Here is a 72,089-nt window from a genome sequence, read left to right as displayed (position 1 = left end):
GACCTGACACTGATGTATGTCTCGGACCGGGGGGAAGCGCATAAGCTCGTCTCAAAGGACGAGAAAGAATTGTTCCGGGTGTAATTCCAGAGCAGTTACTTGTTACCACCCGTGCTTGTAGAATGACGTCTTTGATTGAATCCTCCTTTCGGTCTCCTGAAACAATGAACAAACTGAGGGCTCGGCTTTGTACCGAGCGAACTCACTCCGACGCTCAAGTCAGTAAACTTAAAAGGATTAAGTTATGTGTTACTTGGCGAAGTATGTATTGTAGAGAGATAAGGAAGATATTACCAGATTATGAGGTGTTTGGGTTATTTTTCGGATCCTTTCCTCAATGAGGGTTGAGGAGTATTTATAGACTTTCACCTTTTGTCACGTAGTGGCCAAGTGGCCAAGTGGCTAGCAGGTGGAAAGACTGATCTACCCTCGGCCGAGGGACCCATGGCAGGCCGACGGGCCCTGTTGGCTCGCCGCCGAGGGGTCTTGGATATGAGTTCGCGGATATGTGCCCCGGCTGGCTAGTTGTCCTAGCCGAGGTACAAGAGACAGGCCGACAGGCTGCGTCGGTTAGGCTGTCTAAGTCGTTGACTTGCTGTGGATATCTTTGACCTTGCTCAGTATGTTGACTCGGTCAGCGGGTGCAGAATATGCCCCATCACAATTAATTAACTTGACAATTTAATTAATGATGTTATTGTAGGAGGTATGTATATGTTAATGCGATCCTAAATGGATGTGTTTTGAACTTCGCGTAATTATTTTGCATACTCAATAAAAAAGATTGTCCATAAGACCAGAAGTACTCGAAAATTCAATTTGACGGATTATGTCCTCGCTTCAAAATAACCAAGCTATTCACATTTTGGTTTGCGTATCATCAGAATCAAAAATTTGGAGTGTATTAAACTCTTGTTTTAAAATACCGCTCCCTTAGCCATGTTCATTTTATTCACCTTTTTTTTTATTATTTGTGAGTGGTTTTTTAATTAAAATTAAACAAATGATTGAGAGGGGGAGACTACTCCGTATAAGTTATTCACTGTAGACACCTCATTTCTGCACCTCCCGCGAACCACCCGGTGATGATTGGGCCGCATGTTTGATACGCTAAACGATTTGTGACAGTTCGTAAGATTATCGTCAAGTGATTGCTCAAATATTAATGTCCACCTCTTAGTTGTCATCTACGTCCCGATACGGTCGTTTTGACAGTAATTAGAGTACATTCGGAGTCTGGGCCTAAAACCGTCTCCATTTTCTGATAACCGTTAAATCCCGAGTCAGAATGTTCTGGAATGTTCCGGATATTTCTATTCCATATTTCATAAATTTTATCTTTTAGTAAGCAATTTCCCGTAATATTCACATTAGATATTAAGGAAAACCGGATTATTTCCGTCCTACCATAACTCAAACACGGAAATCTTTCTTCAGCAGGAGGAAACCACTTGGGAACAGACGCAGCAGGTGCTGCGCCTCTTCCAAGAGACGCAGTGGGCTCAGCTGCGCCTTCCCCAGCCCTTTTCTGCATGTTTCTCGTATCTTTTTCATATCTTTCAGAGATTCACTTCCAAAGAGTCTCCGAAACCCTAATTCCGTCGTGTGATTAGTATAAATAGGAGCCTTCGCTCCTCATATTTCTCACGCGAGTGTCCGCCCTTCTCTTCTCCCTCTGCATTCTAGACTTTGTTCTTACTTTTTGGCGCCTACGTGCTTGAACTTTCGACCACATAAGCTCGGATCTTTCTGAGTACCAGCCTCCCCGTTTGCATGACCGACCAATTTGACCAACTACACTCAATCAACTTAATTAATTAATCATTTTCCTCTTACGAGGGCACTTTCTTTGCATTCGCGTCGAGCATCACTAATCGATATCTTAGTCCTTCTCGTTTCGTCAACATGTAAGTCTGAGGGTGTATAATCCTTATTTATTTATTGTATTTATCTTTTTGTATCATCAATTGTAAGGTTTACGTCGAAAATACCATTAAAACGGATTTCTAAAACCACGCTTTAAAACCTCTTTTTACGGATTTCCAGTAGATAACCGTCGAGAAAGGACGCAAGAATCGCCGCCTCTTGAAGGAGCGCGAGCTTCTGCCGCGCCTCTTCGTGAGGCTGCCGCAGTTCCTGCTTCCTTTCTTCTTCGTTCGTCCTCTGTTATTCGTCTCAAAATCTTTATTTGTTTCGTTTGTTTGTTAATTCTTCATCATAGTATATAATTCACATGTATATTTATAATCATCATCGTTAACATGTTTTAATCATCACAAATCCGACTTAAATCCCTTATAATCCAATATTTGCGGGTTTTCGTCATTAAATTCAATTCTGGGTTGTAGAGATTCAATTCATCAATATTGGGTTTCTGGAATTCGTCTTTGATATTGTTTTCATCTGCTTATTCACATATTCGTCGCATATTCGTCATTAATCCATTGTATTTAACTTAGTTAATTGATTTAATTCGTTTGACTCATTAATATTTTTCACTTCTGTCATTATTCCATCATGTAAATAATTCGTTTACATCCGTCTCATCCATGTTTTACTGTTTTCATGACCCATTCATATGTCAAATAACATGCTAATCACTTTCATCCGAGTAAATAATTTAATTGATCATTAAATCACCAATTACCATTAACGGCTTGCAATTACGGCTTCACAGCCAGAACTGAGCCAAGGAACAGACGCAGTGTCTGCTGCGCCTATTCCAAAGGACGCAGCTCTGCTGCGCCTGTTCCTGGCTGAGTCCTGTCCCTGAACTCCGTTTCTGCCTTGACGTAGTGTAATTAGCTTACGTATTAACTAACTATTAACCGTAATATCGCGCTAATTCCTGTTCGTTAGTTTATTTTATTCTTTTTTTCTTTTTTTCCTCAAATTATCCGTTTTAAAAGGTATTTTCGACATAAATCGCCTAATCCTTTGTAATTAATGTAATTTTCATTATTGTAATTTATAATTATTGTATTTCTTTTATTGCTTGTATGTTTTCACATGTAATTGAACATTAAATCCTACTTCGACCCAATTGTATGCTAATTACGTGTCAACCGACTTAGTATTAATTCTTCACATGCTAGGATTAAAACTTGGATGTTGCATTGCATGCATATAGCCGACGATATATCAAGTACGAATAACTTCCCTAATCATTAGTAGAGGCCGCTATCGAGGCGGGCGGGATTAGGTGTTCGATCAAAAGAGCTTCCTAATACGTACCCTCACCCCTTACTCCAGATATCTGTGAACACCCGTGTTCATTGGCATCCACGAGAGTCATTCTAGACATAGAATGCTAAGGGTGACGATTGCTTAGTGTTCATGTCTCTACTTTGTGTCTTGACATGACACGAGGTATTCGAACGGTTCCAATTTCCCATAAAAATTGGTGGCGACTCCATACAAAAATGCAAACGCTTGTTTCCCAAGCGCCCCCGTGGCCCCCGCTGTCCACAGTTTGGCGACTCCGCTGGGGATAATACACTTACGTGTAGCCAAAAGGGTGAAACTTGAACAAGGTTAGGGAATAGTTTGTACAAGACAATTGTCGGTTTTCATAACTCGGTCTTCCTAGACCGTTTTATTCGGCCTTCCTAGGCCCAACCCAACCCATTCGACCAATCGTCCCGTCTAAACGGTCCTAATTCTTATTTAGGCCTAAGGATGGATAGCGATTGACGTCATCCATACCATGATGCTTACTCTTGTTTGTATCAAGGGCCTTCACTACTTGAGGAAATGGACTAGGAATCGGCCTTACTCTTGTTTGGCACGAGCCTCTCCACAGACTTCGGGTTTGATGGTTCGGTATGGCAACCCACCCTTTAAACCAAAACCCTTTTAAATGCACTCAGCATCCCGTTATAATGCTTGTATAAATATGTATATCTTACGTGATCACCATTTCTAAACAAAACCATGACGATTTTTTCAAAAATCAAAACCCATTTTTAAGCGAAATTTCGAAATAGGGCTCTTAATTAGCACAAAATCCGGTCAAAACTCTGTCCGTTTGTCGTGTCAAAATTCGGGCCACAAGCCCATTTCAAAACCTCACTTCGAGTCCACTCCTACAACTACACTCTAGTTGACTAGGACACACATTTTCAAAGACCTTGTCTTTCTTCAAAACTCACTCAACACAAGTGGCACACACCCACTTCACGAGTCAAAACTTTTCTTCTTTTAGCAAGTGTGATAGAATGGTCGATCGTGTTTTGATTCGTCGCCGATCTCTTATCCAGTTTCCAAGATGCCCGGATCAAGTGATGAAGCAAACTTCAACCAACTTCAGAATAGTAATGATCGAATCCTAGCCGCGCTAGCCCAAATGCAATCTACTCAAGAACAAACCTATGACCGCCTTGAGCTCATCGAAGGCCGTATCTTTGCCGTGGAGGGAAGGTTGCCTCCTCATGAAAGTGAAGTACTACGTGACTCTGACAACGAATCCAGGGATGAAAATCCTTTCATAGGGATGACCGTAGCTGAGAAAAGGCTCCAATACCTAGAGGAGCAATTGATGTACCTTAAGGGTGATGACATTTATAGGGAGAACAATCGCAAGTATGAGGCCGTCAATTCCAAATTACCAACCAACTTTAGTATGACGGATATCCCTAAATTCAAGGGACACGAGAACCCTTTGAACCACATCCGTGCCTTCAAGGATTACATGTCTATCAAAGGCATCAAAGCCAAGATGTTCTTAAGGATCTTTCCTTCATCTCTTGACACCATCCCGAAGCAATGGTTCTACACTTTAGATCACAAGAAGGTCGCTACTTGGGAAGATGCCGCAATCGAGTTCTCCAAGCAATATGCGGATAATGCTGAGATCCAAGTCAACATGCGTACTCTAGAGGTTCTTACCCAAAATGACAAAGAAGGATTCACCGACTTCCTAAGTAGGTGGAGGAAGACTAGCACTCAACTGGTGGAACGCCCGGACGAGGCTACTCTTGTGGAGAAGTTTGTGGATAATTTCAAGCCCATCTATGCCAATCATTTGAGATATCAAAACATCAAGACTTTCAAAGACTTGACCGTGCTAGGAACAAGGATTGAAGATGACATCCGTAAAGGACTCTTGTCCAAAACGGTAGATCGAGGATACCAAGGGTCCACAAGTCGTTCATACGGCTCTACTAGTAAGATCGATGAAGTTAACCTTCTCGAGCCATCCAAGAAAACTACCCCACCAAGGAAATTCACAAACCTTGGGGACACTTACTCCAACGCTCTAAAGAGGTTAATGAAGCAAGGTAAACTCCAATCCATTGGACCTACTCCCGAACCCGAAAGGAAGTCCAAGTTTTGGGACGAGAACTCATACTGTGAATACCATAGGGGCAAGGGGCACGACACAGAAAAATGCTACAAGTTGAAAAACGTGCTTCAAGACATGATTGAAGATGGTCGACTCCCAATACCACCGGGAGGTAAACCCAACAACACTCAGAATCCTCTTGGAGTTCTGGTGATCACAAGTGATGAATCTACCTTAGATTGCTCACACCTCATTTCTCCCACCGAAAATGAAATTCATGCAATCGAGAATGAAGGGCTCTACTCTACTATCTCCCCTACCATTTCCGACTTCATCACATGGGCAAGGAGTGTAGATAGACAAGTTTGGGAGCTAGAAAACATGGTAACAACCTTACGCAATCCCAACGCAATACCCGAAGAACGTGTACCATTGATCTTCTCTCAAAATGCCACTATGCAAGAAATAATCATCGTGGTTGATAAACTAGTCGATCAAATCATACGACTAGAAGGTGATATCATGAGAATGAGGGAACTAGCTGCAGTCAATGGGGTTTGGGCCGATGATGATGAGGACGAATATCTCATTGAAAACTCTTTAGTCAAGGAAATAGTCCAAAATGGTGAAAACCAAGATGTGGACCACCTAACTCGTTCGGGTCGCCCATACCAAAGCACTACTCAAAACGGTCCAACTAACGTCATCACACCAAATGACAACGAAGAGGACCCCACTGATCATTTGCTCAAGCAATTACAGAAAACAAAGGCTGATCTTTCAGTCTGGCAACTAGTAGCAAGCTCATTCCCATATCGCCAAGCTTTACTGCAAGCTTTGGCCAAGCTAAATATAGCACATAACTCCACTCCTGAAGATGTAGTCAACTTGGTCTTCCAAGAATCACCTAAGCTAAGTAATCCTATTATTTTCTCAGACGAAGACTTGCCACCTTTTGGCGCTAGTCACAACCTTGCTCTATACATCACTGTCATTTGTCTAAAGAAGAATGTGCCAATGACCTTGGTGGATGATGGCTCCGCGGTCAACGTCATACCCCTCAAAACGGCATACAAACTGGGCATGAAAGAGTCGGATTGGACCCCTACCAATCAAGGTGTGCATGCATATGACGGTACACGACGAAAGATAGTAGGACTTGCTAACTTAACCATAGCCACGAGACCAATCGAACGAAAGGTTAGCTTCCAAATAGTGGACATTGAAGCTTCATTCAACATACTTCTGGGAAGACCTTGGATTCACGCTTCCAAAGCGGTAACATCCACCCTTCATCAAAAGATCAAGATCCCACTAAATGGCAAAGTGGTGACGATCACTTCGTCACCCATCAAGGCAATAATCGAAAAACAGTCGAACAATCAAGTCCTTGCGGATCCCGTATACGAACTTGGGGGCTTCCAAAGTGTAAGCGTCATAGAAAGTGAGTTGACACCCTTATACTATAATCCCTACTCTAACTTGGTGGTCAACCACATACTCAAATCTCAGGGATACTTCCCTGGAATGCCTTTGAACCCTATTCGGAAGAATACCTTCGCACCATACAAGGAAGGCAACTCAACGAGGATACCACTGGGACTAGGGTACAAACCCACAAAAGAGGAGGTTCTCGAAATGCTTGCCCAAGTCCAAAACCGCAAGCACGTAGGAGTCCAAATGAGGCCATATCTCCCTACTTTAAATGGATATTTTGTTCAAGAAGGAAGTCTAGAACTCTTTCACGGATTTCCCGAACCTTGGCATTATCTCGAGAGGAAGTTAGCCGGAATCGAGATCTTTCACGATTGCTACTTCATCCCTCCAGAAACGGTTCCTACCGTCAAAACCCGTCAAGCACCTTGCTTAGACGAACAAGTTGTTAGCCTACTGTTTGGAGAAGATCGATTCGTTAAGGCCGCGCAGGATGAGATCATTACTATGATACTTCAAGACGATCGCTTCAACCCCACCGCGTTGATCACAAAAACCGATGCAAGACAGCAGAAAGGGTGGAGAAAATCTATCAAATGGACCAACAATCAAGGAAGACTCTTCAAGCTCACCACTGGAGAAGGAGAGATGTTCAAAGGAGAACCAGAAGACGATGAGTTCGAGTCGGAGTCGGAGTCAGAGTCGGAGTCTAGAGAAGTCATTAGAGAGTCTACTCCTGTCGTCATCCCCACTCCTTTCGTTTCTCCTAGCTTAGTCTCGAGTAGTCACAGTAGTTCGGGAAATGCCCCAACCACTGTCCCTTTGCCGCCACTGACTATGGATCAGTTGGCTTCTTTGTTTCAACTTTACTCAAATTTTAATATGAATAAATCAGGTTCTGCTTACTCTTTGTGTTATCTTGAGTGCAATTCTGTTTATGATGATACTGCGGATGACCAAGACCCAGACTCAATCGAAATACCTCCCTACATAGCCAAAGAAATACTACAGGAAGGGGAAGGGGGACCAGTAATAGAGGACACCGAACCCATCAACGTAGGAACCGAACTAGAACCCCAACAACTTAGGATAGGGACTACCTTGAGCTCTGCCGAAAGGGCCGATTTCATAGATCTCCTAAATGAATTCAAAGACGTTTTCGCTTGGTCCTACAAAGACATGCCAGAGATCGACAGGGATATCGCTGAACATAGGATTCCGATTAAGCCAGGTTTCAAATCTGTGAAACAGAAGCTTCGACGAATGAGAATAGAATGGGCTCTAAAGATTAAGGAAGAAGTTGACAAGCAATTCAAAGCCGGGTTCATCAAAGTTTCCGAGTATTCTGACTGGGTAGCTAACATAGTACCCGTACCCAAAAAGGATGGGAGAATCCGTGTTTGTGTTGATTTTAGGGACTTAAACAAAGCAAGTCCAAAAGATGACTTCCCTCTACCTCACATCGACATATTGGTAGACAATACTGCTGACCACGCATTACTATCCTTCATGGATGGGTATGCGGGTTATAACCAAATCAAGATGGCCATGGAGGATATGCACAAGACCGCATTTGTCACTCAATGGGGAACCTACTGCTATACGGTGATGCCGTTCGGATTGATCAATGCCGGAGCTACATATCAACGCACCGCAACTACACTCCTACATGACATGATGCACAAATAAGTTGAGGTATATGTAGACGACATGATTGTCAAATCTAAGGAAAGAGAGGGACATATCGCGAACCTTCGCAAGTTCTTCGCAAGACTACGAAAGTACAACATGAGGCTCAATCCTCATAAATGCACATTCGGGGTAACATCTGGTAAACTCCTGGGATACGTTGTTAGCCAACGTGGTATAGAAATAGATCCTTCCAAAATCAAAGCTCTGATCGAAATGCCACAACCTCAAACAGAAAAAGAAGTCAGAGGATTCCTAGGAAAGGTGCAGTACATAAGTCGATTCATATCGAAACTTACGATGATTTGTGAGCCTATCTTCAAGAAACTCAAGAAAACGGACCACACCATGTGGGACGACGACATCAAAAAGGCTTTCGACCGAATCAAGGAGATATTGGCTAAACCACCAGTGCTCATGCCACCACAACGAGATCAACCTCTTGGTTTATATCTCACAGTAACCGAAACGGCCATGGGTGCCATGCTGGCACAAACTGTAGGAAGTGAAGAAAGAGCTATCTACTACCTTAGTAAGAAGTTCTTGGAGTACGAGTGCAAATACTCACAACTCGAAAAGACATGCCTCGCTCTTATGTGGGCAACGAAGAAGCTACTCCGTCAAAATATACTCCAAAAAGGATCCAGTCAAATACCTCTTCGAGAAACCCGTCCTCAACGGACGTCTAGCAAGGTGGACCTTGATGCTTTCAGAGTTCGACCTCAAATACGTGCCACTGAAAGTTATAAAAGGTCGCGCCGTCGCCGAATTCTTCGCAGAAAATCCTATCAATGACGCACAAACGATAGATACTTGGTCATTTCCAGACGAGGATATACTCCAAACTGATGTAGACTCCTGGGACCTGTACTTTGATGGAGCATCAAACTTAAGAGGATTCGGAATATGAGTGTTGCTCATTTCTCCTGAAGGCGAGCATACACCCATTGCTGTCAAACTCGACTTCGAGGTGACAAACAATGCTGCAGAATATGAAGCCTGTCTCATTGGGCTACAAGCGGCAGTAAGCTTAGGCATCAAAAACCTCCGAGTACATGGGGATTCATCACTGATCATCAACCAAGTTACAGGATCTTGGAAAATCCGAAGCGAAAGCCTCGCACCTTATCAGGCTAGAATAGACCAAGTCGCTCAATTCTTCGATCACGTAACCTACCTACACCTACCTCGGGAGGAAAATCAATTTGCAGACGCTCTTGCGAAACTCGCATCATTAATTAATATGCCAGATCACATGGTGGAAATGCCTTTGCGTATCGAACGACGGTCAGAGCCGGCTTATGTCCACCAAATCACCGATGAAGAGGAAATCGCACAGGAACCATGGTTCCAAGCAATCCTGAATTTTAAGCTTAATGGTACATACCCACCAGATATGGACAAAAGGGGACAACGTGCTATACGCCTACTAGCTTCCCAATACATTCTCATGCAAGGAGAATTATACAAAAGAACACCTCTTGGTGTAGTCCTACGTTGCCTTGATCATGAAGGAAATGTAGATTCATATACATATTGACATACTCATATATGTCTAAACTAATTTGTCATAAAATTAAAACGGATCTTATGCATGCAAACAATAGTATAAATAGAGGAGAAATCATGTCCTTATAAAGTAGATTTCGGCTATTAGGGCACAAGAGAGATCACCTTTCTCTTCTTGTTCTTGAGCTATTCCAATGGAAGAATGAAGATCTAAGTGTAAGATCTCTCCTTATGTATTATACCCAAGGCTCCTCTTAATTAAAATTAATATTACAAGTACTAGTTATAATATTAATCTTAGTAGAAAATTGAACCAAAAATATTGTTTAACACTTGAATATTTTCGGTTATTAAGAGAGAGGAAGAGAGGATTTTATTTCTCTAGAAATCTCTATATTTGATGATGGAATTAGAATGAATAATAATCTACAACATTTTGTATATTATTGGGTAAAATTATAAGAAAAACAATGATGTATTTTTCTTCCCAAAACCGTGTAAGAGGAGAAGGAAAGGGAAGCCAATGCATGGACTTGTTGCTCTTAACAATGTTCATAGGCTTGCATGGCTAGACTACTTTTTAATCATTATGTTTTCTTATTAAAATACAAACACAATATTAAGTCTATTCCTCCTCTTATTTTCGGCACTTTACATAATATGGTGTCCATATTATTTTTGTCAATTGTCTATATGTTACATGTCACATGTCACATATATTTGTTATGTATTTTTAACTTATTAAAAATCAACGTATTAATAAAAACACGTCATATACAAAATCGACTTAGTAATATCATAATTACTTGTACCAAAATATTTTACCAATTATAAATTACAACTGATTGTATTTATAACAATTCATTCAATTTAATTGTTACATTAAACAATTATTTCATCCGAGTAATGATACAATTCAATTACTCAGACCGTATCTTATTTAATCACATTTTAATATGACACGTAAATTTTGCTTCCAAAATCGTCCGTCAATTTTCAAGTAATTTAATTAACTCGTAACATTATACGATTAATCAAATAATCAATTAAGAGTGTTGCCCTATAGGTATGACCTAGGGGGTCAACTTGATCACCACCGTCACATGACAGTAATGTCAAACTCTAGTCAGCCAATCATTACCGATATATGTTGACCAGTTGACAGTAACAATATTACTTCCCAATTGTATTCATTTTAATGAGACTTAAACATGTGATCATCATGATCAACAGTCGTGATCGCATTATTGTCGGAGGACACATATTCCAACAATCTCCCACTTGTCCTCGACAAGTGTGCGTCACCAATTCTCTTGTCCTATTACTATCTCCCACTCAATGCAAGGTGTCTTTCAGGTCGTACTTGCAAGTGATCATATCGAGAGTGGTTTCCTCGATCTGGAGAATAACTGATTGACCGGATTTATCCACTCTGGATATCTTCCGAGCGTGGCCACGCATTTCCAGTTCATTACTCCTCGAGTGGCCCTGAGATATTGTTATAACCCTGACTAGGGGTGGACAATTCCTATTGCACTCATTCCCTTCGACTAGCCACAGCCATCATAACCCAAAATATGCCCATTTGACCCCATTTACGAAGGTCGTAGTAACACAAATCAAAGTTAATCAAATCGTGCCATCTTAGGAGAATAGTCTTTAGTCAAAAGAATCGACTCATTTTGAATACTATAGTAGCTCTCGCCACGACCAGGCTATATAAATTTGCCAGAACTCTATAAGCGGTCATAAGGCCCGACAAAATGTTCCTAACAGTCTGCCTATGTGATCGACTAGTCATCTCACATGACTGTATGGCACTTGAACTTGCCATCAATCGCCTCACACTCTAGTCACTTCGAGACGTCACCTCATATAAGTAACTATGGGCATAAACAATGTTAATCCATGTTCACTTTAACGGGGTTCAACTGTCTCTACAACCCGTTTGGATATAACAATGTTCAAGGTGAGTTAATTATAACTCAAACGACAAGTGTCGACATCACACTCGGGTAGTCAATATCATATTACAACCTTGTGATGTTTATCATAAGTGTAAACACTTATTGATTGCAATAGAAGTTTAACATCTCATGTGTCCATGTGTTCAAACTTCTTACACTTGCAATTTCCTTCACATTCATGTTCTCATACCATGAATTTTACCAAGTACACATCAAGGTTCTCGACCTTGGTTTTGGTTCTTTAACTTGAAAGAACTTTCTTATCGATCATCTCATAATGAACGAATTTGCGATGAATAATACAACTTGTACCGATCAAGTATTCCATCCACACACAATGCACTAGGTATATGTTTTGTAGAATCTTGTAACAATTGACAAGATTATTAGCTTAGCACTTCTCACAAGTCCTACCTTAACTAGGAAAGATTGTTTTTGAATAACTTCTTATTCAACCAAGCATCTTTCCAAAACTTCTCATTTCTCTTTCTAGGCTTGAAATATTTGGGATTCTCATAAATCCTCATATGTGCTCGGATTTTCTACAATATGTGCAACCTCTTAACACACAATGGAACATTCCGTCAATCACTGAAATCGCTCATCGGATTCTACTCGAGAATTCATGACGTTTCTATTATAGCTCACCAACCAATTATCATGCTCTTATGCATATGATTCAAAATTGGACATGTACATGATTATTCTAATGGCGGAAACATTAGTTACTAATAACCATGAGATCAACCGTTCTCAGGTTCAATGAACTACCATGACTGCTAATGGTAATCCCATTTTCAATCATATGAATAACCTATGTGTATGTTGATGTGATGTGTATCTCTTAATACTAATCCAACATCCCTGATGTAATTGGATTTATCATTGTCCATTTTCATCCAGAATTGAAAACTCAAAAGCTTCTTTATGAAAGAAGGTATTAGCTCGTCATTCTTTAATGAGTAATGGGTTTTATACATTCAAGGATGATAACTCCCACTAAATTCCATGTCTTCACATGAGAATATCCTAACTCCCACTCAATTCAACATATTTCGAAATTGACTTCTCAATCAAAATTTTTCAAGAATATAAATATAAATTGCCTTGCCAAGTTACTAGGATAAAACCATATATGTTCCCATCATATCCTTTCAAAATGCCTATTTTGAAGTGGTCTCATCTTAACCTTACGGAAAGAGATTTTAAATCTTTAACACACTTATGTCATAATGAAGTGTAGTAATGTCATTATTCAAATATAAACAATATTTAGAATACGTCCTTCGGAATACTCTTTCGGAAGGAGGATTAACCATTTTATAGGGAGGTTAAGCAATGACATTTGTATGGTTTAACTTTTAGCAATTGAGGATATCGGTATATCAAATCTTTGCAACTTAATCTTGATTATAACTAGTATGTTACTTTGATTCATTTAGGCTCTTAAGTAAAACTCATGATTGAAACTATTTGTCAAATGCTTCATAAACTTAGTCAAAAACTCGTTAAGACTTTTCATTAGTCATTATCCTTCCAAAACCTTCTTTTGGTCTCCTCGTATAGTTATCTTAAGAAAATTCTCTTATGATTACTACACTTGGTCTCTTTAGTCATATAGAACTAACTTGAGACCATAGATCTCATCTATTCGGTATACTATGTAATTAGATATACCTTCATTCAAATCATTCTCTTTTGTGTAGATCTTCATATACACAAGTACACAATCTTAATCTTGTCTTGTGTGTCGTGTTACTCATTTTTCTCCCACTCTATCTTTAGAATAAATACACTAATCATTCAAAGATAGCATATGAGTCACAAATTAATGATGTTGAATTATAAGGAGAACTACCTCATAGGTAGACTAATTGTTATTCATATGTGTACTTGGTGATTGACATACCTTAAGAGAGTTCATAGACTCAAAATCACTTTATAAATGATCATACACAAGCCTTAAGCATGTGGACATATAATGAAACCCGTCATTATAATTGTCTATTGGATCACTTTTAAGTGAATAATCTTATGTTTCAAAACGCAAGCATTTAAAGATGAAATTTTAGAACATAAAGGATAAATGATAAAACGGGTGACTTGGGTTGCAAACCAAGTCACTATCATCCAAAATACAAACCATTATCCAAAATACCTTTCCATGTCGAACACGGAAACTTAAAGTTCTAAAATTCAAAACATAACTTAAAATAAGACAATGAAAAACAAAGCTCCATAAAAGCTATCCTTAGCTTCTTCATGGTTTCTTATGCTTGCTTTTCTTTTCCTTTGTCTTTGCTTGGTGGAGGCCCTATTTACAATAAAAAAGGAGATACATTATCACAACTTTGCATCATAATACCATAGTTGAATTTAGAAACATAAAAGAAGGTTAGTCATTTACCTACTGGAGTGATCTTTCCAGCTTTGATATCACCAAGGTACTTGGAACAATTCCTTTTCCAATGTCCCATGCCATTACAATAATGGCACTTATCAAGAGGACCCTTCTTGACTTTGGAGGTGCTAGCTTCACAAGACTTAGCTTTGGTGAATGTGGGAGCTTGCTTCTTGCCCTTTCTCCCATTCTTCTTGAACTTCCCCTTACTCTTTGTGCTTATGTTAAGCACATCCTTGGGAGGGTTCACATTTAACCCCATGTCCCTCTCGGCTTGCACAAGTAACTTGTGCAACTCCTCAAGAGACACGTCCTTGTCTTGCATGTTGAAATTCACCCGGAATTGTACATATGCCTTGACTTTGGACAAGGAGTGTAGAATCCTATCTACGATGAGTTCTTTGGGGATTTCAACCTTTTGAATTTTCAAGGTCTCGACGAGCTCCATGAGTTTGAGCACATGAGGGCTAACCTTTGGCCCTCTTTGAAGTCGAGATCAAAGAATGCCGCGGCCGCCTCATATTGGACGATCCGCGGAGTTTGTGAAAACATGGTCACAAGTTTGGAGTAAATCTCATTAGCATTGCCCATTTTGAAGGCTCTCCTTTGGAGTTCCGCCTCCATCGCAAATATTAATACATTTTTCATTGCGGCGGACTCCTTTTGGTAAGCCTCATAGGCTTCCCTAGTGGCCGCGGTGGACCTAGTGGAGGGCTCGGGTGGAGAGGCCTCGGTAAGGTAACGAAGCTTGTCGTCACCTTCGGCGGCTAATTTGAGTTGGGCATCCCACTCGGAGAAATTTGACCCATTCTTTTCAAGTTTACATCGATCCATAAAGGATCGGAGCCAAGATGAAGTAGCGAGTGGTGTAGCATTAGGAGTTGGTGTTGCCATTTGTTATGAATAAGAAGTGGTCTACAAAACAAAATATAAGGAGTAAAACAAAAGTCGTTTTAATTATACTCGTAAAAATGTATGATTTAAACAAGTCTTATGCATTTTTCTAGTGACCTCTACCCAACTAGATAAATGATTCCAAGACCCAAATTCATATCGACTTAGGCACGGTGGGGCCGATACATCCTTTATCAATATAACTCGGTGGATTAACGTTTAATCGATTCTACTTTTAGAACTCTTGGTCGATAATATTACATTAACAATTATCTATAGCCCAAAACACATCGACAAGGGCACGGTGGGGCCGATACATCCCTTATCAAATACTTTTGTTGAGTTCAATCCAAATTTCGAATAAATGTGTCCATGATCCAAACCCACATTAACTTGGGCACGGTGAGGCCGATACATCCCTCATCAACATGAATTCGGTGGATTAACATTCATCACCCACTTCCCCTACGTAACAAGGTTTGTACCCCGGTGTGGCCGAGTGCACTCCCTCACGAAATAGGTTTTCATGGTTTCTACTATTTGGTAAGGCTATGTCTCAATTGATAGTTTTAGCGAGAGGTCATGTCAATTTATTATCTATCACGTTTTAAGTGAACTAAAGCGGTGAACTACGATAATTCTAATTGACACGGTCGATAAACTCGATAAAAAGACAATGCATGTTTAGTTATGGCGATTTAGCGATGCATGTGACATAAAATAAAATGCAAGCATAAAAATAAATAAATCCTAGTATGGCCTTTCCTAAAATAGAAAAACTATTAATCTATTACATATTCGGAAACCAACTCCATTGGTCCCTTGAACTTCGGTTGTGGCACGCATCTCGAGGTAACACCGTCTTTATGTATCGCCATTCTTGAAGAAATCCGTCTTTTGGAACTCCGGAATGAATAAAATTACATAATAAATTACATAATTTCTTATTATACATTTGTAACTAAAATAAAATAAATCTATTAAATTACAAAACGGTGATACGAGATCACAATAAAAATTACAACCGAATCGATATTCCCATACATTTCGGAAATACCAATTAAAATCTAAGGCCATACTAAGTAAAATTACATAATTCAAAATTACATAAATTAAAATTATGACAATCATAAAGAAAATGCAGCATTATATTATGTATGAACATGCTCAATTTTATGCTAAATCGCCTTTTAATTAGCCAATATCGTATATTACTCGGTTTTTACGGATTTGCGTGATTTCAACATTTTATAATCACAAAAATGCATAAACTCATATTTATGCATAAGTTAATTACCCTAACCTCTTAGGACTCAAAATATAGTCTCCACTAGTAATTTGACCATAATTAACTTTTATTTACAAAATTGTTCATAAATGGACAAAAATTACAAAAATAAGCTATTAAACTTCAAATAAATCCAAAAATTTCAAATAAATTTGAAATTTGAAATTTAAATTCATGAACATTCTGGAAAAATTCCATGACACTCATAATGTTCAAAATCTTAGGTTAAAAATTTCAAATTTTTCCTAAAAAACAATGTTGCGGTTTATCGATATTTAATAAAATAATCATAAAAACATGGAAAAATTATTTTCATTAACTTTTTAATTTTAGATCTGAAAAATATAATAAAATGCAACATTAGACGTTTTTCCTAAGTCATAGATTATGTTTTATTAATTTTCAACTAATAATGTCACTATTTATGCCATTTTTCTTCAAAACTTCATAAATCATGCTAAAAGACTTCTTTATAGCCAATTATTTTACACACATCTTGTAAAATTGCATGTGACAACATATTAATTTTCTATGACCAGATTCGAAATTTAACTCATATTAACCTATTTTTCTCTTAAATCCGAATTTAATGATGAAAAATTCATTTTTCGAGCATAACTAGTCCAAAAATTATGAAAATTTACAGGTTATCTCAAAATAATATATGTAACAACATATCCAAAAACCAAGTGAAAATTCGAAGTATAGCTAATTTTCGACCAAAAATGACATTTTTACTCATAAAATCACATTTAAATGTCATTATTATTAAATATGAACAATAAAAATCCGAAAAATTAACCAAAATATCCTAAAACACTTTAGGACCAGAAATATTAACATGCATGTAATTATTTCGTGATATATCATAATAACACAAATTTTACAAGTTTTATTTGTTATTCATATAACTCGGAAAAACTTTTAACCAATTTGCATGCAAACAACCGTGGCTCTTGATACCGATTGAAGGAAATGTAGATTCATATACATATTGACATACTCATATATGTCTAAACTAATTTGTCATAAAATTAAAACGGATCTTATGCATGCAAACAATAGTATAAATAGAGGAGAAATCATGTCCTTACAAAGTAGATTTCGGCTATTAGGGCACAAGAGAGATCACCTTTCTCTTCTTGTTCTTGAGCTATTCCAATGGAAGAATGAAGATCTAAGTGTAAGATCTCTCCCTATGTATTATACCCAAGGCTCCTCTTAATTAAAATTAATATTACAAGTACTAGTTATAATATTAATCTTAGTAGAAAATTGAACCAAAAATATTGTTTAACACTTGAATATTTTCGGTTATTAAGAGAGAGGAAGAGAGGATTTTATTTCTCTAGAAATCTCTATATTTGATGATGGAATTAGAATGAATAATAATCTACAACATTTTGTATATTATTGGGTAAAATTATAAGAAAAACAATGATGTATTTTTCTTCCCAAAACCGTGTAAGAGGAGAAGGAAAGGGAAGCCAATGCATGGACTTTTTGCTCTTAACAATGTTCATAGGCTTGCATGGCTAGACTACTTTTTAATCATTATGTTTTCTTATTAAAATACAAACACAATATTAAGTCTATTCCTCCTCTTATTTTCGGCACTTTACATAATATGGTGTCCATATTATTTTTGTCAATTGTCTATATGTTACATGTCACATGTCACATATATTTGTTATGTATTTTTAACTTATTAAAAATCAACGTATTAATAAAAACACGTCATATACAAAATCGACTTAGTAATATCATAATTACTTGTGCCAAAATATTTTACCAATTATAAATTACAACTGATTGTATTTATAACAATTCATTCAATTTAATTGTTACATTAAACAATTATTTCATCCGAGTAATGATACAATTCAATTACTCAGACCGTATCTTATTTAATCACATTTTAATATGACACGTAAATTTTGCTTCCAAAATCGTCCGTCAATTTTCAAGTAATTTAATTAACTCGTAACATTATACGATTAATCAAATAATCAATTAAGAGTGTTGCCCTTTAGGTATGACCTAGGGGGTCAACTGATCACCACCGTCACACGACAGTAATGTCAAACTCTAGTAAGCCAATCATTACCGATATATGTTGACCAGTTGACAGTAACAAAATTACTTCCCAATTGTATTCATTTTAATGAGACTTAAACATGTGATCATCATGATCAACAGTCGTGATCGCATTATTGTCGGAGGACACATATTCCAACAGATCATTCACAGGCACGAAAGGTGATGGAAGAAGTCCATGACGGAGAATGCGTTCCTCACATGAGTGGACCCATGATGGCAAAGAAAATCACACGTTTGGGATATTATTGGACCACAATGGAATCCGATTGCATCAAGTACGTAAGACATTGCCACAACTGCCAAATCTTCGGGAATGTACAACATGTCTCTTCTTCATTGCTCTACACAATGACATCCCCTTGGCCATTTTCTGCATGGGGAATTGACATAATCGGGAAAATAACCCCAGCCGGGACAGGAGGCCACTGTTTCATTTTAGTAGCAATCGACTATTTCACCAAATGGGTAGAAGCGGCTTCCTACACTGGTCTTACGGCTAAAAATGTGGCAAAATTCATACACAACAACATCATCTGTCGATATGGTTGCCCACATGAGATCATTAGCGATAACGGATCACATTTCCAAGCTGAAACCGAGCAATTGCTAGCCAAATACAAGATTAAGCATCACCACTCTTCGCCCTATAGACCACAGACTAACGGCGCGGTAGAGGCGGCAAACAAGAATGTTGTCACAATCCTCAAGAAAATGATTGACAACTATAGAGATTGGCCAAGCAAAATACCATTCGCTTTATGGGGGTATCGTACATCTGTCAGGATGCCCACTGGGGCTACTCCTTTCTATTTGACCTACGGCATGGAAGCTGTACAACCAGTCGAGCTAGAAATACCATCCTTGCGTATTTTGCTAGAAAGTCAAATCCCGGAAGCCGATTGGAAAAGGGATAGATATGAAGAACTCTTCCTCCTGGATGAACGTAGGCTACGCGCCTTGCATAATGTCCAAACATATCAAGCACGTATCAAACGAGCTTTCAACAAAAGGGTTAGGCCAAGGAACATCAAAGAAGGAGACTTAGTGCTTAAATCGGTTATAGCTCTTTTACCTGTCGACCCACGAGGAAAATTCAAGCCTAATTGGGCCGGACCATTTCTAGTCAAATCCATACTCCCAGGGGGTGCGGTTAGGATCACAGACCTAGATGGGAATGAGTTTTCAAACCCAACAAACCTTGACCAACTGAAACGATACTATGCCTAGAATAGAAATGAAAACGCGCTTCGCGTAACCCCACGTGTCGCTCTTGTGGCACTAAATAAACGGCCCCTGGCCAAGCTGAAATAAGCTAAATGTCACTATGCTCTTGCATTTTGACAAATTTGTCATCCTCATATCATCAAATAAACTAAATTCGCACCTTCAGAGTAAGCAAAAGCTCATGCTTATTTTCTAAGTTCATTACAAGCTCTTGCTTCGAACAATTATTCTTTTACATTTACTTGAACTACGCGCAAGGGTTTGATTTCGCTTTTTTTTTAAGTGAATACGTAGGCAATCCTTCACGGGATTCAACCCATCATATCTAAAATGTAAATAGAAGGACATTTGCATTGCATTTGAAATTCGACAAGAATAATAAATAGAAAATCACAAAGGTTTCATAACCACTTAACCTTTTTTATTTCATTCATTCATTTTCTAATAATAATAATACGCTAAATAATAAAAATAGAATAGGATAGGATTCTAAAAATCCCCACCTTTTTTATTACAATAATAATAATAATAATAATCAAATAATAATAAAGAGACTTGGGCTACTCCTCCATATTCCCCTTGCCCTTGTCATTCCTGTCATATTTCTTGTCACGACCTCGAGACGGACGCTCTTGCGCCACTTCAGACCTGATCACCAATGGTCTTTCCCGAGGTCTAGCTTTTCCATTCTTGCCAATCACCATTTCCGCGACAGGAGCAGTCTTTGGTTTCTTCGAAGGATGAATGACTTGAAACCCGGCTTCTTCTTCTCCCTCTGTCAGATGCTTCTCCTTCTCTTTCTCTCCCTCGCGCACCTTGTAGTCGATGGGCTCACGCTTCCTCAACTTCTCGCGCTCTTCCGGAGTTGTAGCCTTTCTCCACCTCAGATAAGAATCCGACACCCATAAAGCATTGGCGGAGAAATTCAAGAACCACATGTTTCTTTGGGCCCATTTGATAGCCCACTCTCTTCGGCTCTCTGTAGAAAGCGCCATAGCAGTCTGCGGGACGGTATCAAGCCTCGGAATCGTCTGCTTCAGCCCAACTTGCCTCATCAGCCTTTCCGGAAAGATGCATACCATAAACTCCAGTCCGGGAATGCGCACCGACCTAGTGGGATCCAAAGAAGACACTCCAGTGACGGACTTGAGGTGCCACCATGGAACGACCCACCTGATCAACGGGCTATCATCACTCTTCAGCTTGTTCTTCCAATAATCACAGACCCGAGTGAAGTCCACCATGTACAACCTCGTCCTCATCGCAATCGAGCGGGCATGATAGGAAAGCGCATGAACTGGGGGCTCGATCAATCGGAGTCGCTCCATAAGCCAAACCTACCAAAAGCAGGTATTAGACATCGAAAAAAAAAAACAAAAAAAAAAGAACGAAAAAAAAAAAACAAAAAAAAAGTGTCTTTTACCTGCAAGATGACGGGACTCCCCAAGAACGGCAGATCACGGTTGGATTTCCTATTATCCAAACCCAATATAATCTCTCCTAAGCATAAGCAAGCTGGGCTCCTGCGCAGCTCCATCTGCTCAACAAGGCCCAAAAGACGGGGATCACCTCTCAAGTCTTCATTAACATGCCCTTGGAAGACATACACATGCAACAAGCAAAAGCCAAATGCCCTCCGCCTGGCAACATGAGAAACGGTGAGGTCGGCCCTATTGACGAATCGATCTATGAAGTCCAACATTCTCACACCTTTTGAGGTAACTAGACGGTCCACCTCAAGTCTAGTCAATCCGAGCAAGTCTCTAAATTTGCTTTTGTACCCTTGAGAAGCGGAAGGAATGGCAGGCAAATGTTCGGGGTCCCATCCACCAATAGCAACAATTTCTTCAGGAAAAGGACAAATATCACCTCCAGGGAACGCAAAAACATGATAATTTGGGTCCCAGTAGTCAAGGCAAGCATCCAAGAACGGTTTCACAACCTTTTTGAGTTTTAAACTCAACAACGATCCAAAGTTATAAGAACCCATATCATGCTTCTCCATATTTGAAAATTCATTGGTCCATTCCTTCAAACGGATCTCTAAAGTATTCATGATGAGAAAATTTATTTTGAAGGGTTTTGTGTAATTAGACGAAGAATAGACGGAAGATTTGTGTGAATAAAAGCTCCATCGACGCTTCTATTTATACTAATTGTTGTTTCCAAAAATCCGTCAGAACGGAACAACACGGGAACAAAGCGCGGCCTGCTGCGCCTCTTCAAAGGGACGCGGCTCATCTTTGCGCCTCTTCCCGAGCTTCACTTCTGTGATTTTCCGCGTTGGATCTTTCCTAATTCCATAACGAATAATTTCCTATTCCTACAGGTTATTATTTTGGTAACTACGGGAAATTACCATGTTTCAGGTTTCCTAAATTCGCGGGCACGCATTTCGAGGCGACATCGACATTTCTGCCATTATATTACGCATGTATATTTTCATTTAGGCAATAAATTTCATTTTCATTTTAGGAAATAATTTTCATTTTAAATTTCAACTTGTAAATATTAATTTCTATTCTTTAAATTCATTTCTAAACTTATAGATTTCTCTTTTTTTCTTTTTTTTAGAGGGTAACCCTCCCTACCGTCCGGTCATTTCCGACATCCGGTCATTTCCGGCAAAATTTTTGCATTTTTGCATTTTTCGCGTTCTTTTGAGTCTCTTATTTTGCGCTAATTAAGGCCATATGTATATAAAAATGTATGCTTTGCGTGTTTTCCTTTATGTAAATTTCGGCAGCATGACGGCGTAAACCGTCATCTACCAAACCTGTTTGAAACTAGCCTGCAGACACAAGCAACACAACCCAGCAGCAAAGGCACTCAGGCCATCGTATATATACCAAACGAAGGAAATGTACAAACTGGGGGCTCGAGCCCAAACAAAGTCCAAAAATGTTCAAAATGATGGTCCCAATGAACAAATGTACAAGACACACCCAACATACGACAAAAAAGCTACACAAAACTACTGCTGGGCGCCCTCCAACTCTGCAACTCTCGCCACAAGAGCAGCGATCTCGGCATCCCGAACCTCGAGCTCCCTCAACACGCGAGCTGTCTCCTCCCGAGATCGGGTCAACTCTCGCTCCACTCGCGGTCACCCCAGTAAACAAGAAAATTGGCTCATGTCAATCAATTCAAGCAAAATTAGAAAATCAAAAATCAAAAAATGGAAACAGGCGTAAGGTTCATACCTGACGACCTCGACCGCCGACAAGTGCCTCGACGGCAGTAGCTCGCAGCCGGTTGGCCACCCTCCACAGCGCCACAAACCGAGACGGCGCAACCTGCATTTTCAAAAAGAAATTCTCAACAATTGAACAAACTCAAAACCAAATGTGTTCTTACACAAAGGATATACAGATTAGAGGCTCACCCTCCGAATCAGATGCTGCCAATCGTCCAGGCCAGCATCCGTCACGGCTACGTCAAAGTCACGCAGCTCGAAGATCGTCGTCCTCCCGGTCGCGTCAGTGTACTCGAGGGTCTCGGGGTACTCTGGGGGCTCGATGCCCGCCGCCTCGACCTCCTACAAAGACAAATGGTTCTCATCAATCGATGATCTTTCATCATTCTCAAAAATCAAATCAAAAGGAAAAATAAAAGATACTCACCACCACTGGCCAGTACGCCAGTCTCCCGTAGAGGAACGCCGAGTAGTCCTCGCCAGGAAGAAGAAAGTCGTCTGCGGCACCGGCCAAGTCCGCCCCCTCTCAGCCTCAGAAGGCTCCCTAAACATCGTCCTGGGAGGATCGACGGGAACCGTCAACACGCCCCGCGAGCACTGACGAGCCAAGCGCTCGCCCAAGTACCACACAGGACCCATCGACGTCCTCAACAGCAGTCGGCCCGAGCTCCTAGGACGAAGGACCTCAGCCACAAAAGGAGGCGCTCCAGCGTACTCTGCCCAAGGTCGGGGCACCCACTGAGACAAGATAAAAAGGATCATTCCTACGATCAATTAAAAGCAAATATAAGAAGCAAGTGAATATAAGTGAGATACTCACGCTACTCAGCTGAAGAGCGTTCACGTCCCGCCGGTAGACATTGTGAGAAGAACGCTTTCTCTTCGTCCGAAACATCACCCAATCCCTCACCACGGGATAGGCTCTCTCCAGCGGCTTCGTCCTCTTGGGCGCGAGGCTCGGGAAGTAGGAGTACACCCACGCCTGTAAAGCAAAATAATCAATGACAATCTTTCGTGATTTGATAAAGAAAGGAATTTACTTTGGTCTAAAGGTAGGTTCACACCTCCCGCAGTAGTCCAGGTCCGACAGCACCAGGAGAAGTCCCCTTCTCCATCAACTCCGGACGAACCATGGCCCTCATGAAGCGGATGAGGACCGCGAAACCAGCATGACCCGGTCCCCAACGTCCTAGGGAACTCGGGTCGAAAAGGAAGGGAAGAAGCTTCGTCGACGACCTCTCGCCCTTGTCTCCGAGGTAAATCGAAGACGAAACCACGAGCCACGGACGAGCCCTCGCTCCAGACACGGGGGAGGAGGAGCCGTCTCCCTCCCATCGATCGTCACCGGCGCCGGGGTCTTCCCCGCAAAGTAGTCTCGAACGTAAGAACGGGTATCAAACCCGATCAGAATAACGACCTTCGACGACAAGTTCCGGCCGATCAATCTCCTCGCCTCGGCCGAGTCCGCCCTCATGGCGCTCTCCGGCCACACCACCTCCTCGGTCCCCGCACGGCGGACCCCGAAAATCATGCCGTAATCCTCCAAAGTGACTCCCACCTCACCAAAAGGCATGTGAAACGTGGAAGTCGTATCCCAGAATCGGTCCAAGAAAGCACGGACCAGGTTAAGGTTAGCCCGCAACTTCCTCTTCGCGATATCCCTCCGGACACAACCAAAGGACCGAACGCTCCACGCTCGATCATGGCCCTCTCCTCCGCCGACAGCCGCTCGTAGTGCTCCATCGCCGTCGTGTAACCCGAGAACGACCTGATGTTCCCGGCCTCCTATTATGATTTGAAACAAAGCTGTCTTTAGTTTTGAAAGGAAATTTGAAAGAAATTTGGACAAATAAACGAAAGAGGATGAGTAGTGAGTAGTGAATCCCTATTTACCAAACTCTTCACCGTCCTGTAGGACAGGTGACCCTCTGCAGCCTACACCAGGTGCCTACTCTCCCAAGTCTCAGCCCACGCAGGAACTCCTCTCAGCTGACGACCTCCTCATTCGACGTTGGCCCGTCTCGGGGCCTCCTCCTCCTCAACGGCCTCCTCCTCGTGAAGCCCGTCCCCAGCAGCCATCACCGCAGCGGTGAAGGCCTGCTCTAAAGCCTCCTCGACAGTAGCAGCGTCGATCTCCATGGGAGCTCTCCCGGAAGTATAAGCCTCATCACCTGCAACATTAAAGCAAATTCAGGCCGCGTCGCATGACGACGAGCCTTGGTTAAGGGATTTTCGAGCCTTCGGAAGCCCTGAAACCGCCCTTTTTCCGCCATCCTTGGCCATATTCCCACCAACCCGACCACTCATGTGATAGATTGGGTCAAGTCAAGCCTAATTCGAAGCCTAGTTCCGGGTTCGAGTCGAAATTTCGACAGCATTTCGCTATAACGACGATTATGCCCTAGAAAAGTGTCCTGAAAAAGCTGTCACAAACCAAAATTCCGAGATGGTAAAAAGTTTACCCATCATTCAAGGATCCCAAATATCAAGTTTCATTACAAATGGGCAGTCCTAAGGCTATTTTCGAAGCAATTTACGGTTCAGCTGTAAAACCGTCTCAAAGTTCATTCAAAGGCTCAAAACTTGATGGAAATTCGAAACAAATATATGGTTGTGTTACTAACACTACCTACTATCCATTTCTAGTGTCAATTTGACGAAGCAGATTCATTTGGGGGAAAAGCCCCAAATTTTCGAGCAAATGGGTCACAAACCCTAGATTTTTCGGCACAAAATTGGACAAATGTAGAAGATTAATGCAAGATTGAGACACATACCTCGATTAGTCATCTTTAATGCAAGCTTTTGAATCAAACCTTGGCGGAAATAGTGAAGATTTGAGAGAGAAATGAGAGATTTATGTTTCGAATAAAAATGAATAAAGCCTCCTGATTTTCGCGTTTTTACGCAGGAAAGCCAATTTGGGGAATAGACGCAGCAGGCGCTGCGCCTCTTCCAAGAGACGCAGCTCTTGCTGCGCCTCTTCCTTTTGTTCCCTCCATACGGATTTTCAAAAATCCGTTATGAATTCGTTATTTGTGGGGCCATCTTTGGTGCGCCTCTTCCCCGATGCTATTTCATTCTTTTGGTCCGTTTGACGATTTTCTTTCGTTCCGGCCCGCGTTCTCAAACCCGCAGCAGACTGTTGCGTAGTATTTATTCCTTCCAAGACCTTCTGCTTGTCGCAACGAGCATTGGTTCCTTCACAGAATTTGACGCACCTTCATTATGTCTCCAGCGAGAGTAAGCGGATATACTTTCCCTCTCATGACAAGAAGAATCAATTCCCAATCGTGTCTCTAGCGAGAGTAAGCGGACGTACTGTCTCTCTCAAGACGTAAGGATTGACGATCTACCTAAGCATATTTCCTCCCAGCAGTCCCCGCCTGTGTCCTGCTACTCGCAATTATTTCTCGAAGACTACCCAAGCAGTTTTCCCTCAGCAGCTCTCGCCTGTGTCCTGCTACTCTCAATGTTTCTTGTTTCCCCGCGGAGTCCGACAAGGGTGTCGTTCTCCAGAAGTTCCCAAACCCCAAAGCCTTCTTTCTTAGGTTCGTAAACCCGAAATTAGGACTTTTTAACTATAGGATCCCAATCCTTTTAGGTTCATAAGCCTTCAAATTCCCAAACCAATAGAGTTCTTATACCCAAACTTTAGTTACCCCTAAGTTGAACTTACTTTAGGCCTCACTCCCGTCGATGCTTTCCTTTAGGGTCCCACACCCTAGTACCAATCCTTATATATCCTTTAGGTCTCAACCTTAGCTCCTATGCACCTCCGGAAGCATCTCGAGAAGAAGTCTCAGGTATGGTCTCTCCTTATGGCTGGCGAGCCTCCTTACGTAATCTAATGGACTTTAAACGACCCTCCCCGATAGTCGACAGACTCAAAAATGTTCCCGACGACAGGTCCTTGGTTCAGACCCCTTGAGCCGCCTCGCGTCGCCATAGTCGTCGGGTTGTAATCTTCGATTGACCTGATGGCTATACTTTGACTTTCGCCTTGTCCAAGCCTCAGTCAAAGTGGGGGCTCTGTAGACACCTCATTTCTGCACCTCCCGCGAACCACCCGGTGATGATTGGGCCGCATGTTTGATACGCGAAACGATTTGTGACAGTTCGTAAGATTATCGTCAAGTGATTGCTCAAATATTAATGTCTACCTCTTAGTTGTCATCTACGTCCCGATACGGTTGTTTTGACAGTAATTAGAGTACATTCGGAGTCCGGGCCTAAAACCGTCTCCATTTTCTCGATAACCGTTAAATCCCGAGTCGAATGTTCTGAATGTTCCGGATATTTCTATTCCATATTTCATAAATTTTATCTTTTAGTAAGCAATTTCCCGTAATATTCACATTAGATATTAAGGAAAACCGGATTATTTCCGTCCTACCATAACTCAAACACGGAAATCTTTCTTCAAAGAGGAAACCACTTGGGAACAGACGCAGGCAGTCTTTGCGCCTCTTCCAAGAGACGCAGTGGGCTGCTGCGCCTCTTCCCGAGCCCTTTTCTCGCATGTTTCTCGTATCTTTTTCATATCTTTCAGAGATTCACTTCCAAAGAGTCTCCGAAACCCTAATTCCGTCGTGTGATTAGTATAAATAGGAGCCTTCGCTCCTCATATTTCTCACGCGAGTGTCCGCCCTTCTCTTCTCCCTTTGCATTCTAGACTTTGTTCTTACTTTTTGGCGCCTACGTGCTTGAACTTTCGACCACGTAAGCTCGGATCTTTCTGAGTACCAGCCTCCCCGTTTGCATGACCGACCAATTTGACCAACTACACTCAATCAACTTAATTAATTAATCATTTTCCTCTTACGATGGCACTTTCTTTGCATTCGCGTCGAGCATCACTAATCGATATCTTAGTCCTTCTCGTTTCGTCAACATGTAAGTCTGAGGGTGTATAATCCTTATTTATTTATTGTATTTATCTTTTTGTATCATCAATTTTAAGGTTTACGTCGAAAATACCATTAAAACCGATTTCTAAAACCACGCTTTAAAACCTCTTTTTACGGATTTCCAGTAGATAACCGTCGAGAAAGGACGCAGCAACTGCTGCGCCTCTTCGAAGGAGCGCAGTTCCTGCTGCGCCTCTTCGTGAGGCTGCCGCAGTTCCTGCTTCGTTTCTTCTTCGTTCGTCCTCTATTATTCGTCTCAAAATCTTTATTTGTTTCGTTTGTTTGTTAATTCTTCATCATAGTATATAATTCACATGTATATTTATAATCATCATCGTTAACATGTTTTAATCATCACAAATCCGACTTAAATCCCTTATAATCCAATATTTGCGGGTTTTCGTCATTAAATTCAATTCTGGGTTGTAGAGATTCAATTCGTCAATATTGGGTTTCTGGAATTCGTCTTTGATATAGTTTTCATCTGCTTATTCACATATTCGTCGCATATTCGTCATTAATCCATTGTATTTAACTTAGTTAATTGATTTAATTCGTTTGACTCATTAATATTTTTCACTTCTGTCATTATTCCATCATGTAAATAATTCGTTTACATCCGTCTCATCCATGTTTTACTGTTTTCATGACCCATTCATATGTCAAATAACATGCTAATCACTTTCATCCGAGTAAATAATTTAATTGATCATTAAATCACCAATTACCATTAACGGCTTGCAATTACGGCTTCACAGCCAGAACTGAGCCAAGGAACAGACGCAGTGTCTGCTGCGCCTATTCCAAAGGACGCAGCTCTGCTGCGCCTGTTCCTGGCTGAGTCCTGTCCCTGAACTCCGTTTCTGCCTTGACGTAGTGTAATTAGCTTACGTATTAACTAACTATTAACCGTAATATCGCGCTAATTCCTGTTCGTTAGTTTATTTTATTCTTTTATTCTTTTTTTCCTCAAATTATCCGTTTTAAAAGGTATTTTCGACATAAATCGCCTAATCCTTTGTAATTAATGTAATTTTCATTATTGTAATTTATAATTATTGTATTTCTTTTATTGCTTGTATGTTTTCACATGTAATTGAACATTAAATCCTACTTCGACCCAATTGTATGCTAATTACGTGTCAACCGACTTAGTATTAATTCTTCACATGCTAGGATTAAAACTTGGATGTTGCATTGCATGCATATAGCCGACGATATATCAAGTACGAATAACTTCCCTAATCATTTGTAGAGGCCGCTATCGAGGCGGGCGGGATTAGGTGTTCGATCAAAAGAGCTTCCTAATACGTACCCTCACCCCTTACTCCAGATATCTGTGAACACCCGTGTTCATTGGCATCCACGAGAGTCATTCTAGACATAGAATGCTAAGGGTGACGATTGCTTAGTGTTCATGTCTCTACTTTGTGTCTTGACATGACACGAGGTATTCGAACGGTTCCAATTTCCCATAAAAATTGGTGGCGACTCCATACAAAAATGCAAACGCTTGTTTCCCAAGCGCCCCCGTGGCCCCCGCTGTCCACATTCACAAATTAAACACTTAACACAGTCAATTATTAACGATCCCGTGATTTTCACGGGCTCCAAAACTAGTTGAGTGTGATAACGTAATTATTATCCATGTAAAACGTTTTGACGATTATTACATCATATGAAACTTAATGATAATTCAACTACATGCCAAATTTAAAGTATTTCATATACCTTGTACATAGAGGTAATAATGCATGTAAAACTCAAATTTATGTACTGAATAGAGCTAGCAGGACAAGTAGTACACAATGTGATTGAAATTATTGTAAATATAGACTCAAATAATTGTTTTTGTTTTTTTATACCGCTATTATAATAATGTATATACAAATAACTCTAATTTCTCATAATCATAAACATTGCTGGTTAACTATCAACTAGTTTTGTGACCCGTGAAAATCACGAGTTTTATTGTTTTTGTTCTTTTATTTTTGCGGTATCGTTCATGAATGTGTTATTCGGCTTGTTTGTCTTCTTGTTTATTATCTTGAAGATATGTTGGTAGGATACCTAAGTAAGGCAATAAAGAGGGTCCTGCCACAGATCCTGAGTATAAGATATATTATATCTAAGGAAGTTTGGGAATTTATTATATTAGAATAGTTGGAGCTTGTTGGAAATCACACTCTCTTTATTGAACAAGGACACCAAAACCCATGAATCCCTCATTTTAAAGAACATACGAGTGTCCATTCTCTGATTTCGAAGGCTGGTATTGCATATAGATTAAATGGAAAATTGTATTGTCTTGTGTTTCATCAGAGCACTTTAAACAACTTATTCTCAAAGCCTAGAAGCAAAAGTCAACACAAATTATGGAAAAACGTAAAATTGCATTCAAACAGTGGAATATTAAGTTTGCAAACTACTCTTATTTTGCTACGGTCCTCATTGTCTTTGTCTTTTTACTGATTGTTGTCTTGTTGTGTTAATCACTGTCGGTCCCCTTTCTGTTTTTGTTCCCTGCTTTTTTTTACGGTGTTTAGATTGTCTCTGGATTTCGAGAGCGCTTGACTTTGTCAAGTTGGTTATTCAGTTCACTCAAAATTGACGGCTTTTGGTATTCTAGTACTTGATATATTGTTTTTAGTGTTGTTTTGGTAGGTTCTAAGAACCTTGGTCCCATTTTTATCAGGCAAAGAAACAAAAGGTTGGACACTTGAACATGTAATTCTATTCCTTATTACCTAATGTATTCTAATGAAAAAAGAAATGTAAAACATATAAATGAATGGATAATAATGATATTTTATAACTGAATTTTACATATTATCTTTAGTCAATTAGAGACGATATGAATAATAAAATACAACTTATGTTTATCTTACTAATTAGGCTAAAATTACAAGTTTATTTTCTTAAATGCAAAGGAGTTTGTTAAACGTTTTCAGCAAATAATACATTTATAATTCTTGTCGATTTGTCGGTCTTGCAACATCGTCCTTGTAAATTCAATTGATTTCCAACGTATTGGAAAAAATATTATTGAAATGATTTTTGTATAACGAAAGACTTAAGTGATATACTTAAATTATTAGCAAGGAGTTGATGACATGTGACTTATACAAATAAATTTTTAGAATACGCATTCAATATTTTTTAAAATAAATTTTATTTGAGCAATTTTTGGGAGGATAAACGAGAAAATGTATCTCTTGTTGTTGGTGAACTTTGATGTGAGAAGTTTTAACGCCTATCCCAATGAATTCCAAAGAAATAAGGATGCACAATTTGTATTATTATACTTCCATTTTTTTAATTATCACCTCATTTGCTTGTGCGCAATAATTATGATTAGGAACAAGTTTGCAATTGGTGGAGTAATGTGAGAATTTTACCCTTAAACGATGACATTTATTTTGTAATTTTTAAAAAAGTTATAAGAAGCATTTGGTAAAAAGCACGTCCCAAAGTAGAAATTAAAGAAAAAAAGTTGATAATATAAAAATAGACAAAAAAGAGAAGTAGGGTGATAATTAAAAAATATTCTTAACAATTGATTATGAGAAAAGAAAAATATATACAAATCATTACAAAAAAAATAAACATTTCTCGAAGAAATATTGGGAGTGTTAGAAGAAAATATTTGATGGAAAACAAAAAATGATTTAAAGGCTTGAAAGCATTCAAAGTTGAAACAATGAATTGAAGAATGATCATCGGGACTCCAATCAAAAACCATGCAAAATATTTACCTTGATCCACATTAAAAGATCCAATTTATTCCTTGGAGCATATAACTTCAACACTTCCATTAAGACATTTGATTTATAATCTGTTTGTTGACTAAGATGTTTGATTTATAACCTGATTGACAAAATACAAGTTGAAGAGTACACGGAAAACTAATAAAGTGCACGAAAGGATGTAAGACAATTTAGTACACAATTTATTAAATTTGTCAAAAAATATTCCAAGGGTTGGAATATATAATGTAACATGTCACCAATAATTAGATATTCATACTAAAATTTGATATTTCGCATACACCATAATAATAAAAATAGAGGAAAACTCAATAAAAATGAAAAATATATTCAAGTCAAAAGATAATTGCAAAGAAGTTTCATAACCATTATTTCGAGATTTCATGCAATGTTTTTAATATGCGAGTATGTCATCCTCCTACAATTTTAATACAAATACAACAATAATAATTAAATATGATTCTAACTCTTAATTAATTCAAAACATAATAAGAATAAAAAAAGTTAAATAATTAAATTGGTTATATATGAATACTTTAACCACCAACTTTTTGGATGAAAATGAAAAATAGGATTGTTGTAATTTTTATATAAGAAATTTTTTGTAATTAATTATATAATTAATTTCTAGAATTTATTTGAGAGAAGAAGAATGTTTTTTGAACTAATGGGGAGATAAAAAATTATGGTGAAATAAATACAAAGTATAATAATTATGAGGAAAAACCAAAAGACCATCTATTAAATAGAAGAAATAAAAATTAAATGAATAGGTAGATTGATACCAAATTTATGAGAGAAAAATAGAGAGTTTGTATTAATTTGTTTTTTGTATTTGCAACTAATATTTGTTATTTTGTTTGTATTTTATAAGTATGTAACACATGGTATTTAGAGATTACTTTTAGTTAGATAATCAAGTAATTAATATAACTGAATTATTATTAACCAATAGAAAAATTACACAGAAATAATAATTAAATATGATTCTAACTCTTAATTAATTCAAAACATAATAAGAATAAAAAATTTAAATAATTCAATTGGTTATATATGCATACTTTACCTACCAACTTTTTGGATAAAAATGAAAAAAAGGATTGTTATAATATTTATGTAAGAAAATTTATATAATTAATTATCTAATTAGTTTAAAAAATTTATTTGAGGGAAGAAGAATGTTTTGTGGAGTAAGGGGGAGATAAAAAAATTATGGTGAAATAAATACAAAGTATAATAATTGTGAGGAAAAACCAAAAGACCATTTATTAAATAAAAGAAATAAAAATTAAATGAATAGGTAGATTGATACAAATTTATGAGAAGGAACTAAAGAGTTTGTATTAATTTGTTTTTGTGTTTGCAACTAATATTTTTTATTTTGTTTGTATTTTATAAGTATGTAACACATGATATTTAGAGATTACTTTTAGTTAGATAATCAAGTAATTAATATAATTGAATTATTATTAACCAATAGAAAAATTACACTTGGATTAAAATTAAATGCTTTAAGTAGGCTTTTAACTATATTGTATAGATTTTCATTATTAGGAAAATTTAATATAGACATAAATATAGAGCAATAAAATATAAAAGGTCTACTTTTTTTTTTTTTTTTTGCAAAATACACATTGCATGAGAATTGTTTAGGGAGTAAATCAACTTAAAAATGGTAGATATTTTGTCTTCTCTTTTATTTATAAATCATATTTATAGATTTACATATGTATTCAATTTAATGAAATTGAGCAAATTTATTGCAATAATATTTAAGGAGTTGCAAATATAAATAATTTAAAATTAGAGTGATGTAAAATTTTATTTTTCGTTTAACCAATTGTAGTTTTAAAAATTAAAATGTCAATGTTTAATGTTAAGTATATTATTATTTGCCCTTAATATTTACAAATTCTTTATTATTTCATAAACGGCGTAAAATTAGAATAATGTGATATTTATTTGTTACTTAAAATATTCTAAGAATAAACATAGAAATTTTAAATTTAGTATAAATTTTGATTCTTAATTGTTTTTTAATTTATCTAGAAATTAAAAAAGCCAAAATTTAATGTTTGTTATGCTAATTTATTTTTTATGTAAATATTTTTTAATTTGTGTATCGTTTTAAATGGATCGTTATACGAACATGAATTACCCTCTTAATTAAACACGTCATACTACATGGAGGATTGGTGACGTGGAATTTTAGTAATCTAAGGTTGCATTTAGTAATATGATGTGGCATTGTCTACGTGGCTTTTAAGGTTTACCCTTTTAATAATATTTATAGATAATGATATTTAATCAGACTTAAGGACATCATATCATATATATATGTCTAATTACCCAAACAATTATCAAGGAGTATTTTTTTTAAATTACATCGAGCTATCAACATATAAATGTAATGTGTATGCATAACTTGACAAATATTTTTTTTTTCATGACAACCAAATCAAGATGGTTAGCTAATATGTTAAAATATCATATGAATCCATTAATTTTATTCAACATCATGTTCCATTATTTACCAATACTTATCGATTAAAATGTTAAAACATATTTGTCATGATATATTATTGTAGTGCAAAGTGCTACAGGTAAACAACAATGATACTCTTAAAATAATTAACCTTGAAATATGTCGAAATAGTCATGTATTTATTAAATTAGATCTAAGATGAATTTATTGCATTAAAAGTTATTTATGAACATTATCATATTTTTTTTTTTTTGGTTAAATGTGAGCTTTTGTATTAATAAAAAAGATATTACAAGATAAAGCATTCATGTGTTAGACTTTGGAACATTATCATATTACTTTGTAAAATTATTGTAAAGTAAGGAAACAATGTGTAATAAAAAAAGAACTTTACGTATGATCACAAGCCTCAATATTAAAAAAAAAAAAAGAGTTAGCGTGACTTACGAAGAAATATAGCATAGTTTATAGGATTAAGAATCACGGATTTGAAACCCAACTTCCGATTCTGAACATAATATCAACTCAAACCTATGGTGCATTAATTAACTCGTGATATGGTTAGAAGCTCATGTTGATAACGGTTATGAATAAAGGTAAATATAAGAGTAATATACATAAGGAAAGAGAATGGAGGGAAGAATTGTTGTATTGCTCTTGATACTTTGTACATGCTATTTATAGTTACACTTTGTTGTAACGTAAGAGTATATAATATTGATAACGTATAGAACATTAAATGCGTAACGGACATCCATAAATAATGTATATGTTATAACAATTCTAAATTTATTTAAAAAATATTTTGTTAAAAAAATTTAAAATGCAAATCATTATGTTTATTGCGAAAAGTGCTTTCAATTGAGTACAATTTCCATTATATCAATTAAAATATTTTAGCATACATTGGTTTTTTGAGTATATCACAATGTTTTATGTTCAAGTAAAAAAAAAATATTTTGAGAAAGTTATAAAACTTAGAACATTAGATCCATCGAGCAGACAAGCAAATAAATTTGTAAGAGTCGTATTTGTAAAAAATTATAAAATAAAATAAAAAGATACTGTAACTACTAAGAGATCATTTTTTTTTATAATGTGCGAATGGGCAAATTATATTGCGACAAATAAATACATATAAGATTTTATGAGGGTTTAAAAAGTGTGATAACTAGCATGTATGGATAAATAGCTAGTGCATTTTATAATTAAATATTTTATATGTTGTATTTGAAAATACTTTGATGTTAATCTCAAAAAAGCATATTTGAGAAAGTTCAATCTATTTTATTTATTTGTGAAAATGTTAAACCTCATTATATATAGTTGTGTCAAAAAAATAAAACTTGCAAATTTCTTATAAATATGTTTGACACATAGCACATGTAACTATGTAAAACAACTAAAACATTTGAATAAGTTATACATAAAAAAAAAAGCATAAAATTATATCCACATCCTTTTGAACAACTATTAATTGATTTTTAAAATAACGTATCGTGAAATGATAAAATTTAAGATTTTAATGATGATCATTGCATTGTTCTGAATACATTTTATCTAATTAATATGATATTAAATATTACTTTAATCTATATCATGTATATGACAAAGAGTAAAAGAAATTCGACATAACGAAAAACAATGAAATTTTTTTTTGTGAGATTTATGTTTTTTAATAATAACAAATTTTGTCGCAAAAGTTTATGTACATACTAAATTGAAGTACATATCACGAGTTCGGGTATAGACAATATAGTAACGAGAATGTATGTGTCTTGTGGCATGACACCCATATGAATATTCACTTCAAAGATAATGATATTAGACTTTGCGTAATAAAATACATGAGAAAGGAAAAAAAAATGCTTTTTTAGATTATTATATATCCTCAAATAATTATTGTATATTTATTTATAAAATATTTGATCATGCATCAGCATAACTAACTTTACCTATTACTCACAATTAAAATTGTATGTATTTGATAAAGATAGTCTGTTTCTATTTAGGATTATTTCATGACAGTAATCCAAACTAAGGCGTCTCTTCTAAATATTAATCCATACTCGTGTTTAACTGAGAAAAATCCCAACTTCGACATCATTAACTTGTAGTAAACTCACCTCAATTTTGACCTAATATTGCCGGTTGGTAAACAAGTCACCATGGGTCCCATTCTCTTCATTCTCCATTTCTGGATCTTCATTTCTTCATTCTCCATTTCATTTCTTCTTCTCCATTTCATCATTTTATCCCTTATTTCTTGTTTTCTTCTTCTTTATTTTATTTTCTTCTTCCATTTTTTCTAATTTATTCCTCTATTCTTCTTCAACGTTTTTAAGTAATGAGTAGTTCATCTTCTTCATTAAAATCAATGACATCATGTGGCACAACCTCCGTCACCTTACTGAGATTTTACAGCCACCATCCGCACCACCATGAAAGTGTCATCTTTGCTCTCTCCCCGACGTCGTCGGCGCAAAAGCCCGTAGTGTGACTCAGTCCACGTGACCGACTTCGTAAGGCCTTGTAGTGACCCGATCTGACCGCACCTGTGGTGGCCACAAGAAACGTCGACGGCCATGACCTGGTTGCTAAAGGTGGCGTCCGATTATTCTCTTGCAAATCACGGCTACTTGTTTCCTCCTCCTCAATTTGTGAATCGTGTTGATAGGTTTATCAATGATTTTCATCAATTGCATTGGTTGCTCAGAATCGTACTTGTTGATCAATTCGTTCCACAGTTGATAGGAATGTTGGGGATTTAGGGGGAAATCAATTTAGGGGAAATCAGTTTAGGGTTTGTTTGGTTAAGAATTGTTTAACAAGTTGTTTTTTTTTTTTAATTTATTTATTATTATTTTTTTAATAAAACCGGTTGTCTAGGTAGACCTTCCATGGGTTTACTACAAGTTATATGATGTAAAAGTTGAGATTTTTTTCAGTTAAACACGAGTTTGGATTAATATGAGAAGAAATGCCTTAGTTTGGATTATTGTTATGAAATAACCCTTCTATTTATAACTAAAAATATTGAATGTCATCTATCAATTATAATATTTTTCTTCAATTATAATAATAAAATATTCAAACCGATAGTGCGAAATGCGTGATACTACCTAACTCCCCAGTAAAAAAAACACCAATTAAGAGAAAAGGAATTACAAATGAGATAATCTCAACCTAAAAAGACGTATAAAAAGGAGCGAAAGATGTTTGTAATGACTGATGAATGATGATTGTTAGTCCGCAATTGCAAAATCTTGTGGAGTATTCTTGAACTGAGTTCATACCTTATAAACTTTGAGCATGTCACTCTCGGTAGACCTGGCAAATGGGTCATTCGGATCGGGTCAATAACGTATCGGGTCACTTTCGGGCCGGGTCATTTTTGGGTCGGGTCACTTCGGATCGGATCATTTTGGGTCGGGTCAATCTGGGTCGTTTGGGTCATTTCGGGTCATGGTTTTGCCATAATTAAATCATTTCGTATCATTTCAGGTCATCTTGGGTCAATCGGGTCATTTTGGGCCGCTTAAGTCGGGTCATTTTCGGGTCGGGTCACTTCAGGTCACTTTCGGGTGATACATTTTGGGTCATTTTCGCGTCTTGTGTCAGCCTTATTAGGTCGGGTCATCCGGGTCGAGTCAGCTTTACCAGGTCTAACTCTCGGGTGGCTTATCTGACATACGTGTTTGCAGGTTATCACCTATACCCGATGGTTTACTAAAACGCACCGGAAAAAAAAAAAAAAAAATTTGACTGATAAGGCTTATCTTTCCATGGTTAAACTGACGAGTGACGACAACATGAGAGTGTGTTACTGAAACAATCAAAAGCCACCATTACTGGCAAAATATCAAGCATTCATCATCACACTGCTTTTTAATGGCGCTCAACCTCACTCGTGTTTCCCGTCATTTCCCAGTCGCAGCTTCTCTTTTCTCACCCTTTCTTTCTCCTTTTATCCCTTTTCCTCGCCGTATCTCTTTCCCTTCTAAATCTCCACTTCTTTCGCGCTCTCTATTGTCCTTTACATCCTCCTCAAACTTCACCGTTTCTTCGTCTACTACTCGAGGTTAGTTTTCATTCAGACATTTTGACGAACAGGTTGTGTGCGTCAATTATTCGCCGTTTTTCTTATAATTACTTTGATAGAAGTACTTGATTGATATTGGGTGCCATTTGAACCCGTCGGTATATTGTTTTGAAGTTCAGATTGGAGCAATCCTCCTGGAATAGGCGATGAAATATATGACGTGATTGTGGTTGGAGGAGGACATGCTGGATGTGAAGCTGCGCTTGCTTCTGCTCGTTTGGGGGCAAAAACTCTTCTTCTCACGCTCAACATCGATAGAATTGCGTGGCAGGTACATTAACCATGTGCTGTCTTCTTTATCTTCTTTCTTGTAATTCATTGTTTCCTCACATTGTTAGAAATCTGTATGCAGCCCTGCAATCCTGCAGTTGGTGGCCCTGCAAAATCACAACTTGTACATGAAGTCGATGCACTTGGTGGGGAGATGGGAAAAATTACTGACCGGTAATTCCTCTAAATACGAAATGTTGGCTGATGATTTTTTCATTGTTCAGGTTAGTCTCTTTATAAGTCTGTTGAATCAGTGATCACTTTGTCATTTGCCTTGTTTTGGTGATTCCGTACTAGGTGCTATCTCCAAAAGCGTGTCCTAAACACATCAAGAGGCCCCGCAGTACGAGCATTGCGTGCACAAACCGATAAGAGGGAATATGCTATGCTGATGAGGAGTGTAGTCGAGACGTAAGGGTTTTAATTACATGCTTCTTTCTCTGCTTGTATCTTTTTGTTATGTCAACTATGTCATAACTGATTGCATTCAAGTACAGAGTTTAGCTTGTTTTAGTCCACCGCTTTTTGCATGGGCTGGTTTGCGTAATGTTTTTTGTCCTTTCACAATCATCTAGTTGAAAGATTGCATGTTTCGTTAACAATTTGACGATGTTAATTTAATGCAATGCAGCCTGTTTGCCTACATTCCCCACCCATTCATCATGGTAAGGACCCTTAGATGAATAGAGCTTTTACTCTAATCATAGTTCTATCCTTAGTTCTTGCTCATGCAAACTCCTTGTTTCCACGTACACGAGGATATGGAATTGAGGGAAAGTAGGATATAAACATTTTAAATGAAAAGAGGGTGTCACAGAAGAGACTGGCAAGCCTCACTGCTTAATTTCTTTAAGAAAATGTATTGCAATAAAACATTGTCTGGCTAGTGGTACTGGTATCTATATAAACAACAAAACTACCGCAATACCCTCAATTGCTCCCACAAATTGCGGGCTAAGGAGAGTCGGTTGTACGTAGCCTTACCCATATGTTTACAACACAAGGAGGTTGTCTCCAAATGTGACAAGATTATAATTGCATCGAGAACTGCATTGAAGGACTGCTACTTCACAAAAGAAAGAGCGTATACTCTTACTATATTCTATTGGAGCAGAACCGTAGCTGTTTGTCATTTATATATTTGAAGGTGATATTCTTTTGCTAAAGTATTCCTGTTGGTTACAATTTCAGCACAGACAACCTTTCAATTAGAGAGGCTATGGTGACAGACATTATTCTTGGGAAGAATGACAATGTCGAGGGTGTCCGAACTTTCTTTGGAATGAACTTCTTTGCACCTTCAGTTGTTCTCACGACTGGTACCTTCATGAGTGGCAAAATTTGGGTCGGCCGAACCTCTATGGCCGCAGGACGTGCTGGCGAGGCAGCTTCTCATGGGCTCACTGAAAATCTTCAAGCTCTAGGCTTTGAAACTGATAGACTGAAAACAGGGACTCCAGCACGTGTGGACATACGCACTGTGGATTTCTCCAAATTAGAACCTCAACCCGGCGATGAAGAGGTCCGATCATTCAATTTCATGTGTACGTTCAATTGTTCAAAATTCTAACCACAAAAATTTCACCAAGTTATTACTTGTTTTAAGTATTGATGCATTTTCATCATGTACTACAGTTTGTCACAAAGCCCCTATATAGTTTTGGTGCTTTATACTGATCCTGTAATTGGTGATTGTGCAGGTTGGTTGGTTTACCTTTGATCCTGAATTTCATGTTGAAAGGGAACAAATGTGTTGTTATCTAACACGGACTACAAAGAGCACCCATGATCTTATTCGGGAAAACTTGCATGAAACTCCAACTTATGGTGGATGGGTCGAGGCAAAAGGACCTAGATATTGTCCGTCAATTGAGGATAAGGTAAATTTTATAGCTTATAATCTGCATGCCAACAACTTCTCCCTCCCCTTCTCGACCAGGAAATTTTCTAGCACCAGGTGGGTAATAGAACAAGAATGCAGAGATCTATAAAGATTGTGTTTGTGATGAATTTAATTAGTATATCGAGCTGGGGAGTTTTAGGATGGGCATCTTCGAAACTGAGTTTATTTATCAAAAAGCTATTCAACAGTCAACACTCTATTTACATTGTTCATGCTTACAATTGTATGTTTCTTCAGGTTGTTAGGTTTCAAGACAAAGAGTCTCATCAGATTTTTCTTGAACCAGAGGGCCGAACTGTACCTGAGTTATATGTACAGGTATGCTGTTGCCAAGTTCTTCGTTTGTCCCTTTTTTTTTTTTTTTTTTTTTTTTTTTTTTTTTTTTTAACCATGGATGTCAAATATCTCTGTGTAAATTATATCATGCTCTTGGGACCTGATAGCACTATGCTCCCATAGCAATATTGCTTCCCTCCTCTTTCTTTGTGTCTGGAGGCACCTCACTATGTTCTTGGGACCAGCTTATAAGCATTGATCAATGTCACTTTGCTTGTTTCTGGTTGATTTGATGACAATTGCTGGGCCTTTTGTTGACTGAACTTAACACTTGTTCTTTAATATGGTGAGTTTATTACTTTATTCCTCGGGCAGTCTTGACTTGAACTTGCTAACTTCTTCTAGTGACCTTGTCTTTGTCTACTTCTCCCTCGTTTGTTTGGTCAAATCATATGAAAAATTTCGGGTTCTTGTTACATGTTGAAATAACTTCTTTCAGGGATTCTCGACTGGTTTACCTGAGAGACTGCAGCTACCAATGTTGAAAACATTACCTGGACTTGAGAACTGTACTATGCTGAGGCCCGCTTATGCTGTGGAATATGATTACTTGCCTGCTTATCAGTGCTCCAGATCTCTAATGACCAAAAAGATTCAAGGCCTTTTCTTTTCTGGTCAGATAAATGGAACTACCGGCTATGAGGAAGCTGCAGCTCAGGTTTTATATAATTCTATTTCCTCTAGTCTTTTCGTCGGCCATATCAGGAACTACTCTTGGAAACTTGCCTGCAGATATTTCTTACAAAACCATAACTATATTCAGAAGGCGATTCCAGATGTCCTTGAAACTGACCAGCATCTTGTTTCTTTTTTCTTTTGCAGGGGATTATATCTGGAATTAATGCTGCCAGACATGCTAATGGAAAATCTCTTATTGTTTTAGAGAGGGAAAGCAGCTACATAGGCACTCTGATTGATGATTTGGTTACGAAAGATCTTCGAGAACCTTATCGAATGTTAACAAGGTATTTGAATGTAACATTTTTGGGGCTCTGAACAGCGGTAAAATCATATTTACCTGTGTTTATCAAATTTTACTTTCTGACAGCCGGTCAGAACACCGCATGATTCTCCGTGCTGACAATGCTGACAGCCGTCTCACACCTCTTGGTCATGAAATTGGTTTGATTGATGATAGACGTTGGAAACTATACCAAGACAAGCAATCTCGGATTGCAGAAGAGAAGAAACGACTAAAAACTGCCAGGATATCAGGTTCGGATCTTTTCCTTCTCTTTCTTTCATCCGATTATTCGTTGATTGAGGAAGTTGTTCGTCAGAGGATAACTTGAGTCAAGCTCTGGTATGAATTTTCTTTAAAAACACTGAAAGCCCCATAATGTTTGGGCCATGTTATTTTTGTTATCCAGAAATGTCCAGACATCCCTCATTAGTTGTTCGTCAGAGGATAACTTGAGTCAAGCTCTGGTATGAATTTTCTTTAAAAACACTGAAAGCCCCATAATGTTTGGGCCATGTTATTTTTGTTATCCAGAAATGTCCAGACATCCCTCATTAAGCGTGGTAGATGTCATCTTGTTCTTATTTCGTTTCATTTCTCTTGATTACGATGATAATGTCTAACCATAGTCAACTCTCTTTCCCATCTGCGACTATCTTAATGATGGAAGATATTTATTATAGATATATAGACGTCTTACCTGGATCGTGAAATTACTAGGGGTCAGGAGACGCGAGAATGAAACAGTTATGGATTTAAAAGTCACGTCGAGAGATTCCTCACTGTTCTTTATATTGTTGACTGCTCTTGTTCATGTTTACAAATGATGAGAGATTCCTCTGTGTAGTCTTCAAAAGATCTGTCTTCTAGACTTGTCTTCTTTACAATTTGTCTTGTTTGATTTATTCTACACTCCCCGTGTCCCCTAATTCCTTATGTTTTCTTTCTGGTTGGTTTTTAATGTAAGAGGGCACAATTACCCAATTACTCTTGCCAATCTTTCCCCATCTATGTACTTCAACCATTACCCCGCCCACCCATCTCTACCATCAGCCGCCCACCACCACCATCTGACCCACCCATCACCGCAATCTTGCTCACACCCGCTTACCACCCTCACTCACGCATCTTTGGAGTTTGGACCACCTCCCTCACCCACCCACTATCTTCACCCACCTACAACTGAAAAACGAGCCCTACCCCTGAAACCCACGAAACCTCTCCCACACCTCGTCGAAATTGCCGCCCACCCGGTCAAAACAGCCCACCACGTCATTACCCACCACCACCAACCGAAAAGCCACCCCAACCCTAGAAACCCTCTCTCCTATCCTCAAAGACCGTAGATCTAGGGCTTTCGAGGACAGGGGAGGGTTTTCAGTTGTGGTGGTGGGTTTTAACAATGTTTGGGGATGTTTCGACGAGGTGTGGAGCGTAATTCATGGGTTTGGGGTTGTTTACGAGGGTGGGGGAAGCTTTATTGGGTGGAGGGAGAAAATCAGCGGTTTTGAAGGCAGATCTGGCGACGTAGAGGGTATTATGGCATAGGATGTTACCTGGTTGCTGGCTGGATGGTTTAGGGTTGGAGGGTGATTTTTGGTTGGGGTCAATGGAGTAGGCGTAGCAGGGTAGAGATGGAATGGGGGTAGTTTAATAATTGCATTGTATAAAATTCACTAGAGAAGGAAACATAATGAATCTGTTGAAACACACCCTAAAGAAAAAAAAAAGTAAAGAAACGGATGGGACAGACTTCACAGAGGGAGTATTATTTTATCTATAAAATTGTCTCGTCTACATCTTGATGGGTTTGATCTTCTGTTATCGGCAAAAATCCATCAAATATGAAACATTGTGAACAGAGTTATAGTTCCTGATTTGTTTATTTTGGGATTGTATCAGGTGATGATCTTGCCTCTGATGTCACTCTTCTATCTGGTCAACCAGTGAAGAATTCCGCGACACTAGAGAGCCTTCTTAAAAAACCACATATAGAGTACAAACTTCTGGACAAGCATGGTTTTGGGAATGAATGCCTGTCCAAAATTGAGAAAGAATGTGTCGAAGTTGATATCAAGTACGAGGGCTTCATTATCAGACAACAGCAACAACTGCAACAGGTAAGTATTTTTTGTGTACTGTTTTGTGGATTTCCCACGAGAATCATGCCTTCTTTTTGCCCATGTTTCTCTATCTTTGCAACTTATCTTTTGATTCTATCATGCTTGATGCATATTGTAGATGGTTCATAAACAACATAGGCCACTTCCAGATGGTCTGGATTATTACTCGATGACCACTTTATCTCTAGAGGCACGTGAAAAACTCTCCAAGGTATGTGATTGCTGACAACTATTCGTGGCATTCTACCCTGATTCATGAGAGAATAATCTTTTGATTAGCTTATGTGTGATGAGAAGAGTGAAGTTATTGAACCGCAAGAATCTTTCTTTTTGTATGTAATTTGTGGTCATTACGGTTAGACCCCAAATCTTTCATAGGCTTGCATTTCATGTACAACTTACTGTAATTATCAGGCACAATACAGTAGGAAATTTGTTCTTGGATGAAAGGTTTCTATTGTCAGGTCTCGTGTTTTATGACTCTTCATTTTGTTTGTTATCTGTTCCTTCAATGTCAAGACTTTGCTTGCAGCACCAATAGTAGGCCTTACAGACTGCTTCTCTCAGCTCATCTCTGATCAGTGTCTTAATACCATGTTTAATGTTGTAAATAGTTACATGTTGCAGTAGTCAATCTGTTATTGCTGTTCTTGCAACTAATCAACCTCTGGTCATTTGATCTTAAGTCTCCATCCATGATCCATGTCAGAGAGTTGCACCTCTTTAGATTGATTTGTTGAGTTCTTGAGTAGTTCAACCACAATAACAGCAACAACAACATTAACCTAGGGCCTCAGCTCCTGCAAATTGCAGGGCAAGGGGCTAGGATGTGCGCAACCTTACCCATGTATTACGTACACAAGGGGTCTGTTCCCAGTTGACCCAAAATGGAAATTACGTCGATAATTGCATCGAGTATCTGTTACTACACTATAAATAACAATTGCAGCCAATTTAGCGAGTCATCATGCTTGATGCTATCATAATTGAGATCCAAAGAATAATGAGTCTTTGACTCTATTGAAAATGATCCAGCATCAAATTGTTGAGCATTTTGGTGAGAAACGGTCTGATATTAACTTGGTGTGAGACGAATACATAATATTAAAAAAAGCTCACCAGGATGGCCATTAATCTCTAGAAAACTAAAAACAAGGAATAACTACCTTATTATAGGGTATATGATTCCTATATGATTCTCATATGAGAATTTGTGTATGGTCAAAAATCCTTTTGTTGGGTTACCTAGTTATGTTGTAGTGCTTTTACACTGTCCTCAGACCTGGGCATCTGAATTACTCCGTATTGATTTTTAGAAGAAAACACAAGCTTCTGAAGACTGTTATATTTTGTTGCAGGTAAGGCCACAGACCATTGGTCAAGCTAGTAGAGTTGGCGGTGTCAACCCAGCTGACATTACTGCTCTCATGATCATCCTGGAATCAAATAGGAGGCAAGCCCAGGAACAGCGGAGACGTGAAATGATGACTTCTGTGATGGTTGAATCTGAGAAAGAAGCGTCCGAGTCTCCGGTAGCAGAAGCATTCCGCTCTTAATATGTGGTAGCTGGTAGGAGGACTCACAATTCTAAACTACTTCTGTAAGTCCGACATTGTGACCGAATTTTTATGGGCTAGAAGCCCACGCGCATTCTTCACTATGGGCTGGATTGGATTATAACTGCTCCAGAGTTCAGATAAACTAGCTGGTGAGACCACGAAGATTGCTCATACCAAGTGATTCTAACAGTTATTGGCTGGCATGAGGAGGCATCACATTTGCAGTACAGGCGAGAAGTTACAGAGAAGTCAAAATAGTAAAAACTTAAAATGGGTGATGTATTTATATCAAAAGTAAAATATATTGGTGTAGATTAGTTGGACATTTTTAATACTGCGCCTCTTTTTTTTTTTTTTTTGGGTGCCGAGGGAACCGCTGCTATCTTTGGTGCACACCGGGTAAATCCCCCATTCCACTTTTATTGTACTCTTTTCTAAAAAAATTATTCTCCTAACTTTTGTTTGGAAAATTAGTGGACTACTCAAATTACCCCTAATATTTTAACTATTACTCCATCTATCATAACGATATTGTCTTGATTATTCTTAATTAACTAGGTTTGGTGGCCGGCCTTGTCTGGGCTACCTTTAGTTACCATTCAAATTTTATTTTCTATGAAAAATGATTCGCTAAATTTGCTTAACACATATAATTACAATTTATATCTTGAATTATGATGAGATGTAAAATTAATTAACAAATTTGAGACACGTTTACTACTCTCGTTGTTAATATTATTACTTTCATTACATACCCTGCTAATACTATTACGTTTACTGCTATTTTGGTTAATGTTGTTTCTTTAACTACTCCCGCTATTTTTACGGTTAGCTTCATTATTCCCGTTAGTTTTGTCAAACTCATATATTTAAATAAATTAATATTTTCCTAAATCGAATTGTTCGCTATTTTTCATACTCTGTCCGTTATTTTAACTCGTACCTTCATTAAATGTGTTGTGACTACTATTACTTTTATCAGCTACTCTCCTATAGGACCGTCCTATAGCATAGGACGGGCCCAAATAGGAGGTATGAGTCCAATAGATAGGTTTTTAGGATATCTGGCTTATTTCCCAAAAAAAAAAAAAAAAAAAATCTGACGGAGGATACTATGAGTAAAAGTAAAACAGTTATCAGCGCCATTTTTTGAGCAACAATCGTGGGAGACGGATGAAGAAACTGTTTTCTTCAAAAAAAAAAAAAAAAAAAAAAATCAACAAATGAATAATTCAACAAGCAAATTTATAGATCATAAATCTCTTAACGGAAGAATATACATATGTGTATATAAACTATCGGGATGGATGAGAAGATTTGTACGATTGTGGAACAACAATTTTTGTTGTTTTGGAGTAATCAATGGCCATGAAAGATGTTGAAAGCGAAATTGAAGTTGATGCAGGCGGCTCTCAAACAACAAGTAAGTTTACAATCAATTTTTTTTATCGTTGTTGTTTTATTAGTTATTGATTGATAATATTGAATGAAAACAGCCTTGTTTATTTTGGAAACAAAACATTTAACCTAACTTTCCAATTTGTAGGCTGAATACAGAACAATTAAAGTTGAGAACTTGTTAATTTTTTATTTTTACCTTGAGATATTGAAACTTAGTTGTTTAGGTTGAAAACTTACTAATGTAATTTGTAGTTTGAGGTGTGAAGTTAATGTTTTATCTGTAAAAACTTGAACTTTTATGTACATAACTGGGCTTTTTACGATTGTCTATGATAATGTACATGGTATGATACTCTTTAATTGTATGGTGATGCGGATCAATTATAGTTGAGAACATTCCCATATTTTAATTATATGGTGAATGCAGATGAATTTTGTATTTTCTAGTTTGATGTGATAAAGGAACATTTTAGGTACAAAACTCGACGTTATATGGTAATTCAATGTAACAGTTAGAGAAACAATTTTAGTGTAAAAACTTGAATTTTTACTTTCGAAACTTAATGTTCTAATTATCTTCTACATTATTAATTGATTCCAAACACAGCTAAGAATTTTTTTTATGTGCAAAATTGAACTTTTTAAGTTTTACTGTCTTACCCAATTGACATGTTATGATACTCTTTATTATATGGTGAATACAGAACAATTAAAGTTGAGAACATAGTCATTTTTTATGTTTAGTTCTAAGTTGTGGTAGCTAGAAACCTTGCGTTTTATGTTGAAAACATGGTGATGTACGATAATTTTGTATTTTCTAGTATTATGTGATAAATGAACATTTAAGGTACAAAACTCAATGTTATATTATAAGTCAATGTAATAGTACGAGAAACAATTTTACTGTAAAAACTTAAACTTTTACTTTCGAAACTGGTATTTTTAAGTTCTAATGTCTTAGCCAATTGACATGTTATAATACTATTAATTATAGTGTGAATACAGAATAATTAAAGTTGAGAACAAGCACATTTTTTTATGCTTAGTTGTAAGTTGTGGTAGCTAGAAACCTAGTGGTTTATGTTGAAAACTTGGTAATGTACGATAATTTTGTATGTTCTAGTTTTATTTGATAATTGAACATTTTAGGTACAAAACTCAACGTTTTGTGGTAATTGAATGTAACAGTTAGAGATACAATTTCAGTGTAAAAACTTAAAATTTTACTTTCGAAACTTGATGTTGTAGTTATCTACTTCATTTAGTAATTGAATCCAAGCACAACTAAGAATTTATTAGTTAGTTTATTTTCTAAACTGATCTTTTTAAGTTCTAATGTCTTACCCAAGTGATATGTTATGATAATCGTAATTATATGATGAATACAATACAATTAAAGATGAGAATAAGCGCAAATTTTGTTGCCTAGTTTTAAATTGTGAGAGCTTCAAACCTAGCGGTTAATGTTGAAAACATGGTACTCTACGTAAATTTTGTATTTCCTAGTTTTATGTGAAAAAAGGAGCATCTTAGGTATAAAACCCAACGTTATATGGTAAGTCAATTTAAGGGTTGGAGAAACAAATTTAGTGAAAAAACTTAAACTTGTGCTTGCAAAAGTTGATGTTGTAATTATACGGAGTATTCATTTATTGATTGCCTCATAATAGTTAGGTATGCGCCAGATTTTTTATGTACAAAACTGATATTTTGAACTTCTATTTTAAAAACTTAACGTCATGTTATAATATGACCAAGACAATTTACATGTTATGTCACTCTTAATTTTATCATGAATACTGGTTAATTAAAGTTGAGAACATATGCATTTTTTTTCCTTTCTCTAAATTATGAGAACTATAGACCTAGCGTTGTATAATGCTAATGAAAATTACAGATTCTATAATGCGTTTACACGAAGTAACAATTGCGGACGCCGGTGGATCTCTTGAAGGACTCAGAATTGGAACATTGGAGGATCATATAAACTTGGTGAATAGGTAATCAGTATGTCATCACTTATATTATGACTGTTTAGATAATTAGATTGAATATGCTCATAGAGTCATAGACCCAATTTGGTAAATTGAATTTTGAGCAGCATTGGAAATTATTTACTCATAAGAGAACATTATGTTGTTTGTTCAATTAGCCTCTATCGTAACCAGGTTAAGATTGAAGCTACTTGAAAAAGGGGATGTAGAAGCAATTATTTCAAAATTGTATGGAGATGCTGCAGCTGATCCAGATTTGTTCTTTAAAGTAAGAAGAGATGAGAGTAATATGGTGGTTGGTCTTTTTGGTGCGATTCTAGGATGAGGGACGAGCACAAAATCCATGGGGATGTCATTGTATTTGGCACGTCATATAGCAATAAAGATACAACTTAATATGCGCACCTTTTGTTGGGGTGATTAAGCCTTGCAAAAACGTTATGTTTGGGTGTTCATTCATTGCCGATAAAAAAACAGATTCATTTGTGTGGCTGTTGGACACATTTAAGAAGGCGATGAGTAATATATGCCCGGCCATTATTTTTTCAGAGCATGACTATGCAATTGCCAATGCAATACGACAAGTACGTCATTTGGGCATAATATCATGGTAAATAAGTTTGGTAGCAATTGTTACATGTAACCTCCTACTTATATACTAGTACTTGTTATCGTGTTTCTATTCATGTATTTCCTCAAGCGAAGCATGTGATTTTTTAGCGGCACACTGAGCACAACTTAGGAAAGTGAAGAAAAGTCGCGGTTTGGAAAAGGTGATCAATAAAGGGAAGGTGATGTCAAATGTTAGTTTAACCAGACAAGGAGAACATCATGTTCGCAGTCAATACAAATGGAGTTTGGAATGCTTTAATGCCGAGCAAAATAGCATTTTAGCAATAGTTTTTTTCCAATTCAGTAGTAGTTTAATCTTCATTTTTATTGTCTCAGATTTGTTGTACTTCGGATTCAGATAATGTACAATTCGAATAATGTACGACAATTGTATGCAATGTATGTTAGTTGTGGAAAATGGGAACTTGACTTCTGACCGTTTAAAGACACTTGACCCATAATCTGTAGAAGTGTATCATGTATTGTAGTTAAGAATGCTACTTCAACCCTTTGACTAACTATAAGACATTCTTTGAGTTTAAAATTCACAAATTCTCGTCTAAAACGGACATAAAGACGGATCAAATACCATATTAGTTGTGTATATAAGGTAAATATAGTGTTTGACCGTTTGCATTTTTATGTATACAAGTGATTGTAATTAACCTGTTATGCTCAAACGGATAATGTAATGTGCTGTCTTAAAGGTTACTTAATCAAATTACACAAAAATTATTGTCATCGGTAATATTCAATATCCAAATTGAACAAAAAATAAAAATTTATCAAAACTAATGACATGTAAAATTATGTACTCACATTTTTAGATCGCGACGATATTTCTAGATTAGATGGTAAATTGTCAGGTATACTATAGTATATAAACTTTGATGACGTATCACCTACTTCAATACATGGCTTGTTGACATTAACTTTTGGAGACGCTTCTTGTTGTACACCCTCCATTACTCGACCAGCAGTGTCGACTTCATCCAAGGTTTGAGGGGAACTTGCCCATTGATTATACACTTTATTTAAAAATGGGAAATGTTGTTGTGTCTATGATGCCCTGACCATATCCCACTTGGAACTCAGTTTTAATTATTTTCTTCACCTCGTCATCAACCCAATTCTGAACAAGAGGAATCTTCAGTGGTGCTAGTATACCCTGGTAGGGCATTCGCTGAAATTGAAAGAAATAGAACTTAGCTGATCCGAAACGACCCTTAATCGAGATGCCGTGTAAGACACTGCCCTAAATCAGTTAGACCCCACACAGGTGCTCCTTGGGTTCCGTGGTCACCGATTCCAGGGTTAACGCCTCCTTCCGCACAATGTTGCACACCAAAGACGGAAGTGGGAACTGTTCTCAATATTGATAGCATAAGAGGGACGAGATAAAGAAGGAGAAGTTTTGTATTTTTCGGTGTATGTAAAACTGAGGAGGAAGAAGGTTTATATAGTTGCCAAGAGGCTCCTCCAACAGTCAGAAAAATGAATGCCATTGATTCTGAGATTAATTGTCATAATCGTGTAATGAATTCTGTATTGATTGCGGAATAAAATCTCAACAGCTAGAAAAAGAATCCGAGGAGAAAATTCAGACCAATAGCAAAAAGGGGCCCCACCCCACCGCGCACGTGTCACGAGCCGAGCCGGACGGCGGCGGCGGCGCGCGCGTGGGGAGACTATAGTCTACCCTTTATAGTCTAGTTAACACTTGTTAATCCTCTTCCATATATAAATACAACACTCCCCCACTATTCTTCCAATGTGGGATAAGTGTTGTTTTACTTAAGCTTTGGAGCAACCAAAACTCCAACAATCCCCCACTTGGTCCAAACTTAAGAAAACAAAAGAAATATAAGAAAAGGCTATAATCAGGTGAACATAGTCTTGAACCTGGAAAAATAGAAAGAGATGAGAACAGCTCCCTCGAGTAACTTATGGCCCCATGAAAAACCCTGTCTCATGATTGCATTAGAGAATAGCCCACATCTATTCTCATAGGAGGCGGCCAACACTCCACAATCACGTAGGTGAGTCCATCAAGTATGTACTGCACACACCACTCAAACCGTGAGGTATGAAACTCATTAAGGACTACCACCTGTCCAACCTAACCCTGCAGTAAACAAACATGCTAAAAAGGGATAAACTGAATAACCTCCTTTATTCATCAAAATAAAAGAATACAAGTAATGCTCGACGATTTCGTTTGACCTCATTGAATCTGGTAATCCAGATTGGGTATCCATCGTAAAGCACTACGTAGGTGGGCTCAATCCCATCTTTTTAGCAGTTTCTGAAACTAGTTTCCTGTTTAAGGCCTTTGTCAGTGGATCGGTAATATTACTTTCCGACCTCACATAATCTAAAGAAATAACACCAAACTTGATCAAGTTACAAACAATATTATGCCTTAGGCGTATATGCCTACTCTTGCCATTATAAGCCTTATTCTTGGCTACATGAATAGCAGATTGCGAGTCACAATGTAGCGGCACAGATGACACGGGCTTTGGCCAAAGAGGAATGTCCGCTACTAAACTTCTCAACCATTCTGCTTCTCGACCAGCTAATTCGAGAGCTATAAATTCCGATTCCATTGTAGATCTCGCAATACACGTTTGCTTGGATGACCTCCAAGATACAGCTGCTCCTGCTAAAGTAAAAATATAACCACTGGTAGAGTGTATATCCTTACTCTCCGAGATCCAGTTAGCATCACAATATCCCTCCAAAATTGGAGGATAACCACAATAAAATAATCCAAAATCAGTTGTACCTTTAAGATATTTAAGCAAACGAACTAATGCACTCCAAAGATCATGACCGGGATTATGAGTATATCTACTCAATCTCCCAACAGAATATACAATGTCAGGACGAGATGAACACATAAGATACATGACACTACCAAGGATTTTAGCATAACCAGCTTGATCCACACTTTCAGATAAATTCTTTTTTAAGTGCACACTAGCATCAAAAGGTGTTCAAGCAGGCTCAACATCAAAATAACCAAACTTCTTTAAAATTTTCTCAACATAGTGAGCTTGACTAAGACAATAACCTTTACTAGTCTTTAAAACTCTTAAACCAAGAATGACATCAACCTCACCCATGTCTTTCATTTCAAAAGAAGTTTTAAGCATGCTTTTAGTAGAATCAATAACATCTAATGAAGTGCCAAAGATAAGTAAATCATCCACATAAAGTGTTATAATAATACTACCGCTAGCATTGGATTTCACATAGATACATGTATCAGCATCACTAGCTCTAAAACCAAGAGAAACAATCACACTATGAAACTTTTTATACCATTGTTTTGGTGCCTCCTTAAGTCCATACAAATATTTAACAAGTTTACAAACTTTATGTTCTTGACCAGACACTATAAAACCATCACGTTGATCCATATAAAGCTCTTCATCGAGATCACCATTTAAAAACGCAGTTTTCACATCCATCTGATGAACAAGCAAGTTATACATGGAAGCAATAGCAAACATCACTCTAATGGAAGCAATCTGAGTGATTGGGGAATAGGTGTCAAAATAGTCTAAACCAGACTTTTGGGTGAAACCCTTAGCCACCAACCTGGCTTTAAATTTATCAATAGTCCCATCAGCTTTGAGTTTCTTCCTAAACACCCATTTACACCCTATAGGCTTACAACCACGAGGCAGGTCAACAATTTCCCAAGTATGATTAGACATAATGGACTCAATCTCACTATCAATAGCTTCTTTCCACAAGGAAGCATCAACAGATCTCATAGCCTCATCATAGGTCTTAGGATCCTCCTCCACAATATACATGTCAACCAACTCATCATCTAAATATCTACCATCCTCCTCCATAAGAAAATCAGGCCCAAAAGATTTCTCTACTATAGGTCTCTTACTCCTTCTCAGTTCTATTTGTAGGGAAATATCTGTAAAATTCCCTTAATTTTAAGGATTATAACGTAAATATAACATGCGATTTTATGGTCATAAACGAAATACAATAGAAAACGATAAAGATTAAGAATCAACCTCGGGTCCTTTGATGTGCGGCGTAAAGAACAGAAATCAACAGAGATTTCCTCCTAATCGTTGCACCCAAGACCGTCTGAGACTATGCCCTTGTGCTAGAAATGCTCTCTAATTGACTTGCAATATCGAGAGAGCTATTGTGAGGTTATTCGATGTGAGATCTAGAAATTTCAGAGAAGAATACTCAGAAACCCTAATTTCTGAGACAAATGAATTGCTTAGGTCAAAAGGAGAGAGGCTCTCTCCTTTTGTCTTGTTCGGCCAAACCGAGAGCCCAAGGGGAGGGAGTGGGCTTTCACTTCCTCCTTATTCTAACTCGTAGTTCAGCTCGAAATTACTAAAATGTATATGACGGGTTTTCAATTATAAATCGTCATCGGTTATTAACGTATCAACTAGTGGCATGACTCAGTTGATATATTAATACATGTCCGACAAAGACAATATTGTATAATTAAATAAATTCAATATACATTAATTAAATATAAATCGTTTATATTTAATTTACGAATTAACTGCTTAATTCGCCTTAGCCATTATTATTTAATCCGTATTAAATAAGATATCTCAACATCACATTTGACTAATTATTACTAGTCAAATGACTCGGACTAACTGCTTAGTCAATTTTGGCATCTACATGACTGTATTTTTATACCGTCACATCTCTCAAACGTATCCTATAGGTGTGACTTTTAGGGACCAGTTGATCATCGCCATCTGTATGACAATAACGTCAAACTTATCTAGCAAGCCAATCGTTATTGATAAACGTGAAACAACTGATTATAATACCAAAAGTATGCCCTTTGATCCTTTTAGAGATTTATAAGTCCTTGCACTAACTGTAAAGGACACCAGCCCCAACAAGCTCCCACTTGTCCGTACAAGTGTACGTGCAATGACGTTATCCACACTCACCGGAGGACACAAATTAACAAACTCCCACTTGTCCGTACAAGTGTATGTGCGATAACCGATTCTCATATTCATTTAAAATTTCTCCCACTCAATGTAAAACAATTTGCAGATCCGGATCCGCAAAGGTCGTATTTTACAATCGATCTGGATCAAGAGTGGTTTCCCCTACTAGAGAGTAACTTAACTGATAAAACGAATCCGTATCCGAGCATGGCCATGCATTTCGATTCTGACTCCTCGAGTGGCCCTGAGAAATATCGAGTACCCGATAAAGGCTGAATATTTCCTTCAACTCGACTCCTTCCGATCTAAGCACGATGAAATGACCCGAGAAAAAATCTACTTGCCCCCTGTTACGGATGACCGTGAGAAAGAAACCAAAGTCACCCAAAATCTGCCTTAGTCTCAAGAGACAGTCGATAGTCAAAAGAATCGACTCTTAGGATCACCATGGAGGTCCTATCCACGACCTGGCACCGAATGTTATAAAACATTTAGGACTCCACGTCGATGTCACAATTGTGTCCTACGAGATATCCGTATAACTCGCCTCTGTGATTGGTCAGTCAACCGTTTTGACTTATGGCTTGTTGAACCCACCATCAACCAACGTCACAAAATAATTGCCAGAGTTATCAGCTCATGTGGGCAATTAAGGACCAAAAATATAATGTTTGTTCAGTTCACTTTGTGGTGTTCAAAATTGTCGTACAAATTCCACATGAAAAACAAAATATATAAATATCAAAACGATGATGTCGTATAGAGTACAAAAGAGAATGAATCTAATCCATAAAAGAGTACTACAACTTAGGAACACGTTTAATTCCCATGGAATTAACATGCCCTTCATGCTTATCTTGTCGTAATGGTTTAGTGAGAGGATCTGCTATGTTATCATCTGTAGCAATCTTTTCTATCACTACTTCTTTTTGCTCCACGTAATCTCGGATTAGATGAGCTTTCCGTTGTACATGCCTAGATTTGTTGCTAGACTTGGGCTCCTTAGCCTGGAAGATGGCACCTCTATTGTCACAATAGATGGTGATCGGGTCATTCGAACTAGGCACTACGGATAGTCCCATGTAAGAATTGACGCATCCATATCGCTTCCTTTGTAGCTTCGACGCGGCATAGTACTCGGACTCGGTCGTAAAATCTGCTTTGTAACAGCTTGTTTGGAACTCTTCCTGCTGATCGCAGCGCCATTAAGAGTAAAAACGAATCCAGACCGAGATTTCGAGTCATCTCGATCCGTTTGGAAGCTAGCATCTCACAGAATCGGTTGCGCATAGCTTTTGAGGGCCTCCAAAAGTCAATGCCCAATCTTTAGTCTTCCGTAGGTACTTAAGAATGTTCTTGACACCACCAATGTGATTCACCTGGATGCTGTTGGAATCGACTTGTCATACTCAATGCATATGCCACGTCCGGACGTGTGCATATCATGGCATACATGATTGATCCTATAGCCGAGGCATAAGGAATCCGTGTCATGCGCTCTTTCTCTTCCGGTGTCTCTGGTGCCTGAGACTTGCTCAAATGCACCCCTGGAGCCATAGGAAGAAACCCCTTCTTGGAGTTAGTCATGCTGAATCTCTCTAGGATTTTGTCTATGTAAGACTCCTGACTGAGAGATAACATCCGACGTGATCTATCTCGATAGATACGGATGCCCAAAATTCTTTGTGCCTCACCCAGATCTTTCATCTGGAAATGGTTCTTCAACCATACTTTCACCGGTTAAGACAGTATGTCATTCCCAATCGGGAGTATGTCGTCAACATACAATATTAGGAAGACAATCTTGCTCCCACTCGACTTGATATATAGACATGGTTCCTCGACCGATCGAGTAAATCCATTGTCTTTTATCACTTGGTCGAAGCGATGATTCCAACTCCGAGATGCTTGCTTAAGTCCATAAATGGACCGCTTAAGCTTGCACACTTTCTTAGGATGTTCAGGATCGATGAAACCTTCGGGTTGTACCATGTACAACTCTTCCTCCAAAAAGCCGTTTAAGAAGGCGGTTTTCACGTCCATTTGCCAAATTTCATAGTCATGAAAAGCGGCAATCGCTAAGATTATCCGAATGGAACGCAGCATGACTACGGGTGCAAAAATCTCATCGTAGTGCAAACCTGGCACTTGGGTGAAACCTTTAGCAACTAGTCGTGCTTTATAGATATCTTGTTGACCTTCCACAGAATGCTTTATCTTGTAAAGCCATTTGCATTGAAGGGGACGAACCTTAGCAGGTAAGTCAACAAGATCCCATACGTTGTTCTCATACATGGAGTCCATCTCGGATTGCATGGCCTCAAGCCATAACTTTGAGTCAGAACTAGTCATGGCACCTTTATAGGTTGCGGGTTCACTACTCGTTAAGAGTAGAATGTCATCTATGTCATGTTCCTCGACCATACCAATGTATCTGTCCGGGGGAATAGAGACTCTTCCCGACCTCCTAGGTTCCTCAGGAATATTAACCGGAGCCGGGATTGAAGGAATTTGTTCCTCCAATGGTTGCTCGGTACTTGGTTCTGGAATCTCCGACAGTTCGAAGGTTCTATCACTCTTTGCATTCTCGAGAAATTCCTTCTCTAAGAATGTCGCACTAGCCGCAACAAAAACACGTTGTTCGGTTGGCGAATAAAAGTAATGACCAAGCGTTCCTTTAGGATAACCTATAAAGTATGTCTTGACCGATCGCGGGTCGAGCTTATCCTCGTGTCTCCACTTGACATAAGCCTCGCAGCCCCAAACCCGTATAAAGGACAAGTTAGGGACCGATCCCTTCCATAGTTCATATGGAGTCTTGTCAACAGCTTTAGACGGACTTCGGTTAAGTATTAGAGCAGCTGACAGAAGAGCATAACCCCATAATGAATCAGGTAATATCGTGTGACTCATCATGGATCGAACCATATCAAGTAGAGTTCGATTTCTCCGTTCGGACACACCATTCAATTGAGGTGTTCCAGGTGGAGTTAACTGTAGGGCAATCCCACAGTCCTTAAGGTGTTGATCAAACTCGTGAGAAAGATACTCGCCACCACGATCTGAACGCAGTGTTTTAATCTTTCTACCCGAGGTTCTCAGTACCCTGTTCGGTATTCTTTGAATTTCTCAAAGGATTCACTTTTGTGCTTCATTAAGTAGACATAGCCATATCTACTTAAATCGTCCGTGAAAGTGATGAAATACCTATAGCCTTCTCGTGCGGTGATTGACATAGGTCCATATACATCCGTGTGTATGAGCCCTAATAGGTCAGCAGCGCGCATTCCAACACCTTTGAAGGAAATCCGAGTCATCTTACCGATGAGATATGATTCACACGTGCCAAATGATTGAAAATCAAAGGCCGAGATAGCTCCATTTTTCATGAGCTGTTTTACGCGTTTCTCATTAATGTGTCCCATACGGCAGTGCCATAGATATGCTTGATCTTTGTCACCAATCTTTAACTTTTATTCATTACGTGTAATATTTCAGTGGTCTGATCTAAAACATAAATTCCATTCATGGAGACTGCCTTGCGATAAATCATATTGTGTAATGAGAAAATGCAAGAATTATTCTCTATTACAAATGAAAAACCAAGTTTGTCAAGTGCAGAAACTGAAATAATGTTTTTCGAAAGACTGGGTACATAATAGCAGTTATATAAAGATAACTCAAATCCGCTAGGAAGCTGGATCACATATGTTCCCCTCGAGACGGCAGCCACTCGTGCTCCATTCCCGACACGCAGGTCCACCTCACCCTTTACGAGGGGTTCGATGTTTCGGAGCCCCTGCACATGATTACACAGATGAGAACCACAACCAGTATCTAGTACCCAAGTTCCGTAACTTGCGTGGTTAATCTCAATCATATGAATAAAAGTAGAAGGAGAAGACATACCAACAGGTTTAACGCGACCTGCTTTTATGTCCTCATGATAAACAGGACATGTACGCCTCCAATGCCCAGTCTTGTGGCAATGATGGCATTCTATGTTATCGGTTTTGCTCTTTGTCGCGCCTGATGAGTTACTTGCCTCACCAGGCCCACTCTTACCTGAACCCGACTTCTTAAACTTCGCCTTGCCTACTTTGCTAGGTCTCGCTTTAGCTTTGCCCTTACCCTTGCCCTTGTTTGACACAACGAGAACATCCTGTTTCATACTCCCACTGAACTTCATGTCCTTCTCGGTCTGTACGAGAAGGGAGTGCAGTTCATGGGGACTTTTCTTCAAATCATTCATATAGTAATTCGCTCTAAAGAGCGCAAAACCATTGTGGAGTGAATGAAGCATGCAGTCAATCACAATGTTCTCGCTGATTTTACAATCAAGCGTCTCCAGCTTCTCGACATTCTCAATCATGCTGAGAATGTGTGGGCTAACCGGTTGGCCCTTCTGGAGTCTCGCATCAAAGAAGCGAGTGGTATGCTCATAGGTCACGATTCTCGGTGCTTTCGAGAATTCCTTAGTGAGCGTGGTGAAAATCTTGTTTGCACCATGGGCTATGAAGCGTTTCTGCAAATTGGGTTCCATTGCAAAAATGAGTACGTTTTTAATCGCACCCGCTTCCATACATAAATCGTTAAACTTGGCGATCTCATTAGCTCTAGCCGTGGGATCTGGGTTTGGCGGGATGGGCTCTATTAGATATTTGAGCTTCCCGTCATCAGCGGCAGCATTCCGTAATGCCGCCTCCCAGTCCGCGAAGTTTGATCCATCATTCTTCAGTCGAGTAGACTGATTCATCTGATTCATGAAGATCCGAAGCCAGGACTCACGGTCCAATGTGGCACTTGGCATTGGGTCATTAGTAGGACCAACCATTTCGTTATTAGCAGTTTAAAAGTTCGTGTTCTACACTGAAAAAGAAAGAAAAACAAAAACGAAATAAGCAACTCATCGAGGTGATTTAAGTCTATTTAAAAATTCATTTTAACGTGTAGACTCTCGCACTTGCATAATTGATCTCCCTCAAGAATGATACAAGTGATCCCAAGACTCAATTTCTGTAAATTGATAAGCCAACTGTTTAGCTAATTCTTCCGTAAGAACTCTTGGTCGATAGATTTCCGTAAATCCTATCTATAGTCCACCATAATCACAGGATCGTACGAGTGACCATAGTGTTGAGATAAAATAGGTCAATCGGTTCCAACTTACCCGACGTAGAAGGGGTCATATTATGCCTACCGACGAAGAAGGGACTCATTGGAGTTTGACTTATAAAGACCATTCTCAATTTTGGTTTATACGAGGAAGATCCCATCAACTTAATTTTAATTCATTTTAAGTGAACGAAAAAGTCGCATTACGTGAATGAATTAATTTAGGTGATGGCTTAAAATCGTGTGACGTATGAATGTCATAGAAAACTAACGCGTGACCTCTATATGAGTCAGTTTTCATGCAATTATTAGGTGGTTTGGTTTTAGGCGGAATATGATGCATATTATCGTTACGAAAAATAAATAAATGAATGCAATACGTAAATAAAATTCCTAGTGTGGCCTATCCTAGTAAAAAGAACATAATACAACTTTGGAATCCACCGTTGGACCCGAAAAGCTTGTCTTGATGTTCCATCTTTGTCCATTCAAATGGGAGTGAGCATCCGGTTCTCCATCTTTGGTCTTCTCAAAATTACAATTCAAAATTTACAAATATAAACCTATTTACATTCTAAATAAAAACTGTAATTACAAGTGAAAAATCCAAAACGGAGATACGAGATCTCAAAATACAACCAAGACCGTGTTCCATCATTACGGTAACACGTTCTACTAAGGCCACACTAAGTTACAACCGATTGTAAAATAAATAAATACGTAATAAAAGCATTCAAAAACATTCAAAATAAACGATAAATAAAATGCATCAACTAAAAACAAATTTATTCGTGACATAATTTTGTAATTATGTTAAATTTATCCAAACCACCTTTTAACGATTAAAATTTATGTGATAAAACCGCTTCTATCAGTTTAATTTTAATCTATTATAATCCGTTACTTTAAATACGCTTTAAAATAACTATATGGTACGTGAGTGAACCGTGTCACTATCAAGCGAGTGTACAACATCCGTATGATGTACAATTTATGGCCAAAAGAGAATTTAAAACAAAAAGATGTAAAATTCAAAGCTGCCAAAACAAAATCCCTCGATCCAGGGACAAAAGTGCTCGATCGAGGAACAAAAGGGCTCAATCGACTGAACTGCTAGTCGATCGAGAGGTATGCCAAACAGAAAGAACTCGATCGACAAAACTGGTGGTCGATCGAGGACTTTTATCGAAAAAGATCGCTTTCGATCGAGTACGAGGACTACTCGATCGAACAGTGGGGTTTTAAACAGAGGTCGATCGAGTAAAGCATGTGCTCGATCGAATGAAAACATCACTGAAAAGCTCTCGATCGACAAGGAAATGGCTCGATCGAGAGGAAAAACATGCTGAAACTTTAAAACCCTCGTGAAAACAGATTGTCAACACAAAACCAATTTCAATTTTGATCAAAAACGCATGAAATCAATTCTACAATTGACAAAACTTAACATATTGCTATAATCTCCGTATAAAATAACAATATGCAAAAGAACAAAACGAAAACAAGATAAAACATCCGTGTAAAACATGTCACGGTTTCAAAATTGCAATGTAATTAAATCAAAAAAAATTCTGCCGTGAGAATATAGCTGATGCCGCACGGTTTTAAGACAAAAACAAAATCGTTTCAAATCGATTTATGAAAAATCACAATGAAAATTTACGTGGCCTCGCTCTGATACCACTTGTAGGGAAATATCCCTAAAATTCCCTTAATTTTAAGGATTATAACGTAAATATAACATGCGATTTTATGGTCATAAACGAAATACAATAGAAAACGATAAAGATTAAGAATCAACCTCGGGTCCTTTGATGTGCGGCGTAAAGAACAGAAATCAACAGAGATTTCCTCCTAATCGTTGCACCCAAGACCGTCTGAGACTATGCCCTTGTGCTAGAAATGCTCTCTAATTGACTTGCAATATCGAGAGAGCTATTGTGAGGTTATTCGATGTGAGATCTAGAAATTTCAGAGAAGAATACTCTGAAACCCTAATTTCTGAGACAAATGAATTGCTTAGGTCAAAAGGAGAGAGGCTCTCTCCTTTTGTCTTGTTCGGCCAAACCGAGAGCCCAAGGGGAGGGAGTGGGCTTTCACTTCCTCCTTATTCTAACTCGTACTTCAGCTCGAAATTACTAAAATGTATATGACGGGTTTTCAATTATAAATCGTCATCGGTTATTAACGTATCAACTAGTGGCATGACTCAGTTGATATATTAATACATGTCCGACAAAGACAATATTGTATAATTAAATAAATTCAATATACATTAATTAAATATAAATCGTTTATATTTAATTTACGAATTAACTGCTTAATTCGCCTTAGCCATTATTATTTAATCCGTATTAAATAAGATATCTCAACATCACATTTGACTAATTATTACTAGTCAAATGACTCGGACTAACTGCTTAGTCAATTTTGGCATCTACATGACTGTATTTTTATACCGTCACATCTCTCAAACGTATCCTATAGGTGTGACTTTTAGGGACCAGTTGATCACCGCCATCTGTATGACAATAACGTCAAACTTATCTAGCAAGCCAATCGTTATTGATAAACGTGGACCAACTGATTATAATACCAAAAGTATGCCCTTTGATCCTTTTAGAGATTTATAAGTCCTTGCACTAACTGTAAAGGACACCAGCCCCAACACTATTGATGGTTCACTAGATGTGTCAACATGGGTTGGGGAGCTACCATCATTATCCTCATGGGAAGAATCATCAAAGGTCAAGTCCTGCCCTAAAGAAGGTTTCAAAGGAAAAAGATCCTCAAAGAAAACAACATCTCTAGATTAAATAATATTACCATAAAAACCCGAACTCGCATCTTTGGTCATGAACCTATAGGCTGCACTATTAGAAGCATAACCCACAAAAATTGAGTCAATGGTTTTAGGTCCTATTTTGTCTCTTTTAAAAGCAGGTAAGGCAACTTTGGCTAGACATCCCCAAACTTTCAGAAACCTCAAATTAGGTGGATAACCCTTCCAAATCTCATAAGGTGTCACATCAAGTTTCTTATGAGGTACACGGTTTAAAACATGACAGATGATAGGGATAGCTTCCCCCACATAAAATCGATAACCCAGAAGATAGTAGCATAGCATTCATCATATCCTTTAATGTTCTATTTTTTCTCTCGGCTACACCATTTTGTTCGGGGGTATACGGGGCTGAAAACTCATGTATAATACCATTTTTCTGACAAAAATCCACCAAAAAATCAGATTTGTATTCTCCACCATGATCAGACCTTACACGCTTAATCTTCCTATCAAGTTGATTTTCAACCTCAGCCTTATAAATAATAAACATATCCCCAGCCTCATTTTTATTCCTTAACAAATAAACCTTAGTATATCTCGAACAATCATCCACAAAGGTTATATAATATCTTTTACCTCCCTTACTTTCACAATTTTTATAATCAGCCAAGTCGGTGTGAATAAGTTCTAACAATTCGGTTTGCCTTTTGGTCAATTCCTTAAAAGGTTTCTTAGAGTGCTTTGCTTCCACGTATACTTGACATTTATCCATGTCATAAGAAATCAAATTAGGCAACAAATTCATTGTTTTCATGCGTTTAATAGATTTAGTATTAACATGCCCAAGTCTAGAATGCCAAATATCAATGGACTCAACGATATAAGCAGAAGAAGTAGATGCATTCATTTCAAAATCAAGAACAAACAGACCACCATTACAAAAACCTTTGCCAACAAACTGACCATTCTTAGACATGACTAACTTATCAGACTCAAAAGTAAGTTTAAGACCAGCCTTATTAAGTAAAGCACCAGAGATTAAATTTCTACGCATATCAGACATATAGAGCACATTTTCAAGAGCTAAAACTTTGCCAGAAGTGAGTTTCAGGTGCACCTTGCCAATGCCGAGGACTGGAACCTTGCTGGAGTTGCCAACATACACTACCTCTTTCTCATCAACATCTTTGAGCTCCTTGTAAAGATCCTTGTTGGTGCAAATATGGCGTGTAGCTCCTGTGTCAACAATCCATTCCACCAAGCTTCCGACCAGATTAATCTCGGACACCATTCCAACAATTATGTCATCACCCTCACTTTAGCCTTCAACAACATTAGCTTGTGGCTTGTTGGATTTGTAATTTTTGTAGCCACCACGTTGATTGTTGTCTTTCTTTTGGAATTTCCCACCATGTGTATTGTTGCGATTCCCTTGATTTTGTTGTCTTTCTTCATAAGCTTTCTTGGCCTTGCACTTGAAAGCGGGATGACCGGGCTTGTCACACCACCAGCAATTTCCTGTCATTGTCTTTATTGATTTATCAGAATTCTGTGGTTTGTTGTATTGATCATAGCTCCTCTTGTTTGTACCCGTGTTCCTGTATTCAACAACATTAGCCTTAACGGTGTTAGTAGCATTAGTCCTGGCACGATCCTGGCTCCTTGTGGCATCCTCAATTTTGATATGACCAATCAGCTCCTGCAACTTCATGTTTTTCTTCTTATGCCTCATATGTTTCTTATACTCATCCCAACCAGGAGAAGGCAATTTCTCAATCAGAACATTAGCATGCATATACTCGCACAACACCATCCCTTCACCAATAATTTCAGAAACCATATTTTCGTACTCATGTATTTGATCCATTATAGGTTTGCCATCAGTAATCTGAAATTTTAACCATCTTGCTACTACATACTTCTTAGTACCGAAATCATCAGTACCATACTTAGTTTCCAAAGCATCCAAAATTCCTTTAGCAGTCTTAGTTTTGCAGTAGATGTCAAACAAATTATCAACCATATAATGTAACATGACACCTTTAACAGTCTTATTGTCTTTAGCAAATTTAGGATCGGGTTTGACAACTTCAGACGAACTAGACTCTTCAGTGGATTGTGGTTCTTGAAATAACACATAGTCAATCTCATATTGCGAGAAATAAAACAGAATTTTTTCAGACCATCTCCTATAATTTTTTCCATCTAATGGTTCCAGCTTACTAAGGTCAGGGACAATTCTGTGTGGCATTGTGAAATTGTTAACAAGGACATTAGGGGTAACCGAAACAATTTCTCGGTTGACATTAGAATCGTCAGAATTTTCGGATGGGTTTGTCATTGTTTAAAAATGAATAAAAACAGTAGACAAAAACAAAGATCAGAAAAGTTCTCTAACTGATTTAGATTGAAAGAAATAGAACTTAGCTGATCCGAAATGACCCTTAATCGAGACGCCGTGTAAGACACTGCCCTAAATCAGTTAGACCCCCACACAGGTGCTCCTTGGGTTCCGTGGTCACTGATTCCAGGGTTAACGCTTCCTTCCGCACAATGTTGCACACCAAAGACGGAAGTGGGAACTGTTCTCAATATTGATAGCATAAGAGGGACGAGATAGAGAAGGAGAAGTTTTGTATTTTTCGGTGTATGTAAAACTGAGGAGGAAGAAGGTTTATATAGTTGCCAAGAGGCATTTCCTCAATCTTGTTCCATGTTTGATTGTCATCAACTTCGGTGAACATTCCATTTGATCCCATATTGAGAATGTTCCTTGAATCTTCATATAAACCATTCCAAAATTGTTGCACTAAAAACCATTCGCTAAGTCCATGGTGAGGACATGAGCGACAAATACCTTTGAACCGCTCCCAAGCTTCATACAAAGATTCTTCATCCCTTTGCTTAAAACCCGTAATTTGAGCTCTTAGCATATTGGTCTTTTCCGGTGGGTAGAATTTTTTGTAGAAAGCTAGAGCTAACTTCTTCCAAGAATCTATTCCAAGGGTGGCCTTATCAAGGCCCTTCAACCATTGCTTTGCGGTGCCGATTAACGAAAAAGGAAATAAGACCCATCTTATTTGGTCTTGAGTCACGCCCGTTTGAGAGATATCTTCACAATAATCGCAAAAGGTTTCCATATGAGAATGAGGGTCCTCACTAGGCATTCCCCCGAATTGGCTCCTCTCAACTAGTTGGATGAAGGCGGACTTGGCAATAAAGTTTCCGGTGAGATGTTGCGGTGTAGGAGTACCATTTGGTAAATCCTCCTCGGTGGGTATAGAGTGTGACGAGAATTTAGGCATTGTAGGTGGATTTTGTGTGGTATTGTTTAATGGGTTCTCTTCTATTGCGAAAGGATTGACAAACTCACTAGTGGGTTGAACAACTTCACCAACACCTCCCAAATTCCTCCTAACAAGTCTCCTATTATTCGTCAAGGTTCTTTCGATTTCACGGTCAAAAGGTAACAAATCTCTTTGTAACCTTCTAGACATGCAAAATATCAAACAACTCGAAAACAATTAGAACAAACCTTGAGGAGTTTTACTTCCCCAAGGTGAAAAAGACACAACTAATAACAATAAAATAAATCTTAAATCAATTAAACACCGTCCCCGGCAACGGCGCCATTTTTGATCGAGGCCATTTGGTATTCACAATTAAACATATGTGGTCGTTGGTCAATGGTCGATACAAAACACAATTTATACTTCACAAACAACTCTACAATTAGTAAAGAGGCAAGTAAAGGTCGGATCCCAAGGGACGGGTATTGAAATGAGGATTCTATTGTAACTAGTGGTGTCTAGGGGGTGTCACAAATTGGGTTGATGTAGAAGGTTACTAAACTAAAATAACAATGAAAATAAACTAGCAAGATGAATAAAATAAGGGGTGTAAACAATTGATTAAAGGCACTAGGGTGTCATGGGTTCATAGGGGAATCATGGGATATGATCATACAAACATGTTCTCAAATTATAAGCAAGCAATTATTGTTATTATGGATTGAGTTGGGTTATATCTTACAATCCTAGGAAAGTTTGGGTCCCGGAGCCGAATCGATTAGATTGTACAACACCTACAAGTCGACTTAATCTTTCCTACTCAACACATGCATGGTCTAACAAGACTCGAGTTGGGTTATGTCTTACAAGTCAAGTTGAAAGGATAGAAGATGATAGTAAATGCAAGGATTCATAGGCTTAGCATTTCATCAAATATAACATGTGCATGTATTAAGATCAAAACAAGCAAGCAAATAAGATATGAAAGCATATTAATTTAAGCATGAATCATTCCCCATGTTGGTTTCCCCTAATCACCCATTAAACCCTAGCTAAGAGACTACTCACTCATTATCATATTGATCATGCTAGAAAGGTTGTCAATCATACTAACATAATGAAACATGATGAATAAATGAAAGTAATTAGCAATAATTAAAAAGGGATTAAGAGATTATACCTACTAATGATTCCAATAATAAAGCAAGAATAATAGAAGTACTTGAATCCTAGATTGAGAGGTTGTCAATCTCCCAATAAACCCAATAATCTTCTAATTACCCAAAATAAATGAAGAACAAGAGAGAGATTAAAGAACTAAAACTTGGATTAAAACTTGATTAATACTTGATTACCATATTGAAGAGAGATTTGATTGATATTAACTACTCTAATTATTGATAAGAAGAACATGCTCCTCTAATTAGACTAATGGGGTATTTATAGTGAAAATTAGGGAGGATGCATTAGGGTTAACTAAGGGCTAAACTAGTAATTACACTTTTTAAGTTGAGCAAGGAGACTCCGGTATTCTCCGAGAGAAGGGCTTCTCTTATCGTGGCTTGAAGAATGAAAACGTCTTTGTCAAATCCGTGCGGATGGGAGTCGGGACGGCCGGATCTGGGCTGGAGAATCCGAGCGGATTCTTGGGCAAGACGCTCGGATTGGCGAGGGGGAATCCGAGCGGATTCCTTTGAGGGACGCTCGGATTGGGCTGGACGGACGGGCGGATTGTATACAATCCGTTCGGATTGTCTGCAAAGATCTTTTCTTCTTCTTTTCTTCCCTTTTCTTCATGAATTCCTTGGGGATTTCCTTGGGGACTCAAGGATCCTTTCTCAACAATGCTCTTCTACTATGCTATGTACAAAGGCCTTCTAGTCTTGTCTCTCCTTGATGCTTGGTCATTGAATATGATCAATTTAGCCTCGTTTTGCCATGAAAATGCAAGATTCTTACTCCTTTCCTACCAAGGGATCAAAATCTCAAAGAATATGCAAAACAAAGAACTAAAGATAAGAAATGACCCAAATAGGTACTAAAAAGCATGGAAACAATGGTAATTCGGGGGCTAAATATGCGCCAATTATGGTCACATCAGTATATTATTCACCGTCATTCCCATGTTTAATTTGTCATAAATCCGACTTAAATCCCTTATAATTCATATTTGCGGGTTTTCGTCATTATAATTCAATTCCGGGTTGTAGAGATTCAATTCGTTCATATTGGGTTTAAGAATTCGTCCTTGATATAGTTTAATCCGTCTTTTGTCATATTCGTCGCATATTCGTCATTAATCCATCGTATCTAATGTTAGTTAATTGATTTCAATAGAGGACTCATTAATATTTTTCACTTCTATCATTATTCCATCATGTAGTTGATCCGTTTGCATCCGTCTCATTCATGTTTCTTGTTTTCATGACCATCATTCATATGTAATAACCTATTAATTCACTATTATCCGTATTATCACCTTCTGATCTATTCGTAATTTTAGTTCTTTTATTCTTTTTCTCAAATTATCCGTTTTAAAGGTATTTTCGACATAAATCACCTATCCCAATGTAATTAATGTAATTTTCATTATTGTAATTCATAATTATTGTATTTCTTTTATCATTTGTATGTTTTCACATGTAATGAGCATTAAATCCTACTTCGACCCAATTGTATGCTAATTACGTGTCAACCGACTTAGTTAAATTCTCACATGCTAGGATTAAAACTTGGATGTTGCATTGCATGCATATAGCCGACGATATATCAAGTACGAATAACTTCCCTAATCATTAGTAGAGGCCGCTATCGAGGCGGGCGGGATTAGGTGTTCGATCAAAAGAGCTTCCTAATACGTACCCTCACCCCTTACTCCAGATCTCCGTGAGCACCCGTGTTCATTGGCATCCACGAGAGTCATTCTAGACATAGAATGCTAAGGGTAACAATTGCTTAGTGTTCATGTCACTACTTTGTGTCTTGACATGACACGAGGTATTCGAACGGTTCTAATTTCCCATAAAAATTGGTGGCGACTCCATACAAAATGCAAACGCTTGTTTCGTTCTCACCAAGCGCCCCCGTGGGCTGCCCGCTGTCCACAGTTTGGTGACTCCGCTGGGGATAATACACTTACGTGTAGCCAAGGGTGAAACTCGAACAAGGTTAGGGAATAGTTTGTACAAGACAATTGTCGGTTATCATAACTCGGTCTTCCTAGACCGTTTTATTCGGCCTTCCTAGGCCCAACCCAACCCATTCGACCAATCGTCCCGTCTAAACGGTCCTAATTCTTATTTGGGCCTAAAGATGGATAGCGATTGACGTCATCCATACCATGATGCTTACTCTTGTTTGTATCAAGGGCCTTCACTACTTGAGGAAATGGACTAGGAATCGGCCTTACTCTTGTTTGGCACGAGCCTCTCCACAGACTTTGGGTTTGAAGGTTCGGTATGGCAACCCACCCTTTAAACCAAAACCCTTCTAAATGCACTCAGCATCCCGTTATAATAAATGTGTAAACCTTACGTGATCACCATTTCTAAACAAAACCATGACGAATTTTCAAAAATCAAAACCCTTTTTTAAACAAGAATTTCGAAATAGGGCTTCTAATTAGCGCAAAAATCCGGTCAAAACTCTGTCCGTTTGTCGAGTCACAATTCGGGCCACAAGGCCATTTCAAAACCTCACTTCGAGTCCACTCCTACAACTACACTATAGTTGACTAGGACACACATTTTCAAAAACCTTGTTTTTCTTCAAAACTCACTCAACACAAGTGGCACACACCCACTTCACGAGTCAAAACTTTTCCTCTTTTAGCAAGTGTGATAGAATGGTCGATCGTGTTTTGATTCGTCGCAGATCTCTTATCCAGTTTCCAAGATGCCCGGATCAAGTGATGAAACGAATCTCCACCACCTTCAAGACGGTAATGATCGAATCCTCGCCGCGCTAGCCCAAATGCAAATTACCCAAGAACAAACATATGACCGCCTTGAGCTTATCGAAGGCCGTATCTTTTCCGTTGAGGGAAGGTTGCCTCCTCATGAAAGTGAAGTACTACGTAATTCCGATGATGAATCTAGGGACGAAAACCCTCTCATGGGGACAACCGCAGCTGAGAAAAGACTCCAATACCTAGAGGAGCAATTGATGTACCTTAAGGGTGATGACATTTATAGGGAGAACAATCGCAAATATGAAGCCGTCAATTCCAAATTGCCAACTAACTTTAACATGACGGATATCCCTAAGTTCAAGGGACACGAGAACCCTTTAAACCACATCCGTGCCTTCAAGGATTACATGTCTATCAAAGGCATCAAACCCGAGAGGTTCTTAAGGATCTTTCCTTCATCTCTTGACACCATCCCGAAGCAATGGTTCTACACTTTAGATCACAAGAAGGTCGCTACTTGGGAAGACGCCGCAATCGAGTTCTCTAAACAATATGCGGATAATGCCGAGATCCAAGTCAACATGCGTACTCTAGAGGTTCTTACCCAAAATGACAAAGAAGGATTCACCGACTTCCTAGGTAGGTGGAGAAAGACTAGCACCCAACTAGTTGAACGCCCGAATGAGGCTACTCTTATGGAAAAGTTTGTGGATAATCTCAAACCCATCTATGCCAATCATTTGAGATATCAAAACATCAAGACTTTCAAGGACTTAACCGTATTGGGGACGAGGATTGAAGATGACATCCGTAAAGGACTCTTGTCCAAAACGGTAGGTCGAGGATATCAAGGGTCCACGAGTCGTTCATACGGCTCTACTAACAAGACCGACGAAGTTAACCTTCTCGAACCATCCAAGAAAACTACCCCACCAAGGAAATTCACAAACCTTGGGGATACTTACTCCAACGCTCTAAAAAGGCTAATGAAGCAAGGTAAACTCCAACCCATTGGACCTACTCCTGAGCCCGAAAGGAAGTCCAAGTTTTGGGATGAAAATTCATACTGTGAATACCATAGGGGCAAAGGGCACGACACAGAAAAATGCTTCAAGTTGAAACACGTGCTTCAAGATATGATTGAAGATGGTCGACTCCCAATACCACCAGGAGGTAAACCCAACAACACTCAGAATCCTCTTGGAGTTCTAGTGATTACAAGTGATGAATCTACCTTAGATTGCTCACACCTCATTTCTCCCACCGAAAATGAAATTCATGCAATTGAGAAAGAAAGGCTCTACTCTACTATCTCTCCTACCATTTCCGACTTCATCACATGGGCAAGGAGTGTGGATAGACAAGTTTGGGAACTAGAAAGCATGGTAACAACCTTACGCAATCCCAACGCAACACCCAAAGAACGTGTACCATTGATCTTCTCTCAAAACGCCACTATGCAAGAAGTAGTCACCGTGGTCGATAAACTAGTCGACCAAATCATACGACTAGAAGGTGATATCATGAGAATGAGGGAACTAGCTGCAGTCAATGGGGTTTGGGCCGATGATGATGAAGACGAGTATCTCATTGAAAACTTCCTAGTCAAAGAAATAGTCCAAAATGGTGAAGACCAAGATGTGGATCACGTAACTCGTTCGGGTCGCCCATATCAAAACACTACTCAACATGGTTCAACCAACGTCATCACACCAAATGACAACGAAGATGACCCCGCTGATCATTTGCTCAAGCAATTACAGAAAACAAAGGCTGATCTTTCAGTCTGGAAATTAGTGGCAAGCTCATTCCCACATCGCCAAGCTTTACTGCAAGCTTTGGCCAAGCTAAATGTAGCACATAACTCCACTCCTGAAGATATAGTCAACTTGGTCTTCCAAGAATCACCTAAGCTAAGTAATCCTATTACTTTATCGGACGAAGACTTGCCACCTTTTGGCGCTAGTCACAACCTTGCTCTATACATCACTGTCATTTGTCTAAACAAGAATGTGCCAATAACCTTGGTGGATGATGGCTCCGCGGTCAATGTCATACCCCTCAAAACGGCATACAAGCTAGGCATGAAAGAGTCGGATTGGACTCCTACCAATCAAGGTGTGCGCGCATATGACGGTACACGACGAAAAGTGGTAGGACTTGCTAACCTAACCATAGCCACGGGACCAATCGAACGAAAGGTTAACTTCCAAATAGTGGACATCGAAGCTTCATTCAATATACTTCTGGGAAGGCCTTGGATTCACGCTTCCAAAGCGGTAACATCCACCCTTCATCAAAAGATCAAGATCCCACTAAATGGCAAAGTAGTGACGATCACTTCGTCACCCATCAAGGCAATAATCGAGAAGCAATCAAACAATCAAGTCCTTGCGGATCCTATATATGAACTTGGGGGCTTCCAAAGTGTAAGTGTCATAGAAAGCGAATTGGCACCCTTATACTATAATCCCTACTCCAACTTGGTGGTCAACCACATACTCAAATCCCAGGGATACTTCCCTGGAATGCCTTTGAACCCAATTCAAAAGAATACCTTCACACCATACAAGGAAGGCCACTCAACTAGGATACCACTTGGTTTAGGGT

The 72,089-nt window shown here is 38.3% G+C and overlaps 3 protein-coding genes and 1 non-coding gene across 4 annotated transcripts; 3 read left to right on the top strand and 1 right to left on the bottom strand.

Annotated features, from left to right (window-relative positions):
• The first annotated feature begins 37,910 nt into the window (after positions 1–37,910).
• Positions 37,911–45,896, top strand: LOC141600390 (uncharacterized). Its single transcript, XM_074420621.1, has 13 exons — positions 37,911–38,229; positions 38,370–38,521; positions 38,603–38,694; positions 38,818–38,931; positions 39,712–40,042; positions 40,221–40,400; positions 40,661–40,741; positions 41,199–41,417; positions 41,582–41,724; positions 41,808–41,974; positions 43,623–43,840; positions 43,962–44,054; positions 45,202–45,896. The coding sequence occupies exons 1-13, from the start codon at positions 38,040–38,042 to the stop codon at positions 45,397–45,399; spliced, it is 2,178 nt and encodes a 725-aa protein (XP_074276722.1). The 5' UTR covers positions 37,911–38,039; the 3' UTR covers positions 45,400–45,896.
• Positions 45,897–46,553: 657 nt separating this feature from the next.
• On the top strand, positions 46,554–49,790 carry LOC141600389 (uncharacterized). Its single transcript, XM_074420620.1, has 3 exons — positions 46,554–46,825; positions 48,701–48,803; positions 48,972–49,790. The coding sequence occupies exons 1-3, from the start codon at positions 46,765–46,767 to the stop codon at positions 49,120–49,122; spliced, it is 315 nt and encodes a 104-aa protein (XP_074276721.1). The 5' UTR covers positions 46,554–46,764; the 3' UTR covers positions 49,123–49,790.
• A 1,886-nt stretch (positions 49,791–51,676) lies between these two features.
• Positions 51,677–52,321, bottom strand: LOC141602139 (secreted RxLR effector protein 161-like). Its single transcript, XM_074422449.1, has one exon. It carries the CDS (start codon positions 52,319–52,321, stop codon positions 51,677–51,679), a length of 645 nt encoding a protein of 214 aa, XP_074278550.1.
• A 12,784-nt stretch (positions 52,322–65,105) lies between these two features.
• Positions 65,106–65,212, top strand: LOC141602831 (small nucleolar RNA R71). Its single transcript, XR_012524739.1, has one exon. It is a non-coding gene; the product is annotated as a small nucleolar RNA R71 (small nucleolar RNA).
• The last annotated feature ends 6,877 nt before the right edge of the window (positions 65,213–72,089 follow it).

This window comes from Silene latifolia, chromosome 9 (assembly GCF_048544455.1).
Source record: "Silene latifolia isolate original U9 population chromosome 9, ASM4854445v1, whole genome shotgun sequence".
In the NCBI taxonomy this organism is placed as follows: Eukaryota; Viridiplantae; Streptophyta; class Magnoliopsida; order Caryophyllales; family Caryophyllaceae; genus Silene; species Silene latifolia.
Note: the sequence above shows the minus strand (reverse complement) of the source record. Positions and strands in the feature narration are given on the sequence as shown.

Excerpts from the sequence above, each read along its gene's own strand:
- LOC141600389 (XM_074420620.1), top strand. The coding sequence starts at position 46,765 with ATGGCCATGAAAGATGTTGAAAGCGAAATTGAAGTTGATGCAGGCGGC. Across the intron at positions 46,826-48,700 it reads AGGCGGCTCTCAAACAACAA|ATTCTATAATGCGTTTACAC; the intron begins GTAAGTTTACAA and ends TGAAAATTACAG. Across the intron at positions 48,804-48,971 it reads CATATAAACTTGGTGAATAG|GTTAAGATTGAAGCTACTTG; the intron begins GTAATCAGTATG and ends TATCGTAACCAG.
- LOC141600390 (XM_074420621.1), top strand. The coding sequence starts at position 38,040 with ATGGCGCTCAACCTCACTCGTGTTTCCCGTCATTTCCCAGTCGCAGCT. Across the intron at positions 38,522-38,602 it reads TCGATAGAATTGCGTGGCAG|CCCTGCAATCCTGCAGTTGG; the intron begins GTACATTAACCA and ends ATCTGTATGCAG. Across the intron at positions 40,742-41,198 it reads TACCTGAGTTATATGTACAG|GGATTCTCGACTGGTTTACC; the intron begins GTATGCTGTTGC and ends AACTTCTTTCAG.
- LOC141602139 (XM_074422449.1), bottom strand. The coding sequence starts at position 52,321 with ATGTATCTTATGTGTTCATCTCGTCCTGACATTGTATATTCTGTTGGG.